Source organism: Coregonus clupeaformis, chromosome 16 (genome assembly GCF_020615455.1).
Source record: "Coregonus clupeaformis isolate EN_2021a chromosome 16, ASM2061545v1, whole genome shotgun sequence".
Taxonomy (NCBI): domain Eukaryota; kingdom Metazoa; phylum Chordata; class Actinopteri; order Salmoniformes; family Salmonidae; genus Coregonus; species Coregonus clupeaformis.
The window spans coordinates 48310108-48367886 of NC_059207.1; the positions used below are offsets into that span (position 1 = coordinate 48310108).

The 57779-nt window shown below is 43.2% G+C and overlaps 1 protein-coding gene across 1 annotated transcript; it reads right to left on the reverse strand.

The window, feature by feature from the left end:
• Window positions 1-16148: 16148 nt before the first annotated feature.
• Window positions 16149-47883, reverse strand: LOC121584209 (substance-P receptor-like). The gene is made up of 5 exons (XM_045225941.1): window positions 47124-47883; window positions 37040-37234; window positions 25447-25597; window positions 17916-18112; window positions 16149-16978 (listed from the first exon to the last, which is right to left on the reverse strand). The coding sequence occupies exons 1-5, from the start codon at window positions 47561-47563 to the stop codon at window positions 16606-16608; spliced, it is 1356 nt and encodes a 451-aa protein (XP_045081876.1). The 5' UTR covers window positions 47564-47883; the 3' UTR covers window positions 16149-16605.
• Between the last annotated feature and the right edge of the window lie 9896 nt (window positions 47884-57779).

Genomic DNA, 57779 nt, shown 5'->3' on the forward strand with positions numbered 1-57779 from the left:
GCCTTTATTGGTGGTTGTTTAATTTAAATACAGTTTGTACATTGTTTGAGTGAACCACAACAGCATAAACCCTTACAACAATCAGATCAGAACATCTGAAGAGAGACATACAGTACCATCTAAGGGCCCTTCTTATGCACATCAAGATGAGACAGAGAAAGAAAGGAAGAACACAGGTACCAACATAGATCCACTTACACTGCGTGATTGCACGATAATGTATGATAATGAAAGATGATGTGCTTGATAAGGGAAAGAGGGAAAGCAGCACTAGCAGCCTAGCAGGTTGGCAGTCATGTAGTGGAGAAACAAGAGTCCTCCACCAGTCATGTAGTGGAGAAACAAGAGTCCTCCACCAGTCATGTAGTGGAGAGAAACCAAGAGTCTCCACCAGTCATGTAGTGGAGAGAAACCAAGAGTCCTCCACCAGTCATGTAGTGGAGAGAAACAAGAGTCCTCCACCAGTCATGTAGTGGAGAGAAACAAGAGTCTCCACCAGTCATGTAGTGGAGAGAAACAATAGTCTCCACCAGTCATGTAGTGGAGAAACAAGAGTCTCCACCAGTCATGTAGTGGAGAAACAAGAGTCCTCCACCAGTCATGTAGTGGAGAAACAAGAGTCCTCCACCAGTCATGTAGTGGAGAAACAAGAGTCCTCCACCAGTCATGTAGTGGAGAAACAAGAGTCCTCCACCAGTCATGTAGTGGAGAAACAAGAGTCCTCCACCAGTCATGTAGTGGAGAGAAACCAAGAGTCCTCCACCAGTCATGTAGTGGAGAGAAACCAAGAGTCTTCCACCAGTCATGTAGTGGAGAGAAACAAGAGTCCTCCACCAGTCATGTAGTGGAGAGAAACAAGAGTCTCCACCAGTCATGTAGTGGAGAGAAACAAGAGTCTCCACCAGTCATGTAGTGGAGAAACAAGGGTATCCACCAGTCATGTAGTGGAGAAACAAGAGTCCTCCACCAGTCATGTAGTGGAGAAACAAGAGTCCTCCACCAGTCATGTAGTGGAGAAACAAGAGTCCTCCACCAGTCATGTAGTGGAGAGAAACAAGAGTGTCCACCAGTCATGTAGTGGAGAGAAACCAAGAGTCCTCCACCAGTCATGTAGTGGAGAGAAACAAGAGTCCTCCACCAGTCATGTAGTGGAGAGAAACAAGAGTCTCCACCAGTCATGTAGTGGAGAGAAACCAAGAGTCTTCCACCAGTCATGTAGTGGAGAGAAACAAGAGTCTTCCACCAGTCATGTAGTGGAGAGAAACAAGAGTCTCCACCAGTCATGTAGTGGAGAGAAACAAGAGTCCTCCACCAGTCATGTAGTGGAGAGAAACAAGAGTCCTCCACCAGTCATGTAGTGGAGAAACAAGAGTCCTCCACCAGTCATGTAGTGGAGAGAAACCAAGAGTCTTCCACCAGTCATGTAGTGGAGATAAACAAGAGTCCTCCACCAGTCATGTAGTGGAGAGAAACCAAGAGTCTCCACCAGTCATGTAGTGGAGAGAAACCAAGAGTGTCCACCAGTCATGTAGTGGAGAGAAACAAGAGTCCTCCACCAGTCATGTAGTGGAGAGAAACAAGAGTCTTCCACCAGTCATGTAGTGGAGAGAAACAAGAGTCTCCACCAGTCATGTAGTGGAGAGAAACCAAGAGTGTCCACCAGTCATGTAGTGGAGAGAAACAAGAGTCTTCCACCAGTCATGTAGTGGAGAGAAACAAGAGTCCTCCACCAGTCATGTAGTGGAGAGAAACAAGAGTCCTCCACCAGTCATGTAGTGGAGAGAAACAAGAGTCCTCCACCAGTCATGTAGTGGAGAGAAACAAGAGTCTCCACCAGTCATGTAGTGGAGAGAAACAAGAGTCTCCACCAGTCATGTAGTGGAGAAACAAGGGTCTCCACCAGTCATGTAGTGGAGAAACAAGAGTCCTCCACCAGTCATGTAGTGGAGAAACAAGAGTCCTCCACCAGTCATGTAGTGGAGAAACAAGAGTCCTCCACCAGTCATGTAGTGGAGAGAAACAAGAGTGTCCACCAGTCATGTAGTGGAGAGAAACCAAGAGTCCTCCACCAGTCATGTAGTGGAGAGAAACAAGAGTCTCCACCAGTCATGTAGTGGAGAGAAACCAAGAGTCTTCCACCAGTCATGTAGTGGAGAGAAACAAGAGTCTTCCACCAGTCATGTAGTGGAGAGAAACAAGAGTCTCCACCAGTCATGTAGTGGAGAGAAACAAGAGTCCTCCACCAGTCATGTAGTGGAGAGAAACAAGAGTCCTCCACCAGTCATGTAGTGGAGAGAAACAAGAGTCTCCACCAGTCATGTAGTGGAGAGAAACCAAGAGTGTCCACCAGTCATGTAGTGGAGAGAAACAAGAGTCCTCCACCAGTCATGTAGTGGAGAGAAACAAGAGTCCTCCACCAGTCATGTAGTGGAGAGAAACAAGAGTCCTCCACCAGTCATGTAGTGGAGAGAAACAAGAGTCTCCACCAGTCATGTAGTGGAGAGAAACAAGAGTCTTCCACCAGTCATGTAGTGGAGAGAAACAAGAGTCCTCCACCGACGATCTCAGTGTAGAGCAGCTTCTCACAATCCCCCTACTGCTCTTCACCACCTGCCACTCACACCCAGGGCTCTAAAGTGCAACCAATTTGGTCGCATATGCTCCTAGATATTTTGCTGTGCGACCTGACATTTAGATTGGGAGCACCAGTGCGACCACGAGAAAAAAGCGAGTGAATATTAGTTCAATCCAAAGCCTTACATGTAAAGAATATTAAAGAATGCATCAGTGATTTGTATGTGTCGCAACTTTCTGAAGACGTAATGGCATGTCTACCAGTTAGCGATGCCGAAACAGTCATTTCTGAAGGCTTCCCCATAAAACGTTCCAAATTAAATGTTAAGTGCAAAGTAGGTACACTGACACTAACCACTGTACAGCCACTAGAGCGACACACACTCCTTCTCTGGGGAAGAATCTAGCTTCTAGTTTGTCTGTTGCCAATCTCTCTATCCCTCCCTCCCTCACTCTCACATTTCTCTGTGAGTGGAGCGATAGGCTTCTGAGAAGAAGTGAGATGAGTGAATGAGGAAAGCAGGGTTTATTTACATGAGCTGCAGATCTGTCGGGCTTTAAAACAGAGAGTGAGGCCAGACGTGATAATCAGTCTCAGCATGGGCTCCTCTATACTCCCCCGTCGCCTCCTCTCCTCTGTCAGTCTCTCTGTCTCCCTCTTCTCTTTCAATCTCTTCATGCTGTCAATATCATTTTGTATCTCCTCATTGCCTATTCTGTTCATCTGTCAACTTCACTTCATCTGACACAGGGCGCTCTGCTCGCCGGTCCCTCTCCTCTCCCTCTTCTCTCCTCTCGTATGTCTGGTGAGGACTCCACTGAAGGTCAGGAATTACAATGAGACCATGCCAATCCCAGAGCTAACAGTTGTCTGTGTTGTTTTAGTCATTCCCCAACATTATTTAGCACTATTTCTCTGCTGAGGTCTGCAGGGGTGCTCCTCGATTCACTCAATATATTTTTTGGGGGATATTTAAACTTTCTCTACACTTAAACATTGTTTAGATTCTTTGTTTGAAGTCATAATAAATACTATAAGCTACACTATTCTCGACAAACTGATGTTGGATTAAAAAAGTAGCTATAATATGAGCAACCGTATTCATAACATTAACACAATATTGAGATTTGCCTGAAAACAACGAACAACATAGTTACACGTTAAAAGGCAAAAGAAACCCCACAAAACATCTGATAATGTACACTACCGGTCAAATGTTTTAGAACAGCTACTCATTCAAGGGTTTTTCTTTATTTTTACTATTTTCTACATTGTAGAATAATAGTGAAGACATCAAAACTATGTAATAACACATATGGAATCGTGTAGTAACCAAAAAAAGTGTTAAATCATGTAGTAACCAAAAAAGTGTTAAATAGATTTTATATTTGAGATTCTTCAAATTGCCACCCTTTGACTTGATGACAGCTTTGCACACTCTTGGCATTCTCTCAACCAGCTTCATGAGGTAGTCACCTGGAATGCATTTCAATTAACAGGTGTGCCTTCTTAAAAGTTAATTTGTGGAATTTCTTTCCTTCTTAATGCGTTTGAGCCAATCAGTTGTGTTGTGACAAGGTAGGGGTGGTATACAGAAGATAGCCCTATTTGGCAAAAGACCAAGTTCATATTATGGCAAGAACAGCTCAAATAATCAAAGAGAAACGACAGTCCATCATTACTTTAAGACATGAAGGTCAGTCAATACGGAACATTTCTTCAAGTGCAGTCGCAAAAACCATGAATCGCGACTACGATGAAACTGGCTCTCATGAGGACCGCCACAGGAATGGAAGACCCAGAGTTACCTCTGCTGCAGAGGATAAGTGCATTAAAGTTACCAGCCTCAGAAATTGCAGCCCAAATAAGTGCTTCACAGAGTTCAAGTAACAGACAACTGTTCAGAGGAGACTGTGTGAATCAGGCCTTCATGGTTGAATTGCTGTCCAAATTTGAGATTTTTGGTTCCAACCGCCGTGTCTTTGTGAGACGCGGTGTGGGTGAACGGATTATCTCTGCATGTATATTTCCCACCGTAAAGCATGGAGGAGGAGGTGTTATTGTGTGGGGGTGCTTTGCTGGTGACACTGTCTGTGATTTATTTAGAATTCAAGGCACACTTAACCAGCATGGCTACCACAGCATTCTGCAGCGATATGCCATCCCATCTGGTTTGGGCTTAGTGGGACTATCATTTGTTTTTCGACAGGACAATGACCCAACACACCTCCAGGCTGTGTAAGGGCTACTTTACCAAGGAGAGTGATGGAGTGCTGCATCAGATGACCTGGCCTCCACAATCCCCCAACCTCAACCAAATTGAGATGGTTTGGGATGAGTCGGACCACAGACTGAAGGAAAAGCAGCCAACTAGTGCTCAGCATATGTGGGAACTCCTTGAAGACTGTTGGAAAAGCAATCCAGTTGAAGCTGGTTGAGAGAATGCCAAGAGTGTGTAAAGCTGTCATCAAGGCAAAGGGTGGCTATTTGAAGAGTCTCAAATATATTTTGATTTGTTGAACATTTTTTTGGTTACTACATGATTCCATATGTGTTATTTCATATTTTTGATGTCTTCACTATTATTCTACAATGTAGAATATAGTACAAATAAAGAAAAACCCTTGAATGAGTAGCTGTTCTAAAACTTTTGACCGGTAGTGTACATCAGAGAAAGTGGGTTAGTGTAAAGTAATACTAACATTGTAAATACCTTTGACCTTTTTTTTTTTTACTGATGAATCCTGCTGAAAATATATATTGATAATAATGTAATAAGTGCGTTCACAATGTTGATATAAATCTCACAACAAGAATAACATATACATATGAAATACAGAAAATAACACATAATTACACATATGAAAGCATAACCCAAGAGAGTAAGTGGTGTAACAGAGGTGGTTTGGGATAGTTGCTGATAATATCCAATCCAGGGGACTCAGTCAGGTAGAGGCTATAATATGGAACTGGACTGTAATACATGTTTTTCTGTTGCAACAGAGATCTTCCTCCAGGGCTAATAGTTCAGTCATTCAGGGTAATTGTCTGACAGAGTGTTCAGAAATGTTCAACAATGCCTCAGAGAAGTCAGCAGCATGCCAAGTGAAGTCCATTTGATAGATCAGTGCAATACATAGAACAACGTTGTTTTGTTCAATGGTTCATCTTACAATTCCTCCCAGTCTGGTCTCATAGACTAGATGTAACATAGTACATGTAAATCTGGGACACTCAAATTAGTATAATATGTTACGTTTGGTATGGTTCAGTGGAGGCTGGTCGGATGAACTATAGGATGATGGGCTCATTGCAATGGCTGGAATTGTATCAATGGAACGTAGTCGAACATGTTGTTTCCATATGTTTGATACCGTTCCATTTATTCAATTTCAGCCATTACAATCAGCCTGTCCTCCTATAGCTCCTCCCACCAGACTCCACTGGTATGGTTACTTAAGGCAAAAATAACGCAAACGTCTAGCAACCCAAAGTTTGCGTATACAAATCTCATCATGGACAACGTAAGCATTTTAGCAACTTTGCAACTACTTACTACTTTTAACTACTTAGCATGTTGGCTAACCCTTCCCCTAACCCTAACCCTAACCTTAACCCTTTAACCTAACTCCTAACCCTAACCTTAACCTTAACCCCTAACCCGTCGCCTAGCAAACGTTAGCCACCTAGCTAACGTTTGCATTAACCACTTAGCTACCTAGCTAATTAGCCACTTAGACACAACAAATTGGAATTCGTAACATATCATACATATAGCAAATTCTTAATATATTGTACAAATTGCAATTCGTGACATATACGAATTGTAATGCGTAACATATCATAACAATTGTAATTCGTAACATATCATACAAAATGGATGATGGAAATCCACAAATGAATACATACATACGAAAAGTAACATATCGTACTAAATGGAGTGTCTTGTATAGAATAATACGAAATGCTCTGAGACCAGGTTGCAGCTTTTCTCCCTCCAGCAGCTTGTAAACCCCACCACATCAGCTGCAATAGTTGGATATTTTCAATCGCGTTCATGTGATGGTTAGCTTGACAGTTATATTCAAAACAAAATGTACAACAGAGACCATCACAGACCACACAAGCCATGCCATGTGTAGTAGCAGTAAATGAGTATGGCAGGGGTGGGCAACTAGATTCAGCCGTGGGACGATTTCTGTCGGAGCAGATGGTCGGAGGGCCGGAACCTAATTATAATAATCTGTACACTGCAAATTGACCACAACTAAGCCCAAAAAAAGGTTGTTTTTGAAAATAACAATAATTTCATACCTTAATTGTGGGGGGAAATCACTTGCGGGCCGGTTTTCGCCCCTGGGCCACCTGTTGTCGACCCCTGCAGTATGAGTTCAACTGGTATGCTTGACAATGACATTTCAAAGAAACAACAAAGTTATACAGAGTACCAACCAAACATAACTGTACTATGTACAAAGAGGTCATCACAAGAGATGAACTGATCTTTCAGCACTGTACCAGAGAGCATTGTGTGTGTGTCCCATGGCACCCTATTCCCTATGGGCCCCAGTCAAAATAAATGCACTATATAGGGAATAGGGTGCCATTTGGGACACAACTGAGGCTGTGGTAAACTATAAGCAGTGTGTGAGCTGCTGTCCAGCAGTACTGCTGTAATCTCTGCTAACCCAGAAGTAAATTTGCCCAATCCTGATACGTCCAAATGACCAGTGACGAAAAACTGGAACTAATGCTGCTCGCCTCTCACCCATCCTATTCAGTCCTGGCAGACTCTCTCGATCTAAACGCATCAAAGCAGTAGCCACTCAGATCACTGTAGCAGAGATAAGCACATCTCATGGTGCGTTGCACCAGCCAGAGTCCATCATGTAGATGGTACACTCATACAGGTAAGTGAAAAACACATCACATCATTAAGGCAAAGGAGAGATCTGTTATTTTTACCATGTGTGTGTGTGCGTGCATTCGTGTGCATGGGTGTGTCTGTATGTGCCTATGTGCGTTTGTGTCTTTGCGTGTGTGCTTCTCTCTATATGTGTGTGTACAGCTGTTCTGTCTTTATCCATTCCGTCTCTCTCTCCCCTTGTGGGTAATTAGTGTGATTGGAGAGAGATGGCGTTGATGAGGACATTCACCCAGTTGAGTAGACAGCCTGGCGCCAGCTCTCTCCCAGCCCACTGTAACAAGGCCAGCCTATTGTCTCCATCACTACAGTTATCAAAACCAACACTGCTTTCTGAAATGAGCTACCATACATCCTGCAACATTGTCAACTAACAGATCTGTTTTGAATGAGGTTGAGTACATATTCAGCTGCCTGTCTTTGGTATAATCTTCTCTTGAACCTACCATCTGAAATGTAAAAACATTCTACTGAATTTAGAAATTGAGTGTTTGGTCTATTTTTGGTTTCAGTATTCAGTTCAACTGTATGGGAGCTACCTACCTTTCGGTTTAGGAGGGATGCCTTTTTAGCTAAACTAGTGTCTGGCTGAGAGGGTTTTTTTGGAGAGAAAAACAGGCTACCTGGTTCCCCATGTTAAATTAATCAGTTGCAAGGCGTGTTTCAGTTAGTGGCTGTCTTGAGGAGAAATGGAATGTCTGGGTGAATCCTGTCCTCCTTCTTACTGACTGTGCCCACGGAGACGTGTCTCACACACACACACACACACACACACACACACACACACACACACACACACACACACACACACACACACACACACACACACACACACACACACACACACACACACACACACACACACACTCCAACCCATCCCATTAAAATTAAATCTGAATGAATCTTAGAAGTTGAATATACAGTATCTACCAGAGACAGTAACAGAGGAATGGCAGGGCAGAAATAATAGTTATCTAATTACAACGAGATAAGTATATATTCTACACTCCTAATGATTTACATTTTTAAATTCAGATTCAAAACAAAACATCCTGGTACTTTGCCAGCCAGGAACGGTAGAGGACAACCGATAAAATCAAACTCTCTCTGTGGTGAACAGAAGCTAGCGGCACCAAAGGAGCAGTTTCTGTAGGTTTCTAAAGCCATTGTGGTATGTTTAATTTATTGTCTTCCTAGGAATTTGTCTCTAGCGTTTTAACCATTTGGGCAATAAGCTTAGCCCATTCCTGAAAGCTAAGACTCTCAGGAACATGTACATGCATGACACAAGACTGTGTTAGCCCGCTTATCTGAAGCCCATAGGGATACGTTCAGGAAGTTAATGTAAAGGATAAATGCAATACTGTATCTACCATTTTGACACTGAATATAAATATAGAATTTGAATATTGAATTAAATTGAAATATAATTTTTAAACTGAATGAAATATTCATAAAATTCAGTTTCAAATCATGAAATACAATTTGAATTGATGAATTCAATAATTCAATTAGTGCATTACAAATGCAAAAATATTGATGTAAAATGTTAATACAAACGCAAAATTGGGGAATTCAAATACAATTTCTGTTGGCACTGAAATAACTCCATACATCCGTGTGTGGTGGCATGTGTGCCTCTGTCTGGTGTGTGAACAACTGTGGGTGTCTGTGGGTCTGTTTGAGAATGTGTGTGCTGAACATCATACATACATACATACATACATACAGTTGAAGTCGGAAGTTTACATACACTTAGGTTGGAGTCATTAAAACATTTTTCAACCACTCCACAAATTTCTTGTAAACAAACTATAATTTTGGCAAGTCGGTTAGGACATCTACTTTGTGCATGACAGACAGATTATTTCACTTATAATTCACTGTATCACAATTCCAGTGGGTCAGAAGTTTACATACACTAAATTGAATGTGCATTTAAACAGCATGGAAAATTCCAGAAAATGATGTTATGGCTTTAGAAGCTTCTGATAGGCTAATTGACATAATTTGAGTCAATTGGAGGTTGAACAGAACAGCGCCGGAGAAGATGGCTGCCGTTTTACAGCCCTCTAACCAATTGTACTATTATGTGTGTTTTTCCGCGTTATTTGTAATTTATTTTGTACATAATGTTTCTGCCATCGTCTCTTATAACCAAAAAGAGCTTCTGGATATCAGGACAGCGATTACTCACCTCGTATTGGACGAAGATTTTTTCTTCAACGAGGCGGCCGCGAAGGATATCATACAGACACCCGACAAGGCCCAAATCCCCGTCATTCGCATGAGGAAGAGACGGAGATATCGTGGACGTAGGTCGGGGTGCCTTGTAAGGATCCGACGGCGAGCGAGTAAACTGCCGCTCCCATCAATCCTATTAGCCAATCTTCAATCATTGGAGAACAAATTGGATGACTTAAGATTACGGTTATCCTACCAACGGGACATTAAAAACTGTAATATATTATGTTTCACCGAGTCGTGGCTGAACGACGGCATGGATAACATACAGCTAGCGGGCTATACGCTACATCGGCAGGGTAGAACGGCTGACTCCGGTAAGACAAGGGGTGGCGGTCTGTGTATATTTGTAAACAACAGCTGGTGCACAAAATCAAATACTAAGGAAGTCTTGAGGTTTTGCTCGCCTGAGGTGGAGTATCTTATGATAAGCTGTAGACCACACTATTTACCAAGAGAGTTTTCATCTATATTTTTCATAGCTGTCTATTTACCACCACAAACCAATGCTGGCATTAAGATTGCACTGAATGAGTTGTATAAGGCCATAAATCAACAGGAAAACGCTCATCCAGATGCAGCGCTCCTAGTGGCCGGGGACTTTAATGCAGGGAAACTTACCTAATTTCTACCAGCATGTTAAATGTGCAACCAGAGGAAAAAAAACTCTGGACCACCTTTACTCCACACACAGAGACGCATACAAAGCTCTCCCTCGCCCTCCATTTGGCAAATCTGACCATAACTCTATCCTCCTGATTCCTGCTTATAAGCAAAAACTAAAGCAGGAAGCACCAGTGACTCGGTTAATAAAAAAGTGGTCAGATGATGCAGATGCTAAGCTACAGGACTGTTTTGCTAGCACAGACTGGAACATGTTCGGGATTCTTCAGACAGCATTGAGGAGTACACCACATCAGTCACTGGCTTCATCAATAAGTGCATCGATGATGTCGTCCCCCACAGTGACCGTACGTACATACCCCAACCAGGAGCCATGGATTACAGGAAACATCCGCACTGAGCTAAAGGGTAGAGCTGCCGCTTTCAAGGAGCGGGACTCTAACCCGGACGCTTATAAGAAATCCCGCTATGCCCTCCGACGAACCATCAAACAGGCAAAGAGTCAATACAGGACTAAGATTGAATCGTACTACACTGGCTCTGACGCTCGTCGGATGTGGCAGGGCTTGAAAACTATTACAGACTACAAAGGGAAGCACAGCCGCGAGCTGCCCAGTGACACAAGCCTACCAGACGAGCTAAACCACTTCTATGCTCGCTTCGAAGCAAGCAACACTGAAGCATGCATGAGAGCATCAGCTGTTCCGGATGACTATGTGATCACGCTCTCCGTAGCCGATGTGAGTAAGACTTTTAAGCAGGTCAACATTCGCAAGGCCGCAGGGCCAGACGGATTACCAGGACGTGTACTCCGAGCATGTGCTGACCAACTGGCAAGTGTCTTCACTGACATTTTCAACATGTCCCTGACTGAGTCTGTAATACCAACATGTTTCAAGCAGACCACCATAGTCCCCGTGCCCAAGGACTCTAAGGTAACCTGCCTAAATGACTACCGACTCGTAGCACTGACGTCTGTAGCCATGAAGTGCTTTGAAAGGCTGGTCATGGCTCACATCAACAGCATTATCCCAGAAACCCTAGACCCACTCCAATTTGCATACCGCCCCAACAGATCCACAGATGATGCAATCTCTATTGCACTCCACACTGCCCTTTCCCACCTGGACAAGAGGAACACCTACGTGAGAATGCTATTCATTGACTACAGCTCAGCATTCAACACCATAGTGCCCTCTAAGCTCATCACTAAGCTAAGGATCCTGGGACTAAACACCTCCCTCTGCAACTGGATCCTGGACTTCCTGACGGGCCGCCCCCAGGTGGTAAGGGTAGGTAACAACACATCTGCCACACTGATCCTCAACACGGGGGCCCCTCAGGGGTGCGTGCTCAGTCCCCTCCTGTACTCCCTGTTCACCCATGACTGCATGGCCAGGCACGACTCCAACACCATCATTAAGTTTGCCGACGACACAACAGTGGTAGGCCTGATCACCGACAACGATGAGACAGCCTATAGGGAGGAGGTCAGAGACCTGGCCGTGTGGTGCCAGGACAACAACCTCTCCCTCAACGTGACCAAGACAAAGGAGATGATTGTGGACTACAGGAAAAAAAAAGAGGACTGAGCACGCCCTCATTCTCATCGACGGGGCTGTAGTGGAACAGGTTGAGAGCTTCAAGTTCCTTGGTGTCCACATCACCAACGAACTATCATGGTCCAAACACACCAAGACAGTCGTGAAGAGGGCACGACAAAGCCTATTCCCCTCAGGAGACTGAAAAAGATTTGGCATGGGTCCTCAGATCCTCAAAAAAATTATACAGCTGCACCATCGAGAGCATCCTGACTGGTTGCATCACCGCCTGGTATGGCAACTGCTTGGCCTCCGACCGCAAGGCACTACAGAGGGTAGTGCGTACGGCCCAGTACATCACTGGGGCCAAGCTTCCTGCCATCCAGGACCTCTATACCAGGCGGTGTCAGAGGAAGGCCCTCAAAATTGTCAAAGACTCCAGCCACCCTAGTCATAGACTGTTCTCTCTGCTACCGCACGGCAAGCGGTACCGGAGTGCCAAGTCTAGGTCCAAAATATTTCTCAACAGCTTCTACCCCCAAGCCATAAGACTCCTGAACAGCTAATCATGGCTACCCGGACTATTTGCACTGCCCCCCCACCCCATCCTTTTACGCTGCTGCTACTCTGTTAATTATTTATGCATAGTCACTTTAACTCTACCCACATGTACATATTACTTCAACTACCTCAACTAGCCGGTGCCCCCGCACATTGACTCTGCACATTGACCCCCCTGTATATATAGCCTCCCTACTGTTATTTTATTTTACTTCTGCACTTTTTTTCTCAACACTTTTTTTGTTGTTGTTTTATTTTTGTTAAAAAGAAATGCACTGTTGGTTGAGGGCTGTAAGTAAGCATTTCACTGTAATGTCTGCACCTGTTGTATTCGGCGCATGTGGCCAATAAAATTTGATTTGATTTGATTTGATTTGTACCTGTGGATGTATTTCAAGGCATACCTTCAAACTCAGTGCCTCTTTGCTTGACATCATGGGAAAATCAAAAGAAATCAAACTAAGGTGTCTCAACACTAACGAGTAGTCATGCTGTACTTCGCTCCGCAGGTAATATGACACACATTACATTACAATGGAACGATTTGATTAGTGTAATGTTAGCTAGCTACATAGTTGTCTTTGTATCAAAGATAAAGGTGTAGTATAGAGAAACTATCAAGGTTAGCTAGCCAGCTACATTCGTTCGCAGCGACACCGTTTTTAAAACAAAGTCAACACCGCAGCCATTGCTAGCTAGCCAACACTATCAGCTAGCATTACTGTAGCAACTAAATACAATATCATTTTAGTCAATGAGAATTTTGCAACGTAAAGCTTCACTTTCTGAACATTCGAGATGTGTAGTCCACTTGTGTAGCTAGCATGACTGACTTTGTGCTAGCTAGCCAACGTTTAATTATTTCTGCGTTATGTAAGGAACTAGACACGGACACAAATGATCTGTTTAGTGTGTTAACACACTATTGGTAGTTTGTTGTAACCAAGTATTGGTGCAAAACCGTGTGTTATTGGATGCTAACATGCTAGTTAGCTATGGCGTCATAGGATACGGTGCCCTGGGCGGTTTTCACGGAAGAATACTGTACCAAGTTAGCTAGCTGAATAAACTAAGTTAGTCTATTCCTAGAAAACATTGAACCGCTGTAGTTTACTTATAATAATTTCTAAAGTGGAAGTTGGGAGAGTTATATTTTAGTGTTTCAGTGAAAGGTAAGTGAGGGAGGCCCCGCTCGCTCGCTTCCCCAGATGTTTAGTTAATTTTATTCCGATCTCTTTTGCATTATTGTAGCCTTTTCTGTAGCCTGTCCACTATGTGTCTGTCTATCCCTGTTCTCTCCTCTCTGCACAGGCCATACAAACGCTTCACACCGCATGGCTGCTGCCACTCTAATCTGGTGGTCCCTGCACGCACGACCCACGTGGAGTTCCAGGTCTCCGGCAGCCTCTGGAACTGCTGTTCTGTGGCCAACAAGGCAGAGTTCATCTCAGCCTATGCTACCCTCCAGTCCCTCGACTTCTTGGCGCTGACGGAAACATGGATTACCACAGAAAACACTGATACTCCTACTGCTCTTTCCTCGTCTGATCATGTGTTCTCGCATACCCCGAGAGCATCTGGTCAGCGCGGCGGTGGCACAGGAATCCTCATCTCTCCCAAGTGGACATTCTCTCTTTTCCCCCTGACCCATCTGTCTATATCCGCATTTGAATTCCATGCTGTCACTGTCACTAGCCCATTCAAGCTTAACATCCCGCCATAAAAAAAGCCAGACTACGGTTTGCAACTGCACATGTGGACAAAGATCGTACTTTTTGGAGAAATGTCCTCTGGGGGGTTGCTTGCAAGCCGAAAAACACCATCCCAACCGTGAAGCAAGGGGGTGGCAGCATCATGCTGTGGGGGTGCTTTGCTGCAGGAGGGACTGGTGCACTTCACAAAATAGATGGCATCATGAGGAAGGAAAATTATGTGGATATATTGAAGAAACATCTCAAGACATCAGTAAGGACGTTAAAGCTTGGTCGCAAATGGGTCTTCCAAATGGACAATGACCCCAAGCATACTTCCAAAGTTGTGGCAAAATGGCTTAAGGACAACAAAGTCAAGGTATTGGAGTGGCCATCATAAAGCCCTGACCTCAATCCTATAGAAAATTTGTGAGCAGAACTGAAAAAGCATGTGTGAGCAAGGAGTTCTACAAACCTGACTCAGTTACACCAGCTCTGTCAGTATGAATGGGCCAAAATTCACCCAACGTATTGTGGGAAGCTTGTGGAAGGCTACCCTAAACGTTTGACCCTAGTTAAACAATTTAAAGGCAATGCTACCAAATACTAATTGAGTGTATGCAAACTTCTGACCCACTGGGAATGTGATGAAAGAAATAAAAGCTGAAATAAATCATTTTCTCTACAATAATTCTGACATGTCACATTCTTAAAATAAAGTGGTGATCCTAACTGACCTAAAACAGGGAATTTCTACTAGGATTAAATGTCAGGAATTGTGAAAACCTGAGTTTAAATGTATTTGGCTAAGGTGTATGTAAACTTCCCACTTCAACTGTACATATTATTTGTTAGGTTTCAGATAATACCAGATGGTGGGGTAGACAGGAGCTGCTGTGTCACAACAGGGATCAGTAGACACAGCTATAACAGCTGAACTCACAGTCACACAGAGGATGCATACCAAATGGCACCCTCTGGTCAAAAGCAGTGCACTATATAGGCATAGGGTTCTATTTGAGACCCAGAAGTTGTATACAGAGAGAATTGCCTCAAAGCTGCCTCCCTCCCTTCCTCCCTCCCTCACCGGCATTATGCTAAGTATCCAGACACATCTTCAAATCGCTAGTTACAAGAACTAACAAAAGCCTCACAGTGCAGTTTCTCTTTGTTTATGTAATCACACCACGTCTCTCCACTGTCTTATGTCCTGTGAAGTACACAGCTGACAAGCACTGTTCAGGTCTGTTTCTTTGGCTCTATCCCACATGATTCCCCTGAAGCAATGCTGACAGGCCACCAGCTAAACGCACCTCAGCCCCAGTAGTCTAATTTAAACTGTGTCCCATGGAGTGCTGGCTTGTTAACCCTGTGCTTCGTTGTAGGGTCTGAGGCTATGCTACTGGAATACCAAGGTTTTTGAGAACTGACTGTGCTCCCAGCATGCAAGCAGCAATCACACACTAATGCACCAGTCAGAAGTACTGGTGGTAATATGAACACTGTGTGTGTGTGGTGAGTGGGTCTGTGAATATGCTAGATAAGTACTGGGTACATTCTGATAGTTGAAGGTTTGTGGATAGTGTGAAGGTTATAGGGTTCAGTTAGGGCTGGGTCCTGTATTAACCTTGTTTTCATGTATTGACCCAGTCTTGTGACCCAGCCTTGAACCCAGCCTTTGTCTCTCTGGGCTATAGACAGGTTGGTTGTTTAGCAACAAAACCGATGCGTGCGCAACTACGGGGCAAAACAGACGGGGTTGGCTTAGATTGCTGACAACATGTAAACTATATTTAGTCTCCAATGTTCATTGAAAACATAAATAAAGTTGCACAATGAGCACTTGTTTTCTCTCAAATATATTGTTACATTTGTTGGTTAGCTAGCTAGCGAATTTTAGCCATATTAGCATAGACATGACAGCAGTAAAAAAACTAAAAAAACAATGTAAAACTAGCTGAAACGAGCCACTTACGATTCCCCACTTGTCATTGTTGCTAGCTATCTGGCCATTCAGAATCACAACAACACACAGCCTTCTGCCCCATTAAAGCGTGCTCATCGTTTTCGCAACGTTCTCAACTAACTCGTCTATAGCAGGTATCAGGCAATGTGGGCTAGGTATGACTTATGGCCTTAGTGTCTACTGACTCCTGTTTCGTTTTGAATCAGGGCACAGTGGAAAGCGCATTGCCCTCTGAAGGGGAACCAACCAAGCCTTAGTCACAGGCGGTAGACTTGATGCCCAACATTCAATGAAAGGACATTATGTAAATAGGCAAAGACACACATGGATGGAACCCACACACCAACACAAATGTACACACACACACAAACACGCTCAAGGCCACACACACACACACGCATACAAACACACACGGTCCCCATTGGCAGATATTGTGAGATAGAGAGTGTTTAGTCGCGCCTGACTCTCCTCTCCCCTCCCTACTCAGGCAGGTTGTTGTAGAAGCTGGAGGTCTCCGAAACGGTCTTGGAGACGCTGCGGGACGAAGAGCCGTTGGAAGTCAGGTCCAGAGAGGAGCGCCTGGGTGCCGCCACCGCACACAACCCCACTCCCCCTCCGCCAACCCCCCGCGCCCCGGCCTCACACCCGGCCCCAGATAGGGCCCCAAACCTGGGAGGCTCCAAGTCGTCGGCCACGTGCGGCACGGTGGACACAGTGGTCTCCATACGGCTGGCCTTGTACATGCTGGTCTGGGTCTGTAGATAACGTGTGGACTTGAGCTCCAGACCCTCGTAAGAGCCAGCGGGGACACAGGGACAGCATCGGAACGCCTGCTTGAAGCCAGCTCGGAACCTAGGGAAGGACAGAGAGACAGATAGCACAGGACAGACACAGACAGACAGACAGGGACCAGAAGAGAGGCCAGGAGGAGATATTTTAAAAAAGGGGAATGTGAAAAAGCTGAGGACAGAGTAAGAAGAAGAGGAAAGTGTTTGATGAAAAATGAGTGGAGGCAGATGTGGAGAGGAGAGGGGCACTGCAGAATGTTTAATGACTTAGTTCATGACGCAGTTCTCTAGCAGTGTAACTAACTCTCACATTTCTGTTTTGTACTATAATGACACTCAGTCATAACCTAGTGTGAAATAGGCATCTTTCAGAGACACTAGACAGTCGACAGGTGGTTGTTAGGAAAACCAACCAAATCTATAGGTTTACCAAATGTTTAAGTGATCATCAGTCAGATTAAGTAATAGTAAAATGTCTTAAAAAGAGAAGAGAATCATATCAAAAGTAATGTGAGCATTGCATTGTGAAAGGCAATTACTTTATATGAAAATGTATTGCAATGTGAAACGTATTTCTAGATGAAACAGTTTGGTGAAAAAATTACTATGATTTTGTGTGTTGTACTTAGTCAATTGAAAATGTTCTTAGAGTTTTGAAACAACTACCATTTTGATGATCTGTTTTGAGTTTTGTACCACATACTTGTGAAAATTGCACCAAAGCAATAAACAAAAACTGTAACAAGTCATATTAGAGCAACTAGTTGTTGTTCATGCAATAATTCCTACGTTTTTTTCTCCAATTTTGCCTTCACCACAACGGTAAAGGTTAAGAATAATATGTGATGAATGGTCCTCAACATATAAATAATGCACTGAATAAACAATCTACCTAATAAAAAACAGGTAAGAGGATTTGCATGCGTGCATATGTGCCTGTGTGTGTGTGTGCCATGTGCGCACACCTGTGTGTGTGTTCCTGCGTAGTGTAGTGTACCTACCTGTCGTTGAGACAGCAGTAGATGATAGGGTTGTACATGGTGGAGCTCATGGCCAGCCACATAACAGCCAGGTAGACTTGTTGGATGTAGAGCGTCTCAAACAGGAGGGGGAAGAACAGGTGGAGCAGGAAGTACACGTGGTAGGGCAGCCAGCAGATAGCAAACGTACACACCACCACGATCATCATCTTCACCACCTAACACAGATAGAGATACAGATACACCACAGGATTGGGGTTCATTCAAATTCTAATCACAGAGATCGTATTAAATTAGTTCTATATGTAATTCTGAGTTCGACTCAGTCATTTCAGGAGGCGTTTCATTGATATAAATGGGACTTCGCAATTGTTGAATCAAAATGTAAATTAATCTTGTGAATTGGCTTCGCCTCAATTCATATTGAATTGACCCTAACCCTGATACAGTGAAACTGTATAAACAGGGAGAGAAGTCAACTGAAGAAAAGAAGGTGAAAGGGAACAAGACAGCGGAAAGAAAGTGGAAGACGGTATGTGTGAGAGAAATAAGAAAGTAGTGTGTCTTACGTGTGTCAGTGAAGAAAGAAGGAAAGTTCAACTTCTCCCTGGCTGGACCTGGAGGTAATGCAGCCAAGTTGTTCTTGTTTTCTCCCAAATTACACCATAATTTCCTATAACGTGCAGTGATTTTGACCAGGGCTCATACAATTGGGCTTTTTCCAAACATTGGGCAGAATATCAGAAGTGGGATGCCTGTGTAAATGCAGCCATAGCGGTATACAGCTAGCCCCATAAACCCCAGATATTCTTACTGAAATTTTGATGAACAGTAGCTAGCAGAGCATGTAAACCATAGCTTACTATGGTGTTGATTGGTACTGACTTATAAACTTGAAATATGAAATATCCTTATTCATGTTACTGAAATGGTACATTCTGTCAGAACATGTTATTGTTAGACATCAGGTATCCTATGGAGAGGAGAAGGGCCACAGTCTGGTTTCAGTCAACAGATAAGGTAGGACAGCCGTGAGTTGGGGAGGAGTGAGGAATTTGGGCCGAGGTCAGGTCAAATGAAGTGAGAAAGAACAGGCATCACTAAAGTCCTGTCTAGCAACAGAGATGTATTGGCTGTCTAGATGTGCAAGGAGGAGACTCGGCATAGGAGGAAGGTATAAATATATGTGCTTGTGTAAACATGTCTTTGTCTTATGCAGCTGTGTGACCCAGTGGGTGAATAAACTTGGTTTGAACATTACTAGTTGTCCGTGAGTTTTTCTCTGTTCATTTAGAACAGTTGGCGCTGTGAACAGGATTCACCACGATTTAGATCGGGGCGGGGAACCGTGACAGATTGTGTGGAAATAAGAAGACAACTGTGAATAATTTTGGTTACATGTGTTGTCAACAACAATGATATTTGAATAAGACATTAGGTCATCCGTATTCTCCATTAGTAAATTGGCAGAAGCTTCAGTATTGTTTCTAATTCAAGGTATCAGGTCCAGTCACCAAATTATTTGGTACCAATACCGTAACTACTCTCCGGGAAGTGGGATAACTAAATACAATAACAAAATATTTATAGTTAAAATTGGCGAGTATTAGAGCCATGGGTGAAGAAATCTAAACACTCTGGACACCGTCGGGAGAGGCGTCGGAATAATAACTATTGAAATGGCGACTGGCGACCCCGATTCTCCCTGTGAAGGGGGGCTAGAGGAAGAAAAGTTTAATAAAGCCATAGAGGCGCTGAAAGAGGCGCACAAGCATTCTACTAATTCGTCTCGAATATGGGAAAAATTTAGCAAATTTGATAAAATTGCTCAGCATTTTCCTATTGATGGAAAATTCCAATCTAATAAAGAATTCAGAGATGCAATTGTGACTTGGCACAATGACATAGAATAAAAATCTAAAGCTAAATACACCAGTGTTTTGATGTCAGCATTCTATCAACAAAAAATAAAAACCGATAAAACCAAAATTAGTAGATGTACTCAGCTGCAAAAAGACTGGGTACGTTTTAATTTTTTTATTTTATTTCACCTTTATTTAACGAGATAAGCCAGTTGAGAACAAGTGAGTACATTGATAGAATGTGTACGAATGCTTTGACGGCAGGTTTGAAACCTGTTATCAAAACGGCTATTGCAGGGGTAGTGGACCAACATTTTCATTGGGATCTAATTCTGATTACTTTGCAGCCGTGCGTGTGGTTAATTTAGCCACAGTGAGAGTCACTAACAGTGGTTTCAATGGCCAAGGTAAGACAAAGAAACAGGGAGGGAAAAGTAGCGAAAAAACATCAAAGCGTAATGCGACAGATCCCTGTTTTAGATGTGGGGTCGTTGGTCATTGGAAGAATGAGTGTAGGGTAGTACTAGAGCCTACGGCACCCGCTGCATTTGGAGGGAATACTGCGATGCAAGCGTTTGCAACTTTGACAAAAGAACAGCAGCAAACACTCTTGAAAGCAGCGGGACAGGAAACTTTCACATAGCGGTGTATGGCCTCGGTTTGATCGATAGTGGTTCATAGAGATGACGGTTTCTATGTGTAGGGAGATGTAGGAGGACACTTCTCACACAACTTTCGAATAGATACCGGTGCTCAAATATCACTGATTCCTTAGATGAGAAATAGGCTAAATTTAAGACAGGAAAAAGTATTATATTCAGCAAGGTAACAGGGGCAGAATCGAAAGCGATACGACTACTACCCATGTCTCTGACCATAGGACCAGTAACAATACCCGGATAATGTTACATGGCGACGGGTGTGGAACCAATTTTGGGTTTGGAAGAATCTATGCGAAATGCCAGGGGAATGGATTCTAAAAGGTAACAAATTACAATTACCAGGCCAAACACCTTGCAAACTCAGAAAACCTTGGGGGGTTTTTAATCTCGTGAGACGTTTTATTACATCTTATTCCGAAATAGATTTATAGAATTTACGAAAGTGAGGAGGGGTCACGAGAAATTAGAGTGGAGTTCATATTGTGAGTAATTGTTAGCAGAGTTTTTAAAAATAAATTCTGTCAAACGACAGCATTGGTGTTACCAAACCCTCAAGTGACAGCATTGGGGGTTACCAAACCTAAAATGGCCGTTATTTGTATTTGTTCATAAACATGAAGGGCAAGGCAGGACAGTGGTCTTATCATATCATGTTTTGTATGTAATTAAAACGTTTGTGTTGCTGATTAAGATTAGCATAGTGAATACTAACAAACACTTAATAGTGTTGAATGACCTTTTTCCTGACTTTCTGGTGAGGCCTGATCAACCTCACTAGAAATGATAGAGTCATCAAATCAAATCAAATTGTATTTGCCACATGCGCTGAATTCAACAGGTGTAGACCTTACAGTGAAATGCTTACTTACAAGCCCTTAACCAACAATGCAGTTTTAAGAAAATAAAAAAAAGTTTTAAAGTAAAAAATTATTGACGGGTTACCATTACAGAGTCAATGTTGAAGGGGGCACCGGTTAGTCGAGGTAATTGAGGTAATATATACATGTGGGTAGAGTTAAAGTGACTATGCATAAATAATAAACAGAGTAGCAGCAGCGTAAAAGAGGGGGATGGGGTGGGGTGGGGTGGAGGGGCAATGCAAATAGTCTGGGTAGCCATGATTAGCTGTTCATGAGTCTTATGGCTTGGGGGTAGTAGAAGCTGTTAAGAAGCCTTTTGGACCTAGACTTGGCGCTCCGATACCGCTTGCCGTGCGGTAGCTGAGAGAACAGTCTATGACTAGGGTGGCTGGAGATTTTGAAAATGTTTAGGGCCTTCTTCTGACACCGCCTGCTATGAAGGTCCTGGATGGCAGGAAGCTTGGCCCCAGTGATGTACTGGGCCGTACGCACTACCCTCTGTAGTGCCTTGCGGTCGGAGGCCGAGCAGTTGCCATACCAGGCGGTGATGCAACCAGTCAGGATGCTCTCAATGGTGCAGCTGTATAACTTTTTGAGGATCTGAGGACCCATGCCAAATCTTTTCAGTCTCCTGAGGGGGAATAGGCTGTGTTGTGCCCTCTTCACGACTGTCTTGGTGTGTTTGGACCATGATTGTTTGTTGGTTATGTGGACACCAAGGAACTTGAAGCTCTCAACCTGTTCCACTTCAGCCCCGTCGATGAGAATGGGGGCTTGCTCAGTCCTCTTTTTTTTGCTGTAGACCACACTATTTACCAAGAGAGTTTTCATCTATATTTTTCGTAGCTGTCTATTTACCACTACAAACCGATGCTGGCACTAAGACCACACTCAATTAGCTGTATAAGGCCATAAGCAAACAGGAAAACGCTCATCCAGAGGCAGCTCTCCTAGTGGCCGGGGACTTTAATGCAGGGAAACTTAAAGCCGTTTTACCTCATTTCCACCAGCATGTTAAATGTGCAACCAGAGGGAAAAACACTCTAGACAACCTTTACTCTACACACAGAGATGCATACAAAGCTCTCCCTCGCCCTCCATTTGGCAAATCTGACTATAACTCTATCCTCCTGATTCCTGCTTACAAGCAAAAACTAAAGCAGGAAGCACCAGTGACTCGGTCAATAAAGAAGTGGTCAGATGACGCAGATGCTAAGCTACAGGACTGTTTTGCCAGCACAGACTGGAATATGTTCCAGGATTCTTCTGATGGCATTGAGGAGTACACCACATCAGTCACTGGCTTCATCAATAAGTGCATCGATGACGTCGTCCCCACAGTGACCGTACGTACATACCCTAACCAGAAGCCATGGATTACAGGCAACATCCGCACTGAGCTAAATGGTAGAGCAGCCGCTTTCAAGGAGCGAGACTCTAACCCAGACACTTATAAGAAATCCCGCTATGCCCTCCGATGAACCATCAAACAGGCAACGCATCAATTCAGGACTAAGATTGAATCGTACTACACCGGCTCCGACGCTCGTCGGATGTGGCAGGGCTTGCAAACTATTACAGACTAGAAAGGGAAGCACAGCCGCGAGCTGCCCAGTGACACAAGCTTACCAGACGATCTAAATTACATCTATGCTCGCTTCGAGGCAAGCAACACTGAAGAATGCATGAGAGCATCAGCTGTTCCGGACGACTGTGTGATCACGCTCTCCGTAGCCGGTATGAGTAAGACCTTTAAACAGGTCAACATTCACAAGGCCGAAGGGCCAGACTGATTACCAGGACGTGTACTCCGAGCATGCGCAGACCAACTGGCAAGTGTCTTCACTGACATTTTACACCTGTCCCTGACTGAGTCTGTAATACCAACATGTTTCAAGCAGACCACCATAGTCCCTGTCCCCAAGAACACTAAGGTAACCTGCCTAAATGACTACCGACCCATAGCGCTCACGTCTGTAGCCATGAAGTGCTTTGAAAGGCTGGTCATGGCTCACATCAACACCATTATCCCAGAAACCCTAGACCCACTCCAATTTGCATACCGCCCCAACAGATCCACAGATGATGCAATCTCTATTGCACTCCACATTGCCCTTTCCCACCTGGACAAAAGGAACACCTACATTACCAGTGAAAAGTTTGGACACACCTACTCATTCAAGTGTTTTTGTTTATTTGTACAATTTTTTACATTGTAGAATAATAGTGAAGACATCAAAACTATGAAATAACACATATGGAATCATGTAGTATCCAAAAAAGTGTTAAACAAATCAAAATATATTTTATATTTGAGATTCTTCAAATAGCCACCCTTTGCCTTGATGACAGCTTTGAACACTCTTGGCATTCTCTCAAACAGCTTCATGATGTAGTCACCTGGAATGCATTTCAATTAACAGCTGTGCCTTCTTTAAAGTTAATTTGTGGAATTTATTTCCTTCTTCATGCGTTTGAGCCAATCAATTGTGTTGTGACAAGGTAGGGGGGTATACAGAAAGTAGCCCTATTTGGTAAAAGACCAAGTCCATATTATGGCAAGAACAGCTCAAATAAGCAAAGAGAAACAACAGTCCATCATTACTTTAAGAAATGAAGTGTAGTATCTGAACATCCCAGAACTTGGCTCTGCTTGCGGAAACATCTGGAAAGCATTAATATAGGGGCCCCCTAAAACAGAGGAGAGTCTGCTATGTGAAGGTCAGGGATTGGTCTATTCAAATCACGCGATATTATGTTACATAGGATATATACCAGGTTTTGAACAAAGGACGGGGAGAATAATCATTTTTAGATTGGGTTAGTTGTTCTCCGGATTTCTGCAGAAGTCTGTAAATTGATGCTGAAAATCTTTGATATAATAAACCATTATAATCAGAGTTCAGTGTCCGCGGATTTCTTGTCAACACAGCATATCAGCATCGTTGTCTCGACACCACAGAAGGTCAGTCAATACGGAACATTTCAAGAACTTTGAAAGTTTCTTCAAGTGCAGTCACAAAAACCATCAAGCTCTATGATGAAACTGGCTCTCATGAGGACCTCCACAGGAATGGAAGACCCAGAGTTACTTATTTCATAGTTTTGATGTCTTTACTATTATTCTGCAATGTAGAAAATAGTAAAAAATTAAGAAAAACCCTTGAATGAGTAGGTGTGTCCAAACTTTTGACTGGTACTGTACGTGTGAATGCTATTCATTGACTACAGCTCAGCGTTCAACACCATAGTGCCCTCAAAGCTCATCACTAAGCTAAGGACCCTGGGACTAAACACCTCCCTCTGCAACTGAATCCTGGACTTCCAGGTGGTAAGGGTAGGTAACAACACATCTGCCACGCTGATCCTCAACACGGGGGCCCCTCAGGGGTGCAATCTCAGTCCCCACCTGTACTCCCTGTTCACCCATGAATGCATGGCCAGGCATGAGTCCAACACCATCATTAATTTAGCCAATTACACAACAGTGGTAGGCCTGATCACCGACAACGATGAGACAGCCTATAGGGAGGAGGTCAGAGACCTGGCCTTGTGGTACCAGGATAACAACCTCTCCCTCTACTTGATCAAGTCAAAGGAGATGATTGTGAACTACAGGAAAAAGATGACCGAGCACACCCCCTTTCTCATCGACGGGGCTGTAGCTAGCAGAGCATGTAAACCATAGCTTACTATGGTGTGAACCCATGCAGAGTTACTGTACTCAATTCTGGAATCATCTGCTGCTTCCCAGAGCCCCACAGTAAATATTTACCATACAACACCCCTGATTTGTAAGTGTGTAACAGCAGGGAAATAATCCTGCAGCAACAGAAAATGTGAATTGTTATGTGGATTATAATGGATTTAAAAAAATATATAAACCTCAAATACACTACAAGTTTAAAATGTCCTGCATTGCAAGAAAATTATCCTGCAACAGGGTGATCAATGAAGATCCTACTGTACACCTGTACCTTGCATTTGGCTGTGAGCTGGGCTACTGTAGAGCATGTAAACAACAGAGACAAAGTACATTATATAATACTATGGTCAATGCTATTTCTTTAAACCCAGTGTTAGTGTATGGTACCTTGTGTTTGGCTGTGAGCTGGGCTGGTGTAACCCAGGGTTACTGTACTGTACCTTTTATTATAGTGTGCTGTACCTTGCGTTTGGCAGTGAGCTGCTCCTTGTAGCGGTCAGAGGAGTCTCCAGGTATGTTACTGGCCCAGAGAGTGAGGCCCACCACCAGATAGGCACAGCCCATCACCAGTAGAGGCAGGAAGTAGATCAGCACTGTCACGCACACGTAGTACCTACAGGACAGGGAGGGGGAGACAAGATCAGCATGCAGCACTGCTACATTGTACCTACAGGACAGGGGAAGAAGATCTGCATAGTCACACACACATACAGGTAACTGCCAAAATAATAGAAACACTTGAGTAAATGAAGAATATAAAATATATTCAAAGCAGGTGCTTCCACACAGGTGTGGTTCCTGAGTTAATTAAGCAATTAACATCCCATCATGCTTAGGGTCATGTATAGAAATGCTGGGCATTATTTAGGCTACCATGGCTATACACCCATTGGATGACAATGTCCCCATCCAAAGGGCACAAGTGGTCACTGAATGGTTTGATGAGCATGAAAACGTTGTAAATCATATGCCATGGCAGTCTCAGTCACCAGATCTCAACCCAATTTAACACTTATGGGAGATTCTGGACTAGCGCCTGAGACAGCGTTTTCCACCACTATCAACAAAACACTAAATTATAGAATTTATTGTGGAAGAATGGTGTCACATCCCTCCAATAGAGTTCCTGACACTTGTAGCATCTATGCCAGCGTTTCCCAAAGTCGGTCCTGGGGACCCCAAGGGGTGCACGTTTTGGTTTTTGCCCTATCACTACACAGCTGATTCAAATAATCAACTAATGATTAAGCTTTGATTATTTGAATCAGCTGTGTAGTGCTAGGGCAAAAACCAAAACATGCACCCCTTGGGGTCCCTAGGACCGAGTTTGGGAAACACTGATCTATGCCAAGGTGCATTCAAGCTGTTCTGAGTCATGGTGGCCCAATGCCATATTAATACACTTTGTGTTTCCTTTATTTTGGAAGTTACTGGTAAACAACAGGGAGTGGGAAGAAAAGTGCAGACAGGGAGGACATCAGTGAATTATGACATCCAGTCAAAAACAGGGATCAGGTAGGTGTGTGGGTTTGGATGGGATACAGATAGGGTAGCTGTATCTTTATGCCAGGTGCAACAGTAATAGGGTATGAATAAGGACCTCCTTTATCTAGCAAACATATCTAATACAACTATTCTGAGATCATTTTTCTATTTTTACATGGCAAAGGAACTAACTCCCCCCCATAATTAACTGTCCATTAATAAATAAAAAATGAAGAACATTAAGACAGCTCAGATTCAGTTCATTTTAGTTAATGGCTTGGTTATCAGACACAGTAGGCGGTCTCTCCTCCCCAGACCCTTCCATGGAAGAGTGTGTGTTTTTGGTTTTACTATCCTTGTGGGGACCAGAAGTCCTCCTCCTTGTGGGGACCAGAAGTCCTCCTCCTTGTGGGGACCAGAAGTCCTCACAAGGATAGTAAAACAAGGAGCATTAAGACAATTATTATAATCAGATAGAACGCCCAGGAGGACAGAGACACAACATCAGCCTTCAGGCCTACTGAGCCAAATGCAGGTGCACTAGAGGATCAAACCTGGCACACACAGCACACAAGGCATATGAAATGAGCCCAAAGAGAGAGAAGCTGCAATTCAACCAATTGACTTGAAGGCTTACCTTTTTTATGCACCGATGGTTTTCCTCCCCAAAATCTCTGTTGTATCTTTTTGTTCTCTAGTGATGCATGCAGTGTTTTTGTTTTTTTGGATATAAAAGGTAAGGCAAAATTTTTTTTGTCTCTATGTCCAGTATGAAAGAAGTTAGAGGTAGTTTTGCGAGCCAATGCTAACTAGCATTAGCTCAATGACTGGAAGTCTATGGGAACAGCTGGAAGTCTACAGGAACAGCTAGCATGCTAGCTGTTCCCATAGACTTCCAGTCATTGTGCTAAAACTAGTTAGCAATTGCGCTAACGCAACATAGCAACTTCCACAGAGAGAGACATAGACATGGTATCCAAGAGTTCATCTGACTCTGGGGAAGTAGATAAAGGGCATTGCCAACATCCTGAAATATCCCTTTAATGGCATTCAAGGTCTGTTACCAGTGATTATAACAGTGAAATTTGTAGGAACCGAATGAGAGAGTACAGCCAGCAAATTGGTAATGGGTGGGCTCCTGTACAGACTTCCACTTACTTTCTTGTCTGAGATGTGTGAAATTAACTGTCACAGCTCCCTAATACTTGCTTTTTGTAAATAATATGACAGGAACGGGGAAATTAGTTAAATTCAAAGGAGAACACACTGGGGTTTCAGAAGTAAATGAGAGAAGTTAAACATTCTTCCTTAGTTGATAATTTTCTTGATTCGAGCCAATGTCTTATAAAACAACCTTGTAAAAGAGATAAACTGATGTTTTCATTTTAGTCAAAAACGACTTTATATCGAAGGAGTGCCTTTGATTTGACGGCCTGCACATGCGCAGTTCGGCACGAGAAGAACGTTAGACCAGAAGATGTGTTTCTGCACATGAGCTTAGCCAGCCAACGTCACCATGATATCGTGTGACAAGTGTGATCGGGGATTTCTATTGGAGAAGCAGTTTCTGCCTATCTTCATACTGTACTGTCTTTGGAGAACAGGTAGGTAGCACTTCCTCAGATAAAGTCTTGTTTTATAGTGAACAAAAATATGTAAATTGGTGGTCCCATGTTTCATGAGCTGAAATAAAAGATCCCAGAAATTGTCCATACGCACAAAAAGCTTATTTCGCTCAAATTTTGTGAACACATTTGTTTACTTCCCTGTTAGTGAGAATTTCTGCTTTGCCAAGATAATCCATCCACCTGACAGGTGTAACATATGAAGAAGCTGATTAAACAGCATGATCATTACACAGTTGCCCCTTGTGCTAGGGACAATAAAAAGTCACTCTAAAATGTGCAGTTTTGTCACATAACACAAAGCCACAGATGCCTCAAGTTTTGAGGGAGTGTGCAATTGGCATGCTGACTGCAGGAATGTCCACCAGAGCTATTGCCAGAGAATTGAATGTTTATTTGTCTACCATAAGCTGCCTCCAATGTTGTTTTAGAGACTTTGGCAGCACGTCCAACCGGCCTCACAACCGCAGACCATGTGTAACCACTCCAGCCCAGGAACTCCACATCCGTGTTCTTCCCAAGCGGGACGGTCTGAGACGAGCCACCCAGACAGCTGATGAAACTGTGGGTTTGCACAACCGAATCATTTTTGCAGAAACCGTCTCAGGGATGCTCATCTGCGTGCTCTTTGTACTGACCAGGGTCTTGACCTGACTGCAGTTCTGCATCGTAACCGACTTCGGTTTGAACTGTACCGGTCAGATGGCAGACAGCATGTATGGCATCGTGTGGGCGAGCGGTTTGCTGATGTCAACGTTGTTGGCGGTGGGTTTATGGTATGGGCAGGCATAAGCTACGAACACAACTGCATTTTATCAATGGCAATTTGAATGCACAGAGATACCATAACGAGATCCTGAGGCCCATTGTCGTGCCATTCATCCGCCACCATCACCTCATGTTTCAGCATGAAAATGCACAGCCCCATGTCGCAAGGATCTGTACACAATTCCTGGAAGCTGAAAACATCCTAGTTCTTCCATGGCTTGCATACTCACCAGACATGTCACCCATTGAGCATGTTTGGGATGCTCTGGATCGACGTGTACAACAGCGTGTTCCAGTTCCCGCCAATATCCAGCAACTTCACACAGCCATTAAAGAGGAGTGGGACAACATTCCACAGGCCACAATCAACAGCCTGATCAACTCTTTGCGAAGGAGACTCTATGCATGTCACGCTGATCCATAGATTAGGTCCTAATGAATTTATTTAAATTGACTGATTTCATTATATGAACTGTAATTCAGTAAAATCTTTGAAATTGTTGCATGTTGCGTTTATATTTTTGTTCAGTGTATTTGTAACAACAGAGAAACCAATAACAACAGTGTTTAATTTTCATCCCTCTCTCTCTCTCAACATGAAAGAATGTTACGTCTCAAATCGCACCCTATTCCCTATATGGTGCACTACATAGGGAATAGGGTGCCATTTGGGATGCATTCTGAAGGCCTTCCAAATACGGACTCGTAGAAAGAATGTGTATATCAGCCCCAGCTTTTCCATTCTCACCTCCCTATGACTCTGTCAGCAAAGCATGTGTTTAATTTCTCTGACAGTTTTTAGGGTTGTTGTTGTCACTTGAATAACTATTTTCTTCAGGGGAACACTTAAAAAGGTAGCAGGGCTTGTCAGTGTGTTTTGGTTTGGCAGGCTGAGGATTTGACTGTTTGCAGGTCTTTATCAGGGTTGCTTCAATTGGAGACTGTGAGTAAGACAGCATTTCAGCATTTTGCAACACCCATCACAAGCAGCTGAGGATATCATATGTCGTTAACGCACTCATGCAGACACACTCACCAGGCAGACACATGCATTGACACACCGACATGCCATAGACATACACAGAAACTCACAAAAATGCATGCACACAAACTGGCAAACACGTACAGTCACACACATACACTATTAGAAAAAAAGGTGCTATCTAGAACCTAAAAGGTTTCTTCAGCTGTCCCAATAGGAGAACACTTTGAAGAACCATTTTTGGTTCCAGGTAGAACCATTTTGGTTCCAGGTAGAACCCTTTTGGTTCCAGGTAGAACCATTTTGGTTCCAGGTAGAACCCTTTTGGTTCCAGGTAGAACCCTTTTGGTTCCAGGTAGAACCCTTTTGGTTCCAGGTAGAACCCTTTTGGGTTCAATGTAGAACACAGGAGGTTGGTGGCACCTTAATTGGCGAGGGCGGGCTTGTGGTAATGGTTTAAGCAAAATAGGTGGAATGGTATCAAAAACATTAAACACATGGTTTCAACGTGTTCGATGCCATTCCATTTGCTCCGTTCCAGCCATTATTATGAGCCGTCCTCCCCTCAGCAGCCTCCAAGAACCCTTTCTACATGGATCCCAAAAGGGTTCTACCTGGAAGTGTACAGATTTAAGATATTTGAGCCAGTTTGCTACAGCAGGAAAATAATCCTGCAGAAAAAGGAAATGTGAATTATTATGTGGATTATAATTAATGGACATCTTTGTAGGGGTTGATACATATTTCATAAGGGAAAATGAAGTCTGAAATTTCAAAGTGGAAATTAGAAACTTCAGAAGTTCTCCTGCAACAAGGTGATCAAATTAAGATCTTACAAATTAAGATGCTCACACACACGCACAGTCTGGTGGGAGCTCGTAGAAAAATATACATTCTGTTTTAAAAACTAGTGTCCGTCTAAAGAACTGTCAGTACTTCCAGCAGAGCCTGGTGTGGATTACATAATGAGCCGGGTGGCTGCCTGCCTCCTGCCTCTCCCCTCTTCTCCTCTCCCCTCTTCTCCTCTCCCCTTTTCTCCTCTTGTCTCCTCTCCCTCCAGCCTCCTGGCCCCTGCCTCCTGCTCGCTGGGCTGGGCTGGCAGAAAAGAGAAGTGAGTGTCTGTCACCTAACTGTCACAGGACTGTTATCAATAAAAATCCTGTCAAATAAAGTCACACTGGGGATGAATGATACATAAACTTTACAGTTTACAGTTACACACAGCACATCAAATTCCAATAGCCCATCCAGTAATATTCACCGTGTACAGTACTTGCTGCTCATGAATTTTCTGGCTTCTCTTCCTGCCTGACTGTCCAGCCGAGCTCTAGCCTGGATCTCAATGTCTGTCTGTGTTCTATAGCGCCAGGTGTGGGCTGCTGTTGTTGTTCTTTTGACTTTGCTGGGAGAAGAGAATGAAGCCTGGGTGTCTGCAGAGGGAGATGAATGTAGTGGCTGAGGTAACATGACACCCTGCACAACGCTGCTGGCTTACTGGCATAGGTCAAAGACAAGCTCTTTAGGTACCCAATTTAGGGGATGGGGGACAGAGAGTACGGGGTGTGCTTGCACAGCATGGTCTCTGCGTGTCACTTTTTCTCTTTCTCTCTCACTGTGTATGTGTGTGTGTGTGTGTGTGTGTGTGTGTGTATAGAAAAGGTCTGTGCACAGCTGTGTGTGTGGCTGTGCTCACACCCGCACACGGGTGTGTGTGTGACGGTCTTGCGTACATGTCTGAGTGTGTGATCATACTGTTGGAAACTGAAGCTTCGGTAAGTTTGTGACGTTGCTATTTATACCCTCCGATGTGGCCTTACTCCCTAATTCCTGCTGGCTGAGCTGAGAGGGGGCTATAGTGGTGGTGGCAGAGGGGCAGCACACACACACACAATCACACACATAACCACAACTACACACATACACACAACTACACACACACACACACAACCACACATAACCACACATACACACAGCCACACACAACTACACACACACACACACACAACCACACACATACACACATCTACACACACACACATATACACAACCACACACATGCACACAACTATACACACACACACACACACACACAAACAACCACACATACACACAACTACATAAACACACAACCACACACACACAAACACACTATCCCACACAGCGCTTGGACTGTAGGGTCAGCCATAATCAGATGTGTCAATTACAGCAGCGGACGGGCTGGTTGAATTACAACCACACCAAAGCTCCGCTCACTTAGCTCTGATGTGTCAGTGATTACAGTTTCATTAAAAAAGTAATAAGTGCCACAGCGATTCCTACATGAACATTGTAATTGTCATCGTGCTGTTCATAATAAATGGTTACAATGTGGGAGGGTGGGAGCCCGGACAGCCAGGCTGAATGACAATGGCATTTGGAGACAAAGAAAACAGCCCTAAAATGCTGTGGTGTTGATGTGAAGAGTGGAGGGGCTGCTGTGATCAGAGCAAAGCTGGAGGCTGTGTGTTTATCAGCTCGCTGGATGGCGGAAGGTAACGACTGCAGACAAACAAATACATTAAGGGCCACAGGGGTGGGGAGCACTTTCCCGCTGTCAGACTAAATGGACCTTATGCGTGCTAGAATGATACCTTGCTTTTGTAACCCTGAGTTGCATCTCCAAGTCTCTCTGCCTCTCTCTCTCTCCCTCTCTCTCTCTCTCTCTCTCTCTGCCTCTCTCTCTCTCTGCCTCTCTCTCTCTCTCTCTCTCTCGGCCTCACTCTCTCTCTCTCTCTCTCTCTCTCTCTCTCTCTCTGCCTCTCTCTGTCTCTCTCTCACAGCAGACCATCTACAGTGTGGCCATCGGAGGATTTAAACCTTCAGCTGAAGCTGCCATACATCTTTACGGCTTTTATACGCACACACACATGCAAACACGCACATACACACACATACACACACACAAAAACACAAACACACACACACACACACTGTAATACATTTTCACAGCAGTGGCGGTCTGTGACATTTAAGATGAGGGAGGGCGATTCGTTTTTTTATGAGCATGGCCTTCTTTATATTACAGTATATTGGATGACTGTCATTCATATTCCATTCACCCAGCTCAATGTTACATTAATAGGTTTAGGCTACTACATGATACTCTAATTTTCCCTATACCCATCATGAGGTTGCTACAACCTTGAATGTAAGTTTACAACGTAGGTGCACAGGTTGTGAGTTTTTTAAATGTAATTAAGGCGACAGACAGTGATACATTCAACACCGCCTTGCACACTCTTACCTGCATCTAGTTGATCTAGGGTTTAATCATTAGTCCAACAGTTGCAAAGAAAAGTTTATATTGGACAAATTCAGATATGTTTATCCCCGTTTTATTCAGTTTGATTCCGTTTAAGAAATTATCTCATCTACTCGCTCTCCTCCTCTCACTTTTTACCTCCGCTTGTGGACTTCAGTGCAGAGATATTTCGCATGATGGAGTTTCACATCAGCTGAATGTGACCAGGCAAAAAAATCTTTACAAGCCAAACCTTCATATCATAACTGCTAAACGCTACACACAGCCTATATCATTGTCACCATATTAGCTAACGTCATAAACAACATAACTACTAGAACTAACGCATTAGTAAACCCGCTACAATCATGCAGTACAGTGTACAGTCAGCAAGCAGTTTAGCAGTTAAAACCAAAAGCTTACCTTGACTTCAAAGAGTTCCAGTGTTGGATAGCCATAGCCTGCTAGCTAACATAGCATCCCTCTCTGTTTGAGCCGGGTGTTTGAGTAGGCTAAACTAGCTAGCTGCATTTGGTAGCTAAGTGAAAGTGTAAGTGAAAAAAGAAATGCTACGAAATATCTCTCTTTATCTCTCTCTCTCTTGCTTCTCCTTCATTTTTTAAGAAATTAAATTGTTCAAAAATGTTCAACTATTGTCTTTCTCTCTCTTTGAGTCAACTACTCAACTACTACACCACATTTTATGCACTGCAGTGCTAGCTAGCTGTAGCTTATGCATTCAGTACTATATTCATTCTCTGATCCTTTGATTGGATGGACAATATGTCAGTTCATGCTGCAAGAGCTCTGATTGGTTAGAGGACGTCCTCCGGAAGTTATAGGTGTGAAGCGCTAACATTATCTCCCGATATACAGTACCAGTCAAAAGTTTGGACACACCTACTCATTCAAGGGTTTTTCTTTATTTTTTACTATCTTCTACATTATAGAATAATAGTGAAGACATCAAAACTATGAAATAACACATATGGAATCATGTAGTAACCAAAAAAGTGTTAAACAAATCAAAATATAATTTATATTTGAGATTCTTCAAAGTAGCCACCCTTTGCCTTGATGACAGCTCTTGCCATTCTCTCAACCAGCTTCACCTGGCATGCTTTTCCAACAGTCTTGAAGGAGTTCGCACATATGCTGAGCACTTGTTGGCTGCTTTTCCTTCACTCTGCAGTCCGACTCATCCCAAACCATCTCAATTGGGTTGAGGTCGGGTGATTGTGGAGGCCAGGTCATCTGATGCAGCACTCCATCACTCTCCTTCTTGGTCAAATAACCCTTACCCAGCCTGGAGGTGTGTTGGGAAATTGTCCTGTTGAAAAACAAATGATAGTCCCACTAAGCCCAAACCAGATGGGATGGCGTATCGCTGCAGAATGCTGTGGTAGCCATGCTGGTTAAGTGTGCCTTGAATTCTAAATAAATCACAGACAGTGTCACCAGCAAAGCACCCCCACACCATAACACCACCTCCTCCATGCTTCACAGTGGGAACTACACACACTGCGTCTCACAAAGACACAGTGGTTGGAACCAAAAACCTCAAATTTGGACTCCAGACCAAAGGACACCTTTCCACCGGTCTAATGTCCATTGCTTGTGTTTCTTGGCCCAAGCAAGTCTCTTCTTCTTATTGGTATCCTTTAGTAGTGGTTTCTTTTCAGCAATTCGACCATGAAGGCCTGATTCACACAGTCTCCTCTGAACAGTTGATGTTGAGATGTGTCTGTTCCTTGAACTCTGTGAAGCATTTATTTGGGCTGCAATTTCTGAGGCTGGTAATTCTAATGAACTTATCCTCTGCAGTAGAGGTAACTCTGGGTCTTCCATTCCTGTGGCGGTCCTCATGTGAGCCAGTTTCATCATAGCGCTTGACGGTTTTTGCAACTGCACTTGAAGAAACTTTCAAAGTTCTTGCAATTTTCAGTATTGACTGACCTTCATGTCTTAAATTAATGATGGACTGTCATTTCTCTTTGCTTATTTGAGCTGTTCTTGCCATAATATGGACTTGGTCTTTTACCAAATAGGGCTATCTTCTGTATACCATCCCTACCTTGTCACAACACAACTGATTGGCTCAAACGCATTAAGAAGGAAAGAAATTCCACAAATTAACTTTTAAGAAGGCACACCTGTTAATTGAAATGCATTCCAGGTGACTACCTCGTGGAGCTGGTTGAGTGAATGCCAAGAGTGTGCAAAGCTATCATCAAGGCAAAGGTGGCTACTTTGAAGAAACTCAAATATAAAATCTATTTTGATTTGTTTAACACTTTTTTGGTTACTACATGATTCCATATGTGTTATTTCATAGTGTTGATGTCTTCACTACTATTGTACAATGTAGAAAATAGTAAAAATAAAGAAAAACCCTTGAATGAGTAGGTGTGTCCAAACCTTTGACTGGTAGTTTATATCAAATTAATTCAAATCAAATGTTATTGGTCACATACACATATTTAGCAGATATTATTGCGGGTGTGGCAAAATTATTGTGTTCCTAGCTCCAACAGTGCAGTAGTATCTATATGTATATATATAGTTCATTGGGAAAGGGAAAGGGGGATACCTAGTCAGTTGCACAACTGAATGCATTAAACCGAAATGTGTCTTCCCCATTTAACCCAACCCTCTGAATCAGGGTATGACAACCGTAATCCTTTCCATTCTATTTTGGTAACGTAAGGAAGGAAGCAATGTAGAGGAAAGGTTGGGCAGAATATCACTCAGACACGTGTCTGATGGTGTCACTTTCCTGCTTCATGTTCAACTGTGAAGCACAGCAAAACAGTGTGAAAGATGAGAGGTGAGAGAGGGGCAAATGGAAGAATGAATCAGAGAGGCTCAGATCCAATGATTATTCAGCAATAACATCTAAACTGCCAAAGCCCCCTACAATACAAATAATAATCTGTTCAATATCTGGCTAGCCATATTCACCTGATTCTGCAGCTCAGAATGTGTCTACTGGCTTCGCAATCACACCAATAAATAATACTCTGTTTCCTTCCAACAATGTTTTGTTAAGGTTAGACACAGGGTATGAAGTCTGCATGCACTCTCAGTCTGCGTCTCAAATGGCACCCTCATTCCCTTTATGGTGCACAACTTTCGACCAGAGCCATATGGGCCCTAGTCAAAAGCAGTGGACTATAAAGTGAAAAGAGTGCCATTTGGGATGTACCTCAGTCCTCTCAGTGTGTTTATTGCTTCTGATGGATGGACATAAGAGGATATTATGAAATCAGCCCTGTGTTTGGACAGCTAGAAGATAATGGAATTGAGCTTTTTATATTTAACACAAGCTGTTCTTGAGTGGAGACACAATTAGAGTAATTTGGAATCAATAGTGAAGGTAAATAAAATATTTGATCTGTTAGGCAACAGAATTGTAAACAGCAGAATGTCTTGGTCCATCTTTTATATGCTCTGCTGAAGACATGCAGAAGTCGACCCAGGGGGGTCTTAACTCTCCACTGCTTTCTATAACAGTCATCATTAGCATTGTATTTAAAACAGAGGCAAACTGTTGCTTTAATAAGCAGTGCGGGAAGGGTAAACATTACATTGGCTTTAATAAATAGTGAGAGAAGAGTGAACTGTACAATGTTATGTATTCTACTGTTTGCATCTGAAATTATATTTTCCCTACACAGGTGTATTCGATAAGAAACTTTTGGTGTGTTTTCTTTAATCAAGAAACATAAAAGGAACAAAGCATCTTTGTTCTATGCTGCTATAATTTACTGGCTAGTGTATACCAACAACCGCCTCATGCATTTGTAATCAGGAGTGTTTAGTTTAGTGATTAGTGGAAACGCCCGCTCGCACACACACACTCTCTCTCTCCCTCTCACACACACACACACACACACACTTATAAAGGAAACTCACATAATTCTGTAGTCGCAGCCGGTGTATTCGGGCCACTCGATGTAGCAGATGATTCGTCCAGGCAGCTCTTCTGTCACTGAGTAGTAGTACTGAGGGAAGGCCAGGAGCAGAGCCAGCACCCAGATCACCCCCACGATCACCTTGGTCTCTGTGGACGACATGCGCAGCTGCAAGGGGTGGATGATGGCCATGTACCTAGGAAAAGAGGAGAGACAGGAGGTTCAAACACATATTCAGTCTTGGGGAAAGATACAAGGTGAAAATCTACACACACACATACACACACACACACACACACACAAACACACGCATGTACGCACACACACACAAAATGACACTATTAATCAAACTAAAACTAAAATATTTTATTCTTCAATGCAATGTGCATGTTACAATCCTCCCCTGTCTCAATTTAGTTTGAGTCATAGACTATGTCTGCTTTTGACAGAGTAAAAGCTTATCTTCATCTTCTTAGAATTAGGTGTGACTCGAGGAACCATTGCAGTCAATGGGTTCATATTTGAACGTTTGGTTAATTGAGGGGTTCTTGGAGGAACCTTTCTGAATGCCCACCTGGACCCTCCCCTAATGAGTCAGGTTGGTGCGGCCGGAGTACTGTCACGCCCTGATCGAGAGAACTCTTGTTGGTTGGGTCAGGGTGTGATTCCCAATCAGAGGCAGCTGTCGCTCGTTGTCTCTGATTGGGGATCATACTTAGGCAGCCAGTTTTCCTGCCTGGGTTGTGGGATCTTGTTTGTGTATAGCCTTCTGACGTCACGTTTCGTTGACTTTTGTTTTGTCGGTGTGTATTTAGTTTAATAAACATGTTCGCATACCACGCTGCACCTTGGTCTGACCCGTCTCTCAACGATCATGACAATGTTCACGTTAATTAGAATATATAATATGCATAAATATCCAAGGAAATTTGAAATGTATAGTGTTTAAACTTAATATGATGAACAGGAATGATGTTGACCTTTTTAACCTGAAAAGGTTCCCCAAGAGTGGCAATCTTTTGAACCCCAAAAGGTTATTCAAGGCTCCTTTACTTCTAAGAGTGTACTGTGAATTGGTGTCCTTTGACTTGTACCAACAGAATAATTAAACCAGACAGTATCAGACACCTGAAAAGAAAAGAGGCTCTTTAGAATGCATTCAAGTTAAAGTATTTATTCCCATCCATCACTACCTTAGGATCATTTATCTCTCAGATTGATAATCATTCAGCACATCATTTCAGTAGGAGCATTAATATGTTAGGGTCGTTCCACCAATTCGATGCCTTTTTTGAGTAGTGTAACTTGGTAAAATATATATTTCACCTAATTGTAACATTCCCTCATAAAGAACACATGTTCAACTTAATAAAAAACATGTTTTCCCATTTCAAGAGGTTAAATACAAAAATGACTATAGTAGTGCCTATTGAGTTCCAAATAAAGCAACAGAGTTGACCTTAACAGGGTTGTCACGCTCGTTTAAGGACGGGTCAGACCAAGGCGCAGCGTGAAATGCATACATGTTTATTTCAACGATAAACACACCAACAAAACAACGTAACGTGAAGTCCTCAGGCTAAAACACAACACAAGCCTCTAACACGGAACAAGATCCCACAACTAATGATTGCCAATAGGCTGCCTAAGTATGATCCCCAATCAGAGACAACGAGCGACAGCTGTCTCTGATTGGGAATCACACCCGGCCAAACATAGAAATACAACACCTAGAACGAGAACATAGAAAATACAACATAGAACTCCACACCCTTACTCAACATACTAGAGTCCCATAAGTCAGGGCGTGACAAGGGTTGACGACTTCATCTTAAATAATTCATAAATCCCCTTCCACAGGGGGAATGGAAGCTTGTTACTATATGTGCCCCAGGTAGGGGAAAATTGAATGCAAGCTTCACTAAAATTTTGAAATTGTTTTTTAAAATCCTGGGTATGTTTTGCATGATCCGCTCAGTTTTCCACCACAAAAAAACAGAAAATGGCCATTAAGAGTAGAACCAGCTCACCTGATTTTAAACTATGATTTGACTATTAGATGTTCCAATTTGTATTTTGAAAAAAATATTTTAAAAGGAACAGTTTCACAATATAAAAATGAGAGTTCAGTTCAGCTAACGGGGTTGACCTTAAAGTGAGGGACGGATTGTTTTTTTGCAACAAAATAACTAGGGCTTTACAATGGGCTATAATCTTCCTAGAAGTCATAGAGGATGCACAGAGGGACATGTCAAAATGCTTAATTTTGGCACTTTAGCAAGTCTTTATTCATATCAGATTTATAGAATTTTCCATGTGGTCTATATTAAAGGGCACTTAAAATGCAATATTTGTGCACAACTTCTACCAGGGGTTGGAACTGAATTATTTTCTAATCGTTTCATTCATTTTGTTCGATGCTGTTCGACTGTTCCGACCAGAAAATTAAAGTTCTGAACTGGTTCGAACAAAAACAAAGTAACGGTTTATATAATTCCTTTCTGTTCCTTTTTAAACCTCTGAAATATATTTTTTTACATTTAGCTCGACATTAAATTACTTCACCAATCAGTGCAGATAGAGCAGCTTGCTGTGGAGTGGGTAAGCGATTTAATCTGTATAGAAAAGTCGTTAACTACATGCTTTAATCATAATGAAAGACAAACACACACACTGTGCTGCCAGTCACAGTGTAGGGTGCGAGATGCAACTGACATTCTGAGGGTGAGGAGAGAGCGAGAGAGGATGGAGGAAGCTTGCCTTGAAGCGCTGGTCATTTTGTTATGATATGCATTATCTGAATTAGGCCCACATAATTATACCTAAGGAGGAGCAGCTTCAATGAAGGAACTTTTAATGTCTTTGAACTTCTGAGTTGGTTTAACGTTGGACCAGAGCAAACGTTAGCTAGCTAACAAGCTTGTGTGTGCAGAGCAGCACTAGAATTAAAAACATGTCTGACGTGAAACGTGATAACTATACTTGAAAAAGCCCTTTCCTGCAGTCAAATGACCAAGTGGCCTCATGGGTGGAATGTTATAAATATTTTTCATAATTTCATAATTAATCAACATTATATATATTTTGTTATATTTCAGTCTTCTGTGATGTACACTACCAGTCAAAAGTTTGGAAACACCTACTCATTCAAGGGTTTTTCTTTATTTTTACTATTTTCTACATTGTAGGATAATAGTGAAGACATCAAAACTATGAAATAACACATATAGAATCATGTAGTAAACAAAAAAGTGTTAAACAAATTTAATCAACATCTTAATCCACTTAATAGCCCCATTTAATCTTCTAATTGGACATTCTCCCAATAATCTTTGATTTCAAACGCTCTCTGTAGTCCAACACAACTATCTGTCACATCTTGACTATCTGCTATACCTGGCTCATTCCATTACCACACGGCTCTTGGAATCTTCTATCTTGTTTCAAGAGAGACTTACAATGCTGCTTCTCCATGGTATGGGTTTAGTTTAGCTGTGTTTCTGACAACACTCTCTGAAAAGCATATAGAGGCCTGGTTTATGAGGCTAGTATGGATTAGATACTCGCTACATGTACATATTACCTCAATTACCGCACATTGACTCGGTACCGGTACCCCCTGTATATAGCCTCGCTATTGTTATTTTTACTGCTGCTCTTTAATTATTTTTTACTTTTATTTAGTATTATTTTATATTGTATTTTTTGTGTGATTTTTGTTGTTGTTGCTATTCTTTCTTAAAACTGCATTGTTGGTTAAGGGCTTGTAAGTAAGTATTTCACTGTAAGGTCTACACCTGTTGTATTCAGCGCATGTGACAAATAAAATTTGATTTGATTTGATGCCAGCTTGTTTGCTTTTCACCACTTGTATACAAATGCATAGATTTAAATACTGTATGTTCACATGAACACACAGCAAACACACAACCCCTGTCTTTCTCTATATTTTGTATAACCTTACAACAACAGCATGGAATCACGGTTTTGGGAATCCTTTAGTAAATTTACTCCTCACTTTCTTTCTCGGATTTCTACCTGGCTTTGTTGTGAATGTCTCTGGGCAATAGCAGACAACACTGGAAGATGGTATAAATCAGGGATGGGCAACTGGGGCCCGCGGCTCCCCTTTTGAAGGACCTCGGCTCAATTTCCCCCTCCCCCCAAATAAACTCAGTCGGGGTCTCAATTTACTGTTGCAAGTTAGAATAGTAGAATACCCAAGGTGCAATTTCTAAATGTGGTTATGCATCAGCAGTTTTTCGTGTTATGTCAGTCACTGATAGTCACTCAATTAGCCCATGTCAGCTAACATGTTTTAGATTGGTAAGTTAGTCTAGCGGCTAGCTATCTAAACTCGTAGTAATCATGGTCGAATTACCGCCTGGGGCACCCATTGATTTTGTTAGTCACTCTCACTCAGATATCATATTAAAAACTGCAAACATTTCTCTCCACCTTATGGCAAAATGTATAGAATTGCAACTGCGGCCCCTCATGATGAGTTCAGATTTTTTGTGGCCCACACCCCCATCAAAGTTTCACATCCCTGGTATAAATGAATGAGAGAGGCACAGATCTAATGATCCAACAATAACATCTAAACCACCAAAGTCACTTATAACATAAGGAATAATCCAATAAAGACAACAGGAAAATGCTCTGTCTGGGTGCTCTCTTGCTCTCATGGAGAGCTATAAGCCTTTAAGGTATAGGCTCCATCTACAGAGGTGCCAACACAATATTCAACCTTCACGCTTACAGTGTTTTTTCTGTTTTGAATTGTTTTGGTTTAAAGGCTGTAATTTGATCAGGAATCTGTTTCCTGGCTCATTGTGCTCTCAGGGGGTGCTGTTGTTTTGCTGAAGATTACATAAAATCCCCATCAACAGATGGGAGGAAATGGGCCCGATGGCAGACCTGGGTTTAAATACTATTTGAAATCTTTCAAATATTTGGAGTATTTGCTGTTGACTGTCTGGAGTTCCAAATGGGTGGGGTTTACAGTTTTGGGACTATTCTTTGGTCAATTAAGCGGCATGGTCAATCAAGCACAGATAAAGTAATTTAAATTATTTCAAATACTATTTGAACCCAGGTCTGCCGGGTGGTGAGAGGCTGGGGGCAGAGAGAGGTAATGCTGATTGATAGAGAATATTTCTATTCCTGCCGGAGACGTACATATATATATATATATATATATATATATATATATATATATATATATATATGCAGCAGCCCAACGTTGCCAAGCATTGTGTGTGTGTGTCTGTGTGTGTCTTTGTGTGTGTGTGTGTGTGTGTGCGCACGTGCGTGCGTGTGTTTGTGTGCCCTGCATTCATTACTCCAGCAGTCAGCACTTCCCGCTGGACACCAGCCATAGACGATCTAAATCTAATGCTCCCCACAGCCCAAAGCCCACAGCCTAAACCACTGAAGACCGAGATTTGAAGCAATATATCCTTAATTATTATAATCCTATATATATATATATCCATATAGTGATTTCAAGTACTGTGTGTGTCAGATATTGTGTGCGTTTTAACCCTTCACTTCTGCTTAGGTGTCTGTGCTATCTTTAGAAAGGGCCACTCCGCTGAGGAATTCTTGTGGAAGAGAATGCTTATTTTGGGCAGTGAAGTCGCTGGCCAAGAGACATTCCCCTGAAGGGGAAACCTGAGTTGTTGACCAGTTTGAGCTATTTATTTTTAACTACATGTCAGTCGGCTTTCTGTTAACCTCATGTCAATGCCATATTTGAAGTATGTGAAGTTATGTGCCAACCAATCACAAGTGTGTTATGTGTAAGTAGACAGTATATAAGCCATGTAAAACTTAGACTTCCAAGGTGATCGTTGAAGCGACCCCTTCCATTGCATTTCATCGCAATGTATTGAAAGAATATTGGACCTGGAAACCCTGTCAGAGATTCCTCGAGTCGTCTCATCACTCCTCTATAAATCTAAACTCAATATTGAATCTTCAGCATGGACGTATGCAAACCACCATCCACCTCCACAGTGCACACACAACCATTGCTCAAAATCTACTTAATCTGTTCTGTGTAGCAGGGGTGGGATAGTGGGGATGGTGTGTGTGTGTGTGTGTTTATGTGAGCGTGTCTCTGGACAGATCAGCTGTAGACCTACAGTAAATGTAGGCTTTATTTATTGACTCTGTATTGATGTGTGTGGCTGTGTGTGTGCAGTCCTATTATAGGTGAAAGGTGGGAGACATGGTATGATGGCCTAACATGACACAGTGCAAATAAATCCAAAGTGACTAGACGGTGTGCCAGAGTCTAGTCTGGAGGTAGCGCTGCCGTGTTGACCCCAGACTATATACGTTTGGCCCCCAGCAGTGGGGGTTCATTTCCTGCATACTCCTTACATCTCTTTCTTAACTTCCCTCTAACTGTAATGAATACCCAGGGAGAAAAAGGTGTAGATTCACACGCAGAGCGCGGCAGGAGTTTATTTCGCCTTCGCAGAAGGCAGGAATCGTGTTCACAGGCAGGCAATGGTCATACACCGGTAGGCAAACAGGCAGGATAATCAAAGCTAGGACTGAAGGCTATAACTGGTTCTCACAAACGAGCTAGGAAAGGCTTAGTAGAGTCAAAACAAACAATACCTCACAAGGCACAAACAGAATGAACTGAACTAAATAAGGAGCTGATGAGACCAGGTGAGTAACTGACACAGGTGAAATCAATGAACAAAAATGAAAGACAGGGCTACGTTCAAGAACACAAAGAAACAGAGCTACGTTCAAGAACACAAGGTTGACTAAGAAAATAAATACAGAACCTTACACTAACTCACTCTTTTATTCCTTCACAACTAAATACAGAATTTTGTTCTGCTTTTTTATAAAAAGCAATCAGATGAAGATAGGAGAGAAATATACAGAGATTTGCTGAATCGCTGTGACATCCCTTGAGAGTCAGGAAGAAATTAGAGAAATTGAATGAACAAAGACAGACACAGTAGTCTGGGTGCCACAGGTGGGAAAGGACGGCATGGCTGCATTAAGATGCTCTGCACTGCAGCAGCACAACGCTGCCAAGCACACACACACACACACACACACACACAGCGTCACCCCGCAAACACACACACACACACACTGACACAAGGAGGGAGGGGGTGACAGAGACTCTACAGGCTTGGTTCTTTGTCTGCCTTGCTGTAAATATGTGCACAGCATAGCATGGGAGCAACATGGAGGTGATGACTCAAGGCAGCAGATGCTGGGACTATGAGAGAGGGAATTAACCGGGTTAGCAGAGATGCTCAACACAATCACCTGGCACGTATTACCCTCTACTGCTTTTTTATAGGGCATTAGAGAGACATTTCCTATACAACGGGAATACACGGAAAGACACATCATTTGATCTACATAATTGAAGGCAAAACACTAGTTGTTTGTGGTGTTTTTCCCCCATACAATGGCTTGCGAAAGTATTCACCCCCCTTGGCATTTTTCCTATTTTATTGCCTTACAACTTGGAATTAAAATTGATTTTTTGGGGGTTTGTATCATTTGATTTACACAACATGCCTACCACTTTGAAGATGCGAAATATTTTTTGGGGTGAAACAAACAAGAACCAGACCAGAGTACCTTCTTCCATATGTTTGGGGAGTCTCTCACATGCCTTTTGGCGAACACCAAACGTGTTTGCTTATTTTTTTAAGCAATGTATTTTTCTGGCCACTCTTCCGTAAAGCCCAGCTCTGTGGAGTGTATGGCTTAAAGTGGTCCTATGGACAGATACTCCAATCTCCACTGTGGAGCTTTGCAGCTCCTTCAGGGGTCTCTTTGTTGCCTCTCTGATGAATGCCCTCCTTGCCTGGTCCGTGAGGTTTGGTGGGCGGCCCTCTCTTGGCAGGTTTGTTGTGGTGCCATATTCTTTCCATTTTTTAATAATGGATTTAATGGTGCTTCGTGGGATGTTCAAAGTTTCTGATATTTTTTTATAACCCAACCCTGATCTGTACTTCTCCACAACTTTGTCCCTGACCTGTTTGGAGAGCTCCTTGGTCTTCATGGTGCCGCTTGCTTGGTGGTGCCCCTTGCTTAGTGATGTTGCAGACTCTGGGGCCTTTCAGAACAGGTGTATATATACTGAGATCATGTGACATATTATATGACACTTAGATTGCACACAGGTGGACTTTATTTAACTAATTATGTGACTTCTGAAGGTAATTGGTTGCACCAGATCTTATTTAGGGGCTTCATAGCAAAAGGGGTGAATACATATGCACGCACCAGTTTTCCATTATTGATTGTTTTGAATTTTCTGAAACAAGTTATTTTTTTCATTTCACTTCACCAATTTGGACTATTTAGCGTATGTTCATTACATGAAATCCAAATAAAAATCCATTTAAATTACAGGTTGTAATGCAACAAAATAGGTAAAATGCCAAGGGGGATGAATATTTTTGCAAGGCACTGTATGTTCCACATTAGGGTCTCTGCGCCATGATCACTTCACTCCCTCTGTTTCCTGGAAATGTTGAATGAAAACGATAGACCTTACCAATTACACCTTGCATACATGAGTGCATCCATGATCACTGGCTCATTGAGTATGTTAAGAGAATGTGATCATGACGAGACAGGATTCATTAGGTATGTTCATAAGAGTGGTTGGATAATGATGAATGGAGACATGACTACAAGCTTAACCCCTTGATAAGAATGGGGTTTAATCAGATCAGTGTGTGTTGTTTGGAGTGTCTCTCTGTGGCCTTTTACCGCCTCACATGGTGCCTGCTCTCCCTGCTCTCCCTGCTCCAGGTCCTCTCAAGGGTAATTGAATTTTAAAACACTGCAAAGGTCAAGTACATGCACACTCTGCTGGGAGAAAAGCAGAGATATGCAGGCATTACAGACTATTACCTCTGGAGCACCAAGTCAGAGGGTAATGGGAGAAATCAGACAGCAGCTTTCACACGAGAATGGCTTCATCTCACAAACAGAAACTGAGGTTAATAAGAATAGCATTGTGGGGGTGAGTCTGTTTAAAGCAACAGCCTGGATATAAACACACGAGTGAAGTCACACACACGCATTATTGATTGATTTGATGATGGAGCAGCAACTGTAGCATCACCCCAGAACCAATTAAGTTGAATGAATACATTAGCTATATAACATGTCTATGTAGCCTGTGCAGATTTTACATTTACATTTTAGTCATTTTGCAGACGCTCTTATCCAGAGTGCATACATTTTTCATACTGGCCCCCCGTGGGAATCGAACCCACAACCCTGGTGTTACAAGCGCCACGCTCTACCAACTGAACTATAGGAGGGACAGATATGTTATTATCTTAAATGGGCAATCTGCATTTCAAAGAACAACAAAGCGGGTGCCCCGCCAGTGTTTTGGTAAATAGCTGAGGGATAGGGCTGGAGAAATGTAACCACTCTTAAATTCATAGACAGAGCTATGGATTCAAGGACTGACTATCCATGATATCAACATTAGGGTAAAGTTTTAACAATGTTTTGAGGCTATACAATGTTTGTTTACAACTACATTGTTTACAAACATTGGAGTAAAAAAAACATATATTTTGGGTTCTGATGGAGCATGACAGTAAGCTATATTCTTCAAGAATCAATGGGTATATATAATTAATTAAAAGTAAAACAATTGATGTATCAATCGCTGATTGCCACTTTGAACGTGTACACTTATAATCTCCACCTGCACAGCTAGAAGAGGACTGACCACCCCTCAGAGCCTGGTTCCTCTCTAGGTTTCTTCCTAGGTTCCTGCCTTTTTAGTGAGTTTTTCCTAGCCACCATGCTTATACATCTGCATTGCTTGCTCTTTGGGGGTTTAGGTTGGGTTTCTGTATTATCACTTTGTGACATCTGCTGATGTAAAAAGGGCTTTATAAATAAATGTGATTGAATTTTAATTTCATTGATATTACATAGATATTACTAATACATTAGTGACAGTATTAAAGTGCATTATTGTTCTGTTTTGCTTATTGTGACCACAGGCAAACATTCTAGCCTATAGCCATTGAAACGTCCCCCCAAACTGAACTCACCTGTCCACCGCTATCGCAGTCATAGAGTAGATACTAGCGAAGACAGCAGCGACGGGGAAGAAGTTGTGAAAGCGGCAGTACATCAGCCCGAAGTACCACTCATTGTGGACGGAATAGACGAAGTTGATAACGGTGTTGAAGGCTGACATAGACGCTTCTGCAAACGCCAGGTTCAACAGAAAATAGTTGGTCACAGTTCTCATTCGTTTGTGCGCCATAATGATCCATATTACTACGACGTTCCCCACCAGAGACACAGTAACCATGCAACTGTAGGCGAATGCCCATAGAACAATTCTCCAAACTGGTTGCACAAACTGGTTCCCGTCTTGCTCAGTTCCATTGACCCCTGACGCGTTTGTCCAATTGAATAGCAATGGCAAATCAGTCGTGGTGAACAAGGGATCCATTTTTCTTTGACAATAATAATGTTGGTCCATGCAATACCTATGAAATGTACACTCAACCACTAACAACTGATTGAGTAAATGGTTAGAAATAATCTTGATGTGTGTTGATGTCTTTCAATTTAAACTTTCTTCATCATTGCCATTCTTCTGATTAATTTGGCACACCTACATTAGAATGGTAAAATCATGGAATGATCACTGAAGACGCAGCTCACACACAGAAAATTGAGAATAGTCGCAGTTATTAAAAATGGAATTTGGATAAGAAAATTGATGTGTATTTAAGTTGACTCCACTCCGAGTAAAATATAGGTGGTCCTTGGTGTATGGCTCTTCTCCACCGCAGCAAAAACACTTGTCTCCAGCGCTGTACTCTCTACTCTGTACCCTGTACTCTTGACTCATTGAGGTGCTCTCTCTCCTCTCACACAATCGACGTGCGCCAACCGGAGCGCAGCCAAGAGCGCGCATACGCGAATGTCATAGATGTTCTGCAATAGTGTGTGGTAACTGGAAACGTCCATGGACTGGACAACTTGTTCAGGAAGCCTAGCATACTTAAACTAATTCACATAACTGTCTAAACGTAGACAATAGAGAAGTATTTAGCCGACGAATAAAAGGACTGGTCGGTTGCTGCTGTAGCAGATAGGGACTCCTGTAGTGAATGGGTGGTATATTTCAATATGGAGTGTATTTTATTATAGGCTTTCTACCTCACTATTTCCAGTAGCTCACATATTCTGACAGCATTGGAGAAACATTATATGGGGACAAAAATGGGAAAGGGGAAGGGGCATTTTAGAGGGAGACTCAAATGAATGCTGCTCTGTTTTCCTCAGTTTCCCCCAAATTGGTGTAAAAAGCTAAAAAGCTAAATATTTATACTGAGGTGGACAGCTTCGTGAAAGCTCACATTTTGGTCGTTTTAGAGGCCTCTGGAAACTGACCTGATGGGCTTCTGTATCATAAGCCATAAAGGGATATGTCAAAGTAAAACATGTGCATTCATTTCCTAAGAACTGAAAGACAGCAGAGAAACACAATTTAACGAGAAGTTGTATGACTTTCTTCGATCATTTTCACAACTGACTGTCTGCTACATGTTTCTGCTCACTGTCCCCATCTAGTGGTACTTTCTGCCACAGCCACCCAATGCTCTGTGGTGAACTCTGCTCTAAATGGCCATAGCTAAATATCGAATGAATGTTGAAGCCAAGGAATAGGGGACGGAGAGAGAGAGAGACCGCTGAATGCAAGACTGCTGAATATAGACTGCCAGGGACACATTATTGACTGTTAGCGAGAGCAGCTATAGGAGATAACTGAGGAAGCCCTTGTCTGGTGCGACACTGGACATTTGTATTCCTTTCACAGTGTCCATGTGGCTGACAGGAGAGGTCATATTACCTGCTGGCCACAGGCAGGGTTGGGTAGGTACATTTTCTAAATGTAATCCTTTACAGTTACTAGTTACCTGTCCAAAGTTATAATCAGTATGGTAACTTTTGGATTACCCAAACTCAGTAACTTAATCTGATTACTTTCAGTTACTTTTGGAGTACTTTCCCTTTAAGAGGCATTAGAAGAAGACAGAAAGGATCCATCAAACGCAATTGGTGTGTCATCATAGTGGTCTCTGACTTGTCGCTCAGGTGGAACAAATGTAACCTTGTGCCTTTTTTCAATGCTGAATTGATGTCATTGAGAAAACAGGTGTCATAATGTATTTTTTCGCAAACATCCTTTCTGAATTTAAAAATAATCAAAGTTTTTCAAGTATCTTTAATCTGATTACAATATTTTTGCTGGTAACGTAACTGACTACAGGTAACATTTTTTTGTAATCCGATTACATGTAACCGATTACATGTAATCAGTTACTCCCCAACCCTGGCCACAGGCATACAGTTTCTGGCCCACACACACAGAGAGGTAAAAGCTGGAAAATGAGAGGTCGCAGTAGGAGTTGCAAATGACTCTTCACGCTGTTTACATCTCTCCTTTGTATTACAGTAATTCAATTGAAGCCACTGCCCCCTTTTGTAACAAGACAGCCAGGTATCATTTGGATGACTAATGTTGGGTGGCAGAAGTAGAGGCTTGAATGCCATCTTGCTGGCTCATTTTTGCTCCATCAGTGAGTGTTTTCAGGATGACACCCAGGCTTTTGGACTGGAGGCCAAGAGTTGGTCATGTGATGCTTTCCCCACTGTCTGCCATACCAGGATAGCGCTCCCAATAGCTCAGTGCTGCCTTGGCCAGAGCAGTACCTCACAGAAAACAGAAGAAAGGAACGTTGTTGTTTACCAGTGTTGGTGGCCACTTAATGATCTGTGCAAAGAGCTGACAAAGTCAACCATCAGCATCTGACATACTTCCATTATCTTTTATGTTCACTAGTTTAGTGCCATGACTCATACCACAATATGTTTTTCTCAGAGGCATCTGCATTTTCCTGGGTGCTGAAACAAAACACATTTTTCCGTGCTCTGTGTATTGAGATTAAATGTGTTAGGATGTTCTGTGCCAAGGAGTATTTTCTGACTGAAAATGAAGTGTGAGTGCTGCCCTTTGCAGAGCTAATATTGACAGTAATTCACAGTTCAATTAATGATGTATTTACTGTCAGAGAGAGCAGCCAGGAGATAAGGGAGGAAGCACAGTGTCAATGTGGCTGGTAGGAAAGGTCATATTACCTAAGGGAATGTGCATAAAAGCTGGAAGAGGTTGCAAGAATTATAAATAAATCTGACATACAGTGGGGAAAAAAAGTATTTAGTCAGCCACCAATTGTGCAAGTTCTCCCACTTAAAAAGATGAGAGAGGCCTGTAATTTTCATCATAGGTACACGTCAACTATGACAGACAAAATGAAAAAAAATCCAGAAAATCACATTGTAGGATTTTTAATGAATTTATTTGCAAATTATGGTGGAAAATAAGTATTTGGTCAATAACAAAAGTTTATCAATACTTTGTTATATACCCTTTGCTGGCAATGACACAGGTCAAACGTTTTCTGTAAGTCTTCACAAGGTTTTCACACACTGTTGCTGGTATTTTGGCCCATTCCTCCATGCAGATCTCCTCTAGAGCAGTGATGTTTTGGGGCTGTCGCTGGGCAACACGGACTTTCAACTCCCTCCAAAGATTTTCTATGGGGTTGAGATCTGGAGACTGGCTAGGCCACTCCAGGACCTTGAAATGCTTCTTACGAAGCCACTCCTTCGTTGCCCGGGCGGTGTGTTTGGGATCATTGTCATGCTGAAAGACCCAGCCACGTTTCATCTTCAATGCCCTTGCTGATGGAAGGTTTTCACTCAAAATCTCACGATACATGGCCCCATTCATTCTTTCCTTTACACGGATCAGTCGTCCTGGTCCCTTTGCAGAAAAACAGCCCCAAAGCATGATGTTTCCACCCCCATGCTTCACATTAGGTATGGTGTTCTTTGGATGCAACTCAGCATTTGTCCTCCAAACACGACGAGTTGAGTTTTTACCAAAAAGTTATATTTTGGTTTCATCTGACCATATGACATTCTCCCAATCCTCTTCTGGATCATCCAAATGCACTCTAGCAAACTTCAGACGGGCCTGGACATGTACTGGCTTAAGCAGGGGGACACGTCTGGCACTGCAGGATTTGAGTCCCTGGCGGCGTAGTGTGTTACTGATGGTAGGCTTTGTTACTTTGGTCCCAGCTCTCTGCAGGTCATTCACTAGGTCCCCCCCGTGTGGTTCTGGGATTTTTGCTCACCGTTCTTGTGATCATTTTGACCCCACGGGGTGAGATCTTGCGTGGAGCCCCAGATCGAGGGACATTATCAGTGGTCTTGTATGTCTTCCATTTCCTAATAATTGCTCCCACAGTTGATTTCTTCAAACCAAGCTGCTTACCTATTGCAGATTCAGTCTTCCCAGCCTGGTGCAGGTCTACAATTTTGTTTCTGGTGTCCTTTGACAGCTCTTTGGTCTTGGCCATAGTGGAGTTTGGAGTGTGACTGTTTGAGGTTGTGGACAGGTGTCTTTTATACTGATAACAAGTTCAAACAGGTGCCATTAATACAGGTAACGAGTGGAGGACAGAGGAGCCTCTTAAAGAAGAAGTTACAGGTCTGTGAGAGCCAGAAATCTTGCTTGTTTGTAGGTGACCAAATACTTATTTTCCACCATAATTTGCAAATAAATTCATTAAAAATCCTACAATGTGATTTTCTGGATTTTTATTCCTCAATTTGTCTGTCATAGTTGACGTGCACCTATGATGAAAATTACAGGCCTCTCTCATCTTTTTAAGTGGGAGAACTTGCACAATTGGTGGCTGACTAAATACTTTTTTTCCCCCACTGTAAGAGTCACCGTCATTACAAACCACACATTAACCTCAGGATGACCCTGTGTTAGGCCTACTGCTGCTAGGTAGCTCTCTCTCTCTGCTCTCCCCCTCCCCTCTGTCTGTTCTTAATTGCAGGAGTGAAGTCTGGTGTGCGGCAGTCAGGGTTCCAGCTGCAGCTCATTCACCATAATCACCTCAGCCTTAAAGACCCGGTCAAACTTGCCACTCATCGTCAGATCATAGTCAAGACGACCATGTTAGTCTCGCTGCTGACTCAACCTGCTTGTTTTCGCTCTTTGTGTTTTTGGCCTGTTCTGTTTATATTTCTCCTGTGCCACAGATTATTGGAACCTGACTCCTGCCTCCGCTTCACTCCTGCCACCACCATCCTGCTTTCCACTACTGGACCTCACATTTGGACTCACCACGGACACTAGGACGTTACGGTACCACTCCTGCTCAGAACCCTGGATCTGTTACCCTCCCTGTAGACCTGGACTTGCTCTTCCCCTATTTTTGGAAACCTGGACAATTTAACTTTGAAATAAACCTGTTAAACCTTCTCTGGCTCGGTGTAGTTGTCTGCATTTGGGTTCATATTCAGTTTAAATCGTGACACCCTGATTGAGTATAGTCCAGGTATACAACCACCACATTTAAGTAGTTTAATCATCAACAGCTTTTCGTCTATCATCCACTTTATGAGGGAGAACCGGTAATTAACTAGGTCAGGCCCAGAGATTAATTTTTCTGTGTCATTTTCTGTGTCTGAGTGCATCATAATATAATTCAGTATATGCCTTTTAGCTGATGCTTTTATCCAAAGCGACTTACAATCAGTCATGCATTCATAACATTTTTGTGTGGCCCCAGAGTGAATCAAACCCACGACCCTGGTGTTACAAGCGCCATGCTCTACCAACTGAGCCACAAATGAGAAACACATTTTTAGTTTGTAAATGTTATAATGCTGGGTTCATAACCAAGTTGGAAGGGGGTAATTACCAGTTGGATGCATTCACATGCTTTGAACTCGTTGAGAATCGTTGATTGGCTAATGACCAACAAGCTGCGTCAACCATAAACTAAAAGTACAGCTATCATGATTGCAAATCAATTCGTGTTAGAAAACCACGCAAATAGATTGCTTTTCATAAATAATGTTTTGTTGTTGCATTTAACTGCCATAAATGCTGTTATCAAGGTTATTTCCTTAGTTGGTGATCAGAGGTCAGCATGTGGGAGAATTCGGAGCTCAGGGATGATAGATGAGTTTCCCACTAGTAATTACCAGTTGGAGAGGCGTTCAAGTGTATCATTCCCAGTCGTATGTGGTAAATACCCCCTGGTCCCACTTGGTTATGAACGCAGCATAAGGGCATTGCTAGCCTCTATTACAGGCTTTCACCGATTGTGAGTGAAGCCTGGGAGGCTAGGGCTTTGCAGTTCTTGGAAAATCTTCTGGGGAATTGAGAAAAGACACAATGGTAGCCTGTTGTAGTACAACTAGTATCGTATATACTGTAGTAATCTCGTCACTGAAAATGGAGCTTGATTCACGTGCCTTTATGTACCTATAACATTAGAGAAGAAGAATTTAAAATATGATTCCACAAAGAGCAACCATTGACATCCCTGTCAGCATGGTGGTAACATCATTATGTGTGCACCCATACAGGACAGTAGTTCAAATGAAGTTATACATCACTACGCAGTTGGAAGGCCTTACAATGGCCTGTCTATTGATTTTCATCAATAGGATTGCTTAAAATCTCACAAACGCAGAGGATGCTGCTGTGTAACTACTGTACCGCCATACAGTACAGTATGTCATTATCTTGGATCACAGTAGGTTTCATGATAATGTGAACTATTACTTTACCTCTAAGAGCTACAGACTAATTTATAATTTGAGAGAAAATATTGAATTCATCTAACTACTATGTATAGTCGTGGGGACATAATGGTGGTCATGAAATGTATGGTACAGAATATTGCCTAGCCATTAGTAGAGAGTTCTATGCCTGGCTGCCCTCTCCATGCTCCGTGTCTTGTGAGTCACACACAGCCTTTATTTTCTGATCACTGTTCTCTCTACTCTCCCTCATCCTCTTTTAGAAGATGCCAATCCTGAATTCCATTCACTCTCAAACAAACATAGTTATTGACTACTTAAATGACTACCGACCCGTAGCACTCACGTCTGTAGCCATGAAGTGCTTTGAAAGGCTGGTCATGGCTCATATCAACACCATCATCCCAGCAACCCTAAACCCACTCCAATTTGCATACCGCCCCAACAGATCCACAGATGATGCAATCTTTATTGCACTCCACACTGCCCTTTCCCACCTGGACAAAAGGAACACCTACGTGAGAATGCTGTTCATTGACTACAGCTCAACGTTCAACACCATAGTGCCCTAAAAGCTCATCACTAAGCTAAGGACCCTGGGACTAAACACCTCCCTCTGTAACTGGATCCTGGACTTCCTGATGGGCTGCCCCCAGGTGGTAAGGGTAGGTAACAACACATCTGCCACGCTGATCCTCAACACGGGGGCCCCTCAGGGGTGGGTGCTTTAGACCACTCCTGTACTCCCTGTTCACCCATGACTGTGTTGCCAAGCACGACTCCACCACCATCATTAAGTTTGCCAACGACACGACAGTGGTAGGCCTGATCACCGACAATGATGAGACAGCCTATAGGGAGGAGGTCAGAGACCTGGCAGTATGGTGCCAGGACAACAACCTCTTCCTCAACGTGATCAAGACAAAGGAGATGATCGTGGACTACAGGAAAAGGAGGGCCGAACAAGCCCCCATTCTCACCAATAGGGCTGTAGTGAGAGCAGGTTGAGAGCTTCAAGTTCCTTGGTTTCCACATCACCAACAAACTAATGGTCCAAACACACCAAGACAGTCATGAAGAGGGCACGACAAAGCCTATTCCCCCTCAGGAGACTGAAAAGATTTGGCATGGGTCCTCAGATCCTCAAAACGTTCTACAGCTGCACCATCGAGAGCATCCTGACTGGTTGCATCATCGCCTGGTATGGCAACTGCTCGGCCTCCGACCGCAAGGCTCTACAGAGGGTAGTGCGTACGGCCCAGTACATCACTGGGGCCAAGCTTCCTGCCATCCAGGACCTCTATAACAGGCGGTGTCAGAGGAAGGCCCTAGAAATTGCCAAAGACTCCAGCCACCCTAGTCATAGACTGTTCTCTCTGCTACCGCACGGCAAGCAGTACAGGAGCGCCAAGTCTAGGTCCAAAATGTGACGTGATGAGGTTGGACCCAGGAGCAGAGAAGAGACCAGACGAGAAATCAGTGGTTTAGGATAAACATAAATACTTTACTGAGAATTGGTAACAGAAGGATCACAGTAATACTAGGAAAACAACAACACACTAGGACTAGAAAACTCACTCAGGAGACAAATGGCAAACGAATCAAGCTTCTGCAAAGTGAAACAGAAAACACACCTCTCTTAAAAGGGAAATCATAATTAGTGACAGAACACACCTGAGTGTCATTATTGTCTCTATGATGGTGTCTGCCATCTCACTGACGACCCCAACAGGGAGCAGAAGGCTTTCCAATACTGATCCGGGCCCACGATGCGAGACAATGTCCTCGGGAAGTCTGTGTAGTCGAAAGACATGGGTATTCATGAGATTCGTGGTCTTCCTCGCCGATGGCAACTTGGGTAAGACGATGAAATGGGCTGCCTTGGAGAACCGATTGACGACCACCAAGAAAGTGGTAAGCCCTTGGGATGGAGATAACCCTGTGATAAAGTATACGGACAGGTGGGACCAGGGCTGGCTGGGGATGGGCAGAGGTTGAAGCAACCCAGGCAGTCACTGTTGTGAGAACTTGCTTTGGGCACAGATGGAGCAGGCCATCACGAAGGAGCTCACATCCTCAGTCATGTTGGGCCACTAGAATCTCAGCCTCAGGAACTCGTGTCCGACTAACCCCTGGATGCCCAGTTAATTTAGAGGAGTGTCCCATTTGTAGTACTCGGGAACGGGCTGATCGCGGAACATAAAGTCTGTTAGTGGGAGCCCACGCCGGGGTCAGGTTTTCGGGTCTGGGCTTGTAGTACCGTGGTCTCAATACTCCATATCACAGGGGACACAATGCGGGAGCTGGAGATGATGGGCTCGGAGACCCTCTCCTCGTTAGAGACATTGTGTTGGCGGGACAGGGCATCTGCTTTCTGATTCTTGAACCTGTTAAAAAACAGAGCGTTCAACTTCTTGGCTTCTTGAATGGAGACTAAGTTCTTATGATCTGTCCAGCTCACGAAAGGATGAGGTGCCCCCTCAAGGGCCCACTTCACTACCAAGAGCTCCCGGTTGCTTACATCGTAGTCGAGTTCCGCTGGCGAGAACTGCTTGGAGAGAAAGGCGCATGGGTGCAGTTTCTTGTCCTCCTCGTTCCGCTGTGAAAGGACTGCCCCTGCTGCGGTGTCCGAGGCATCCACCTCTACTATGAAGGGACGAGTAGGATCAGGATGAATGAGGATGGGTCCGGAGGTGAAATATCCCTTGAGCTCCACGAATGCCCTGTCAGCCTCGGGGGCCCAGCAAAAACGGGTCTGGGTCTTGCGGGTTAGGACCGTGAGAGGCGCTGCCACTGCACCAAAGTTGCATATAAAACCTCTGTAAAAATGGGAAAACCAGAGGAACCGCTGGACTTTTTGAGTGAGGCGGGACGGCGCCAGTTGGTGACCGCCTTAACCTTTACGGGGTCCATTTGGATGCCAGCGGTAGAGGTAATGTGACCCAGGAAAGAAACTTGGGATACGTGGAACTCGCATTTCTCTATCTTGATGTATAGTTGACTCTGCAGGAGGCGTCTCAGGACTTGGCAGATGTGCAGGATGTGTTCCGGAGGGGTCTTGGAGAAGATCAGGATGTCGTTGAGGTAAACAAAGACGAACCGATTCAACATATCCCTAAGAGTGTCATTGACCAATGCTTGGAAGACTGCCGGTGAGTTCGATAATCCTAAGGGCATAACTAAATACTCATAGTGGCCACTAGGGGTGTTAAAGGCAGTTTTCCATTCATCTCCCTCCCTGATTCTCACAAGATTGTAAGCGTTGCGGAGGTCCAGTTTGGTGAAAATTGGGCCCCTTTGGCCAACTCCAAGGCGGCGGACATCAGGGGTAGGGGGTAATGATTCTTAATCGTATTACTGTTCAGCCCTATGTAATCGTTGCTGGGAAGCAGACCTCCATCCTTCTTTCCCACAAAGAAGAAGCCTGCACCAGCTGGGGATTGAGAGGAGCGAATGAAACCTGCCTCCAGCGACTCCCGGATGTAATTGTCCACGACTGCTGCTTCAGGGGTCGAGAGGGAGTAAAGACGGCCCTGGGGAGTTGTGGAGCCGGGTAGGAGTTCTATGGCACAGTGGTATGGACGATGAGGGGGGAGGGTGGCGGCTTGCCTCTTACTGAAGGCCTCCCGGAGGTCGAAGTATTCGGGAGAAGAGCAGAGAAGTATTGGTCTTCAAGGGATGCCAGTGAATGCGGCAAGGCTCTTGGTGGGGGTATTAGGCATTTAGTCTGGCAGTTCTTACCCCAGTCTAGCAGGTGTCCCGTGGACCAGGAGAATAGTGGGTTATGTAACACTAGCCAGGGTACCCTAGGATCAAGGGATTCTCGGGAGCAGTGATCAAAAGCTAACTAAGAGTCTCTGAGTGGTTCACCCCAACCTGCAGTAGAATGGGCTTGGTCTAATACTCCACCTGGCCGAAGCCGATGGGGTGTCCATCGAGAACTTGAATCTGCAGAGGGATGGGACACTTCACACAGGGGATTTGAATGTGGCGCTGACGGTTGTCCCAGTGGAGGGTTGCGGGTAGTGACAGACGGTGACTGGGTAGCT

Excerpts from the sequence above, each read along its gene's own strand:
- LOC121584209 (XM_045225941.1), bottom strand. The coding sequence starts at position 47,563 with ATGGACCAACATTATTATTGTCAAAGAAAAATGGATCCCTTGTTCACC. Across the intron at positions 25,598-37,039 it reads GGCTGCGACTACAGAATTAT|GTACTACGTGTGCGTGACAG; the intron begins GTGAGTTTCCTT and ends CCTGTCCTGTAG. Across the intron at positions 18,113-25,446 it reads AGCTCACTGCCAAACGCAAG|GTGGTGAAGATGATGATCGT; the intron begins GTACAGCACACT and ends TATCTGTGTTAG.